The following is a 71,421-nucleotide window of genomic DNA, read 5'->3' on the forward strand; positions in this document are numbered from 1 at the left end:
TGTTTTTTCACATTTTAATCTATTTTCACCCCTTTTGCTCACAACTTCATACTACGGCCCGGAAAAACGACAGAGTCCCTCGGGTATAGTGTACTATTGCCGAAAAATGACAGAGTCTTTTCGGGAATAGTGTACTATTTCGGTTTTTACTCTAAGTCCCTCAGGGGCATATGGTGCTATACTCTGAAGGTCAGATCACCTCCAGGCCCCAGGGGAGTGCTTTTCTGGGGTCAAACAGTGCACTGATGATGGGCGATTATTTCATTTTGCTCATTTTGGTGTTTTTTCACATTTTAACCCATTTTCACCCCTTTTGCTCACAACTTCATACTACGGCCCGGGAAAACGACAGAGTCGATGGGCATAGTGTACTATTGCCGAAAAACGACAGAGTCCCTCGGGTATAGTGTACTATTGCCGAAAAACGACAGAGTCCCTCGGGTATAGTGTACTATTGCCGAAAAACGACAGAGTCCCTCGGGTATAGTGTACTATTGCCGAAAAACGACAGAGTCCCTCGGGTATAGTGTACTATTGGCTGGAAGCTCGGTTTTTTTTCTAAGTCCAGCAGGGGTATATGGTACTATATTCTGGTGGTCAGATCACCTCCAGGCCCCAGGGGAGTGCTTTTCTGGGGGCAAACTGTGCACTGATGATGGGGGATTATTTCATTTTGCTCATTTTGGTGTTTTTTCACATTTTAACCCATTTTCACCCCTTTTGCTCACATCTTCAAACTCGGGCCCTGATTACAAGTTCTGACCAAATGATGACAAACACGGTATTTATTATGTATTTTTTTTCATTTTTTTTATTTTTCCAACTTATACATCCATCATTGGTGCCAGGCAGGTTGTGGAGAAAGCAGTGAAGAAAGGAGAGAGCCATCACAGAAAAGATGTCCATCCAGGGTCAAGGTACCCTGCACTTTTACATATCCAAATGACAGCATTTAAAGTTTTTTAGCGTATGGTATCTCTCGTTGCATGGAACCGCACAGAGGCCAACGCCACACTGACGGCACCTGTACTTTGTTTGCCGCCTGCCTTTGGTACGAGAGCGGTCAGAGCACACGGCGCAGTCTGGACGTCCCTCTGCTTGACAAAGCCAATGACGCTCTGTGAGTCTCTGTGGCATTTCACCCTCCGGTCTTGAGCGCCTTTCTTGTTTTTTGGAGTGATCAGCCAGTAATGCATCAATAATGTTCTGAATGTAAACCTTTAAAGGTTTGTGTGGGCCTGGAGTGGATTTGGTGTATATGATGTGTGAGTTGACAATACTTATGCTTATAATGGCATTGAATATGCGATGATACCATTTCCGGGACCTGTGTGGAAAGAGGTATGTCTTCATCCTCTGGTCAGCAGTGTCCACTCCACCCATGTAGGCGTTGTACTGGTCGACACATACAGGTCTTTTGATGTCACGGAAGCCAGTGTCATCTGTCTTGGATCGGATCCTCCTCTGAACACAATCATTTCCATGGACTGTGGACAACATGGTGAGACGTTTAGTATCGTGCCAAGCACAAGCCAGGAGTTTTCCCTTTCTGCAAAAAACTGGGTCATCTCCTTTTTTCAGCTGTAAGACACTTTTACCAAGGCATTTTGGCATCCCCAACCTGGTAATCCTTACCGTCCCACACAGTCCAGTTTCCAAATCTGCTAATTCATTTGCAATTACAGGCGAGGTATAGTAACTGTCCATGTAAATCTCGTGTCCTTTGCCCGTAAAGGGAGAAACCAACTCACGGACAACTGCGTGTGTTGCACTGATGTTGCTTGCATTATTTTTGTACTGTCCAGTGTGCATTGACCAGCGCAAAACATACCCTGAACAGCTTTCACTCAGGGCATACACTCTATAGCCATATTTGTCAGGTTTATTCGGAGAGTAACATTTTAGTGAAGATCTCCCCTTGAAAGCTATTGTCATTTCATCTAAAGAAAGCTCCTTGATTGGACTGTAAACTGCTGCAAATTTGGGAATAATCAAATCTATTATTGGGCGGACTTTGAACAGTTTATCGTGCCCGGGCTCGCCTGTTCTCACATAATCATTATTGTTGACAAAATGAAAGAACGAAAGAATGATTTCAAATCTGTTTCTTGACATTACATTTCCAAATCCAGGCGTTTGTGTAAGCCAAAATGTTCCCCAGTAATCCTCGATTTCAGGTTTCTCAACAAGGCCCATGGAGAGATGCAAAGCGAAGAAAGCTTTCATTTCGGTGACTGATACATCATACCACTCAAGAAATCTTGAATGTGGCTTCAGAATCATAGGTGCCATACACTGATGTGCATATCTATTTGTCTCATCAGTAATGAAAGTCCAAAACTGATCGGTCAGAAAGAGTGACAGAATATCAAATGGATTAGCATCCGTCAGATCCATCTCTCCTGTGTAGCCAACTGGGTCTTCAAAAGGTTTGATCCATGCCTCAAATACCTCGACCTCTCTCAGCATGTCCCAGCTCTCATCCACCGGGCAAGTTTTACTACAGCCACTGGTTCCACTGGTTCCTTGCCTCCGTCTGTCCTTTGCACCTGTCCGTTGTTTCGAAGTCCCTTCATCTCCACTTGGAAATCCATCGTCACTCTCGGGGAGATAATACCCTTCAGAGTCAGAATCTGCTGTAAATTGCATGCCACGTGTACTTCCTCCAGCCACTTTTTTCCTTACCGGATCTGCCCTGGATCATACCTGGCTAATAAGAGGAAGTTGCACCGAACCGACCAATGACTGAAGTTATTCATTTTCTACTATTATTTCATAAATTTCCTTGTACGGTAAAGTCGCATTTCTGCGACTTTGGCGCTTAAAGGGTTAGTTTGTGTGAACTGTGAGTATACAGAATCAGATCCGTTATTACAGTAGCACAAATGACCGTACCTATACTTTGGTAAAAAAACACATCAAACTGCTGTCTCTTTTTAAAGGAGTTTGATGTGGTTGTTGTTACATCAAACTACTGCGTCCTTTAAAAGTCCACATCAAGCTAATGCTTTTTTTTAAAGTCTATTGCAATTGAGATGTCAGTCGAGAGCCGTAACAGCAGTAGTGCATCCAAGAAAGCTGTGTATTGAATGGATATAGAACCTTTAGTGAAGCAGGAGCCAACAGGCTATTCACATCCTTGTGTAGGGTCTCAAACTACAGGTATTCAGTTTACGATTAAGGAAGATTTCTTAGCAGAAACGAGACAAGACGGGGCACCAGGGTAAAACCCAAAAAGCTAAGATACGGTCCTTAATCACGCTCGTTAAAAGGTTTGAAGGGTGTTTCACGATTCAGGGACTTACGCATAGTCTAATCAAACAAACAATAGTCAATAACTCTTTCGTGTAGTTTATTTATCAAAAGGGCAATCAAAAAGGGCACCGGAGCAGAAATGCGCACAGGTAAATCACAGGTGATGTTATATCAGATTTAAAGGCAGAATTCATGCAGATAATGTTAAACCAGGGTTTTGCCTTTGATAATCAAACGTGTCTATGCTAATCTATATCAAAAAGAGGGAAAGTGAGAAGCTAAGGGAGGAGGAACAGCTGAGTTCTACCCAAATCCCGCCACAAAAGAACCGCACACTGAAGTCGGCTTACGATTTTGTAGAACTCGGTCCGGCTGGTCCTTGTCCGCGGACGAGATCCGTGGCGAGGCAGCGGCGTGGAGCGGTGTGGCGGGCGAAGGCAGTGGCGTGCCGCGATATCCGTGATGCGGGGCGGCAGCGGTGGCGCGAGGCGGCGCGAGGAGCGGTGTGGCGGGCGAAGGCAGTGGCGTGCCGCGATGTCCGTGACGCGGGGCGGCAGCGGTGGCGCGAGGTGGCGCGTGGCGATGTCCGGGAGTTCCTTAGCGGTAGAACGCTTTAGCTGCGTGTTAGCTCCTCACGCGGCCTTTACTCAGATGAGAACGTAGCGCTGATCCACGTAAACGGCGTAGATTACTTCAAAAATAGTAGAAGCGAAGTAGAAAAGAAAGTCTCTGTCCGGTTTAGCGCTTAAGCTTAGTTCCAGGTGTTTCCAGGTGTTTTCAGAGTTCAGGGGGGCGATGAGGCTGGCCTAGTCTTGTCGACCCACGTGGCGGACGCTTTGTTGAGACAAAGGAAAAATAAACAGGCTCGTCCGTGGAGACGGCTTCAAAGAGATAGACAAAGGCTTGAACAAAAAAAAAGGAAGAAGAGAGCAAGAAGAGAAGAGAGGAGAAGAGAGCGTTCCAAGCTCGGAGCGTCTTTTTGTCACCTAGCGCCGCAGGGCACGCTGGGAGCGAAAGGGGCGGGCGCTACTGCGACGACACGTTAAACACTTTTGGCAGTTTGTGCACATTATTCCTTGAGGTAGATACATTTTACATCTTCTTTCACCTGTGATGGGCACTCGAGTTAAAGCATTGGGAATATAAAACCTTAAACAGTGGAAAAATACGTAACACAAGGTGAAACATGAGGTGTACGGAGTTGATTCGGACAAACATTCATGGCATAATCACATAAAACATAGTTTTCATCAGGGCGTCCTCCTGTAAGACTGTGGGGGAGAAGGTCTGTTATCGCCAAAGTCACAGCGGCTCCCTGCGGTGAGGGAGAGAGGGAGAAAGAAAACCCCCCAATGTTCAAAGAGAGTTTTTCTGTTATCTGGCCGTGGAATGTCCATCTCCATTCCCCTACACTTGCAATGAGGTCAAATATAGGACAAACCCATTGTCAGGAGTGGGATTAGAACCCATTCCTCCACTTGTAGACCAAATTTGCTTACGCTTAGGTAGGAGTTTACCTTGACCCTGACACCTTGGACATTTCAGCGATGCTGACATTGAGCTCCCTTATCTCGAAGATAACGTTCCAAAAATCAGTACAAAGTAAATGCTTTGGCAACCTTACACTAGATGAAGTCTTTCCAATTATGTACAGTCCATATAAAGAGATGACTTTAACAGGTGATGAGAATTGAGTGAAATAGTTCAAATCTCATTGTTACAGAGGGTTTAATTCTTCTTCTTTCGGTTCCAACAGAAGAAAATTTATGACCAAGATTTCACGGGTTGTAATGGCAAGCAGTCCATAAAGCTTAAAATCAACTCCGCCCAACGTGGGGCTCGAACCCACGACCCTGAGATTAAGAGTCTCATGCTCTACCGACTGAGCTAGCCAGGCTGGCTGCCCAAAAGGCAAAAAAGGTCATAATGAAAACCCAGAATTTTTCAGTACTAAGTCTGGTAAATTAATCTGTCACTTTAATTTCTCAGTGAGTGGTCACAATTACAGTATAAGACATATGATACAGTTCACTCTGAATGTACTCAATGCTTTGACAGTACAGCATCTACGTAGTAGATTGGCCATCACATCACAATTCATCATTGGAAGTAACACTTCATTTGAAATCTTAAGCCAATACGACAATTTTTCATCCATTGTCACACATGTGCTTGTAAATTAGGGTGTAAAAATGGCTTCCTTTCCAAAGGAAATATTTTTTTTTTGTCAGGAGTGGGATTTGAACCCACACCTCCATTCAGAGACCAGAATCCCCTGTGGCGAGGAAGGAGTTTACCTTGAGTCTGGCGCCTTAGACCGCTCGGCCATCCTGACACTTTATTTATGTGAACTGTGAGTATACAGAATCAGATCCGTTATTACAGTAGCACAAATGACCGTACCTATACTTTGGTAAAAAAACACATCAAACTGCTGTCTCTTTTTAAAGGAGTTTGATGTGGTTGTTGTCACATCAAACTACTGCGTCCTTTAAAAGTCCACATCAAGCTAATGCTTCGTTTTAAAGTCTATTGCAATTGAGATGTCAGTCGAGAGCCGTAACAGCAGTAGTGCATCCAAGAAAGCTGTGTATTGAATGGATATAGAACCTTTAGTGAAGCAGGAGCCAACAGGCTATTCACATCCTTGTGTAGGGTCTCAAACTACAGGTATTCAGTTTACGATTAAGGAAGATTTCTTAGCAGAAACGAGACAAGACGGGGCACCAGGGTAAAACCCAAAAAGCTAAGATACGGTCCTTAATCGCGCTCGTTAAAAGGTCTGAAGGGTGTTTCACGATTCAGGGACTTACGCATAGTCTAATCAAACAAACAATAGTCAATAACTCTTTCGTGTAGTTTATTTATCAAAAGGGCAATCAAAAAGGGCACCGGAGCAGAAATGCGCACAGGTAAATCACAGGTGATGTTATATCAGATTTAACAGCAGATTTCATGCAGATAATGTTAAACCAGGGTTTTGCCTTTGATAATCAAACGTGTCTATGCTAATCTATATCAAAAAGAGGGAAAGTGAGAAGCTAAGGGAGGAGGAACAGCTGAGTTCTACCCAAATCACGCCACAAAAGAACCGCACACTGAAGTCGGCTTACGATTTTGTAGAACTCGGTCCGGCTGGTCCTTGTCCGCGGACGAGATCCGTGGCGAGGCAGCGGCGTGGAGCGGTGTGGCGGGCGAAGGCAGTGGCGTGCCGCGATATCCGTGACGCGGGGCGGCAGCGGTGGCGCGAGGCGGCGCGTGGAGCGGTGTGGCGGGCGAAGGCAGTGGCGTGCCGCGATGTCCGTGACGCGGGGCGGCAGCGGTGGCGCGAGGTGGCGCGTGGCGATGTCCGGGAGTTCCTTAGCGGTAGAACGCTTTAGCTGCGTGTTAGCTCCTCACGCGGCCTTTACTCAGATGAGAACGTAGCGCTGATCCACGTAAACGGCGTAGATTACTTCAAAAATAGTAGAAGCGAAGTAGAAAAGAAAGTCTCTGTCCGGTTTAGCGCTTAAGCTTAGTTCCAGGTGTTTCCAGGTGTTTTCAGAGTTCAGGGGGGCGATGAGGCTGGCCTAGTCTTGTCGACCCACGTGGCGGACGCTTTGTTGAGACAAAGGAAAAGTAAACAGGCTCGTCCGTGGAGACGGCTTCAAAGAGATAGACAAAGGCTTGAACAAAAAAAAAGGAAGAAGAGAGCAAGAAGAGAAGAGAGGAGAAGAGAGCGTTCCAAGCTCGGAGCGTCTTTTTGTCACCTAGCGCCGCAGGGCACGCTGGGAGCGAAAGGGGCGGGCGCTACTGCGACGACACGTTAAACACTTTTGGCAGTTTGTGCACATTATTCCTTGAGGTAGATACATTTTACATCTTCTTTCACCTGTGATGGGCACTCGAGTTAAAGCATTGGGAATATAAAACCTTAAACAGTGGAAAAATACGTAACACAAGGTGAAACATGAGGTGTACGGAGTTGATTCGGACAAACATTCATGGCATAATCACATAAAACATAGTTTTCATCGGGGCGTCCTCCTGTAAGACTGTGGGGGAGAAGGTCTGTTATCGCCAAAGTCACAGCGGCTCCCTGCGGTGAGGGAGAGAGGGAGAAAGAAAACCCCCCAATGTTCAAAGAGAGATTTTCTGTTATCTGGCCGTGGAATGTCCATCTCCATTCCCCTACACTTGCAATGAGGTCAAATATAGGACAAACCCATTGTCAGGAGTGGGATTAGAACCCATTCCTCCACTTGTAGACCAAATTTGCTTACGCTTAGGTAGGAGTTTACCTTGACCCTGACACCTTGGACATTTCAGCGATGCTGACATTGAGCTCCCTTATCTCGAAGATAACGTTCCAAAAATCAGTACAAAGTAAATGCTTTGGCAACCTTACACTAGATGAAGTCTTTCCATTTATGTAGAGTACATATAAAGAGATGACTTTAACAGGTGATGAGAATTGAGTGAAATAGTTGCAATCTCATTGTTACAGAGGGTTTAATTCTTCTTCTTTCGGTTCAAACAGAAGAAAATTTATGACCAAGATTTCAAGGGTTGTAATGGCAAGCAGTCCACTTTTTGATTCTCAGTTTGTTGGCAAGGAATGACTGATGTGGACCCATTTTGGATGAAAACCGTGTTTTGCGTTTGTGGAAATGAGCATCATGGAAGGATGTATGGGCTCTGTGGCGCAATGAGTCGCTAATGGTGAGAGAACATATTTGTTTTTTACAATGGAAAGTCTGCTCGCTTTACTATCTGATGAAAGGCACTGCTGAACGAGGTTCAATTGCCAAGTGTGCTTGAAAAAGTAAGCAAATACATCGGCATTATGTCAAATAACATTATCTTGCAATTTTTCCTCAATATCCAGATTAACTGCAGTATATTGAGTGCGCAATAAATTGGCGAGAGTCGATTGATTGAAAAACTTCCAGTTTTTTTATAGCTACATTGGTACAGGGGATTTAGCTTAAAGGTAGAAAGATTGATGCCCTCGCTCTCCATTAAACACAGTTGATTGGACAGGGGCTGAACTTTCGAATGTTGCTGGCTCGCTTTAAAAAAAAAAAAAGATATTGCGGCTTGTAGAGTCGCAATTCGCGCTCTGCTGTTAACCGGGAGGTTGGTGGTTCGAGCCCACCCAGGGACGATTGGAAGAGCAATTGCAGGCAAAGTCTACGAGGTAAAATTGGTCAATGAATATCGACTAACAGGTTCGAGTAGCATTTTTGAAACGCAGGGTAAACTCCCAATGGATATGGAGTCCGTCGCCTTAACCGCTCGGCCACAACGATACGCTGATACACCGCCCCCTGTAAGTATTATCATTAGTAAGCCATGCCACCTCCCCGGCTTGACCTGCAGGTGTCGCAATTGCGCACGCGCCCGTTTTACTCTCTCTCTCTTTCTCTCTCTCTTTCTCTCTCTCTCTTTCTCTCTCTCTCTCTCTCTCTCTCTCTCTTTCTCTTTCTCTCTCTTTCACTCTACTTCTTCATCGTAAGGACATAATTTTTTTTTTTTTTTTTCATCCTTATTATTTAAAATAAAATAAAAATTGACACAATAGCATTTAAAAAAATATCTATATATTATTTTTCTCTTTTCGGCGTTGTCGCATTCTTTATTCAAAATAGTAGCGTGGCGGCGGCGGCGACCGACCGACCGACCGACACCCCTTTTACAAGCGAGCAACGCCATTATAGGCTTTCACCAGGATGGCCGAGCGGTTAAGGCTTCGGACTCAAGATCCGACGGGCGGTGGCCCTCGTGGGTTCGGATCCCATTCCTGGTATAAGCTTCTTGGACAAATATAAAAAATAAAAAAAACACAACACAGGAAATTTTTGGCGGCGGCAAGGCAACGGCGGCAACGGCAGCGATCGTAAGGTCGACAGATACTTAGGTCCGAGCGCAGCGCGGGCAGTAGCTGGGGGCGCACTCGCCACACACGTGTACGAGGCACCCTCGGTACACGTTCGTCGTTTTAGTGTCCTTGCTCCTGGGGCATATTCGGCACCACTTCCTCTTCGCGGGTACAGCAGCGGGTTCTCTTCCTCCTCCTCCTCCCCCCCTCTCTCCCCTCTCCTCTCCCCTCTCTTCTCCCCTCTCCCGAGATGTCCCCGATGACGCCAGGTCATCCCCCCCCTCCCCCTCCCCCTCCCTTCCTCCTCCCTCCCGCGTATACGAGGCGCGACGAGCGCGCTCCCCAGCTGCTCCATGAACAGCCTGCGTCTGTGGCGTTTGCCGACCATCCACATCAGGTTCAGCTCCCGCCACAGGACGAAAGCATTGTACGCGGACACGTCGATCATGTTGTGGAACAGGACGAGGGCCCACCGGCAGGTTTTCCTCCTGCAGCTGTAGGTACCTGTCACCTTGTCCAGGTTGTCCACGCCTCCCTTGGTGCGATTGTAATGCAGCACGGCCGCCGGTTTGCTCGGAGGAGGAGGCTCGCCGCCGCCGCGATTGCCGTCTCCGTAGGTGGCGCCGCACCGTGGTGAGGATCTGCAAGTTCTTGCTCTTCTTCGCCAGGTAGGAGACCAAGGCGACCGAGGGGACTCCGTTCGTTGCCGTAGCCGTTGGAAGAGGTCCCCGGCGCGGTCTCGCCCAACGTGAACACGAGACGGAAGACGCGATCGCCCTGCGCTTCGTGTCGACCAGTTCCCGCGGGAACTCGCTCCTGTTGGCGCGCAGCGTCCCCAGCAGGGTGAGGCCGTCCCTCTCGAAGAATAGCCTGCGGGCGAGCTCGTACGAGGTGAAGAAGTTGTCGCACGTGACGTTGCGCCCCCCCCGGCCCCCCTTCCCAGTCCCTCGGTGAGATCGAGCACGACCCGCGTGGCCAGGTTCTTCTCCGGAGGCGCGCGCTTATCGGATTTCCCGGTGTAGACCTGCATCTTCCAGGCGTAACTGCACGCGACCCACAGCTTGATTCCGTACTTCGCCGGCTTTGAGGGAAGGGGCAGCGACCTGTCAAAGAAGAAAGAAGAACGAAGAAAGAAGAAGAAAGAAGAAGAAGAAGAAGAAGAAGAAGAAGAAGAAGAAGAAGAAGAAGAAGAAGAAGAAGAAGAAGAAGAAGAAGAAGAAGAAGAAGAAGAAGAAGAAGAAGGGGAAAAAAAATAAAAAAAAATAATGAAGGAAAAACAAGAACACAAGAACAACAAATATTATTTAATTTGAATTTACTTTTCATGATTTATTGATTTATTAATTTATTAATTTATTAATTTATTGATTTATTGATTTATTGATTTATTGATTTATTGATTATTATTATTTTCTCTTTTTTTTTCTCCATTTGTTTAAATAAAAAAAATCACCTCTAAACGAAACCAGCCTCTCGTCTACGGTGACCTTGGATCCCGGATTGTACATGAGCGGCAGTCGCTTGCACCACAAGTCCCACAGCTCCCTGATGGGCGCCAACTTGTCTACTCCTACTTCTCCTCCTCCTCGCCTTGCCTCTCAAGCGACGGCTTGGAGGTCCACGAGATTTCCCCGCGTTTAGAGAGCATAAGGTGTTCGTCGTCGCCGCCGCCGCCGCCGCCTTCTTCTTCTTCTTCTTCTTCTTCTTCTTCTTCTTCTTCTTCTTCTTCTTCTTCTTCCCCTCGCAAGTTCTGATTGATTGGCTTCAACAAAGATTACTGTCAGAGGATTATAGTGGTCATTTCTTTGTTTCATTTCTTGCTTATAATAAGTCCTATAAAAGTCCTGTCTCTCCAAGTCAAAGGATTCCTTCAACACATCAATGCTTTTCATTTGAGTTTCTTTTGCAATGCGGTGAAACGTTTACGCCTTTTGTAATCCAGGCGTTGAATCATAAGCTTGGTCATAAGAAAACCAGCTCCAGATTTTAACAGCTTTGTTTAGTTTGTATGCTTTGGTTGGCTCCTTTCAGGGGGTAAGCACAGATTTTACCCAAAGATTCTTCATGTTTCTGCACTTTTTCAAAAGAGTAACGCTACTCTCGGGGCACTCAAGGTTCCACTGAGATTTGAACTCGGATCGCTGGATTCAAAGTGTGCTAACCATTACACCATGGAACCGCAAAATGCTCCCTGGACGGATAACGGTGATCCAAAGCTACAAGTCTTTACATCAATCATCCCTTGCCAAAAAAATGAGAAACAAGGAGTGCAAACAGTGCAAACAATCTTGATGTGCAGCAATACTTTTCCCTCTCTTAATGCAAAGTGTAGCAGCAGTAAACTTGAGGGAGAAAGGTATGGGTTTGAGGGCTCTTCTTGTGGGCTTTTCTGTCCTTGTAAATATTTTTCATAGACAAAAGAGTAGGCATTTCCTGTTTACTAAACAGGCCCTTTGACCAAGGAAGCCGCAGCGCCGTAATGATTTCCTGGTTTCCTTACATAATTACATACAGTGGTTACTTCTGGGATTGTATTTCTTGCTTGCTCTGGCAAGGTGAGCAGTCGTCCCTGGGTGGGCTCGAACCACCAACTTTTCGCCTACTGGCAGAACGCGCTAGCCGATTGCGCCACAGAGGCGAGAATCTTGACATACCCATAAAAGGTTTAACCCTCTAATTGCAATTAAAAATGAAGAAAAACTCTGGATTCAGAGCGCTAGCCGCTATACCGTTGAACCACACCTTTCTACAGGATGTCCTGTTTTGAAAATAAGTATGACATTTGATCATTGGGCTATATCAAAGAGAGCAGCATTGAAGTAGGCAAACTTCTGCTTCATGGTTTCATTGTGTGGTGGTCATCACATCTGCCCTACACGCAGAAGGTCTTGGGTACAACATTCAGCGAAACCAAACATGTTACCAAACATGTTCATGCTAACAATGTTCCAATGAAAGCTTGCTGTTTATGTTTTATAGATCCTTTCCATGCCATTTATGTCCTGATCTCGCAAAATATCCAATAGACCCAGCATTCCTATTCATTGTATTTTTGAGCAAAGACTAACATTCAGGTACACATGCCCAAACCCGGGATTGAACCAGGGACCTTTAGATCTTCAGTCTCACGCTCTCCCAACTATTTCGGCTACTTTTTCAAAAATTTAGGCAAGGGAGCGAAACGTGTGGCATAACGTAGCGAGAAAATGAACTAGTTCTGTGTGTCCTTTTTTCTTTTCTTTTGATTAAAAATAAAAACAATACAGGACACGACCAGGGAGCAAAAATCGAAATAAAAAGAACATAAATAGCACTAAACATAAAATAAAAACAAAATCACATTTAAATGAAAATAGGGGTCCTACTTGGTCCAAAGTCGATCAAATTAGTGCTTATCCAAATTAAGCCTGAATGTCACTGTTTTCCATTCATCCAATGTCTAATGTCTGTTACTATGTCAGTCAAGTCTTTGATCGTTGGCGTGGTTGGTGTCGAGCATTTCTTTGTGATGGCCTTTTTCTCTACAGCCAAAAGTATGTTCCAAGGGTATCCATTTATTGTGTCCATGGCAGGAGTGTTGAGGCCCAAGTACATAGTTTTTAATTTGAGTGGGATGGAAAAGTCAAAAACAGTCTGCAGTGCCCTTTGAATTTCAGTCCATTATTTTTGAGCAACAGCACAGCCCCAAAACACCTGATAGTGGTTTGCCTGCTGGGTTCTCCAGCAGTTAGCATTTCCTTGTGAATAATGGACACTTTGACATGGTGTGGTGAAAAAAACATATTTTTCCCCTTCAGGCATGTGATTTTGTGGTCTTCCTCAGGGCTGTTCCTACATTTCCACACTCTTGGTCAGACAAAACCAGGTTAACTTCTCGTTCCCATTGGTTTAGAATATACTCAGCAGAACGTTGTCCAGATTACCAATGCATTAAGATCATTTAGAAATGATTCCCCTCGCAAGTTCTGATTGATTGGTTTCAACAAAGATTACTGTCAGAGGATTATAGTGGTCATTTCTTTGTTTCATTTCTTGCTTATAATAAGTCCTATAAAAGTCCTGTCTCTCCAAGTCAAAGGATTCCTTCAACACATCAATGCTTTTCATTTGATTTTCTTTTGCAATGCGGTGAAACGTTTACGCCTTTTGTAATCCAGGCGTTGAATCATAAGCTTGGTCATAAGAAAACCAGCTCCAGATTTTAACAGCTTTGTTTAGTTTGTATGCTTTGGTTGGCTCCTTTCAGGGGGTAAGCACAGATTTTACCCAAAGATTCTTCATGTTTCTGCACTTTTTCAAAAGAGTAACGCTACTCTCGGGGCACTCAAGGTTCCACTGAGATTTGAACTCGGATTGCTGGATTCAAAGTGCGCAAACCATTACACCATTGAACCGCAGAATGCTCCCTAGACGGATAACGGTGATCCAAAGCTACAAGTCTTAACATCAATCATCCCTTGCCACAAAAATGGGAAACAAGGATTGCAAACAGTGCAAACAATCTTGAAAAAAGCGAGCCAGCAACTTTCGAAAGTTCAGCCCCTGTCCAATCAACTGTGTTCAATGGCGAGCGAGGGCATCAATCGTTCTACCTTTGAGCTAAATCCCCTGTACCAATGTAGCTATAAAAAAACTGGAAGTCTCTCAATCAATCGACTCTCGCCAATTTATTGCGCACTCAATATACTGCAGTTGATCTGGATGTTGAGGAAAAATTGCAAGATAATGTTATTTGACATAATGCCGATGTATTTGCTTACTTTTTCAAGCACACTTGGCAATTGAACCTCGTTCAGCAGTGCCTTTCATCAGATAGTAAAGCGAGCAGACTTTCCATTGTAAAAAACAACCATGTACTCTCACCATTAGCGACCTTTGAATCCCCTTGCAAATTATGCCTAGAAGTCCAATGCGCTATCCATTGCGCCACAGAGCCCATACATCCTTCCATGATGCTCATTTCCACAAACGCAAAACACGGTATTCATCCAAAATGGGTCTACATCAGTCATTCCTTGCCAACAAACTGAGAATCAAAAAGTGAAAAGAGTGCAGTTAATCTGTGTGTGCAGGGATACTTTTCCATCTCTTATTCCAATTTGTAACAGCAGCGCATTTTCTGTCGTTGTAAATAATTTGCATGCTTGAATGGACAACTGAGTAGTAGTAGGTTTGAGATGGGCCGGTATTTATTTAGCACTGTGGCATCAAGACTGCTCTTCTTTAAGAGAGGCTTAATGACTGCAGTTTTAAGGCTCTTGGGAAAATTCCAGATCCAAGCAACATGTTGACTTTTTCATTGATTGGAGCCAACAGACCGCTCACCATAGACTTTAAAAATCTAGTAGGCAATGCATAAAGGCAGCATGTAGTGGAACTCAGACTTGTGGTGATCTCTTGGAAAGTTTTGTCAGCCACAAATGCAAAATGGGTTAACTCCAGTTGTCTAGTTGGCTGCGTGCTTGTTATCTGCAAATAATGGTATTATTAATGTTCTGAAATGAGTCTTGCAAAGAACACTGCAAACTCATTGCACCTGGAGAAATACAGAAACCATCAGACAAAGTAACATTTACCACACTGTAATTTGAAATATTAACCCGCTTTGTCATTAGCAGGTCCAGAGTGTGCCATTTGCCCTCTGTGGGGCCACTCAGGTGCTGAGTAAGACCAAAGCTTCTGATGACAGCGCCAAGCTCTTTAGAAGAAGACGAGGTTGAGCGGGGCGTGAAGGAAGGAAGGAACAGTCACTCACGTACGGGAAACTCCTACCAAGCAGTGGCCAGCCTATAGCACACTGGGATTCTGTGGTAATTGAACCAAGTTTAGCAGTTCCTTTCATCAGTTAATAACACAAGCAGGCTTTCCTATTTACCAATGTAGATAACAGGGGTTACAACAGTGACTCTGGTGGGTCTCGAACTCACAGCCTTTGAATGCCTTTGCAACTTTTGTCTGATTCCCCTTTTTCACAAAAGCAAAACAGTCATCCGAAAACAGTCTACATCAATCAATCCTTACCATCAAACTGAGAAACAAGGAGTGAAAAGAGTGCATTTACTCTGTTTATTCAGGGATACTTTTCAATCTCTAATTGCAAAATGTAAAAGAGCTCTTTCGGGTGATAAGTTTTTCTGTACATGTAAACAACTGATTTGCTTGAAAGGCTATCATGAAGGCACTGCTGGGATTTGAACCCAGGATGTCCTGTTTACTAGACAGCCACAGCGCCTCTTAAATGCTACTCCACCTGTTTCAGCTAGATATTCAGTGACCAATGTTACCTCGTAGATTTCGCCTTTTTGAGGTGCGTGCAATTTGTGGTGTGCTGCATGGTCTGGAGCTGGAGGTTTGGGAGTTTTTTGGAGTTTTTAATCGTTATTTTGATCATTTTCATTTACTTTTTTCAGTTTTTTTGTTTGTTCCCCTCCCAGTAAACTTACTGGGAGGTGGATTTTTTGTTTTTTTGTGAGCATGGCTCAAAGGACGGACAACACGGCATCGGACACTGGAATGGACACGACAAAGGCAAGACAAAGTTTGAAAGAATCTGTAAATAATAGAAAGAACAAAGAAAGAAGGATGAAATTTATGAAAGAACTCACTGTGGTATTGGAACTAACGGAGGGAGCACAAATCACGCCACTAGCTTTTTTGAAATCAACTCAGGAGGTGTGCGGCTCCATAGTAGCGTGCAGACTCATCTCAAAGGACAAATATGAAGTAACCGTCAGTACCACCAAAGCGAAGGAGCGGCTCCTGGATGGGTACTGCATTGGAGGAGTCAGGGTTCACGCCCGTGACATCTCGGTTGATGAGCTGGTCATGTCCTTCATGGGGCTGCCGGCTTATATCGAGGACGAGGAGATCCTGGCCAAGCTCTACGCCTGGGGGGTCTCTGCGGTCTCCGAGGTGAGGAGGAGAATGTGGCCGGGGACGAACATGGCGGACGGCACCAGGTTTGTACGGGTAAGGTTCACGGACACGGTGCAGTCCTTACCGTATTCTGTCAGGTTTGACACCGCGGGGGGCCCCGAGTACTTCAGGGTAATACACGACAGGCAGGTGCGGGTGTGTAGGGGGTGTCTCCAGCCTGGCCATATTCTGAGGGAGTGCCCTGACTTTCTGTGCCGCAACTGCGGGAGCCAGGGGCATTACGCGCGCGAGTGTGTCGCGCAGTGGGCCCCGAAGTGCAGAGAGTGCCGCATGTTCCGCCACTTATGTCCGTGTGGTGCGGGTGACAGAGAGGAGGACAGAGGGGAGGACAGAGGGGAGGACAGGGAGGACGCCATTGGAGGAGAGAGCAGTGACGTGGCCCAGAACGTGCCCGCAACTGCTCTCTCCGAAGTAGAGGAGGTTTTGGAGGAGGAGGCTGTGGAGGAGTCAGGGGAGCCAGAGGTGTTCGGCTCCTCTTGCTCCTCTGACTCCTCAGACGAGGAGGCGCCCGTCGCACTGGAGATGGTGCTCGGCTCAGCGCTGGCGTCTGGGAAGGTGGGAGCAGGACAAACTGCTCCTCCTGACCAGAGGGAAGGGACTCGTGAGGGTCCAACTCCTAAGCCCGTGGAGGCAGAGGCTGAACCCGGGAGGAGGATGGGTGCGGGACAGGCCCCGCATCTTACCTCCAAAGGGGGGGACATCACCACAGGGCTGGGTGATGATCCCAAGCTCCAGTCGGACGGTGGTAAGAGGGGACAGGTGGAGAAGAAGGAAAAGAAAGGGACAAGACGCAGGAAGCAGGTGGCAGGAGATGGAGAGGGCGCTGCTGCTCAGAGCGGCTCCACCTCCTCCGCCTCCTCCATTCCAGCCACATCAAAAGCGCCAGCAGAAAGCTCCATCAACCCACCATCCTCCACACGCAGCTCTGCCCCACGAGGTGAGCTTGAGACTGTTTTTAATGATGACTTCATGGATTTCTCCACCCGTGAAGTCAGAAAAAGAGTGTGGGAGTCAGATGCGACGGGCGCCAAAAAGAAGTCGAAATAAAAGATGGGTTGTATCCTCCAAAGTCTCCTCTTAATGGCGTTCTCCTTGTCCTCTTGGAACGCAGGCGGCCTGCGGAGCCCAGTGCGGATGCAGAGCGCGTTACACTTTTCCAAGTGGGACGTGCTCTGCATCCAAGAAACGCATTGGGATGTCAGCCACGCGCAACGAGTGCGGAACGTGGGAGTAGGCTCTGTATTTTGGGCCCTGGGCACGGCGTGCTCGCGCGATGTGGCCACGGTGGTGAGGCCTGGTGTCTTAGGCCAACCCACCCTGGTACACGCCGACCCAGAGGGCTCCTTCCTGGTCCTGGACTTCACGGACACAGTGAAGTTCAGACTAATTAATATCTACGCCCCGAACGATGATGGTCTGAGGAGGCAATTCTTCAAAAAAATATTTCGCTTTGCAAACGACAATACAATCATAATCGGTGACTTTAATACAACACTTTGCAAGACAGACATCGGCATTAACAACTCTTTTAAAAACAGCACTGCCAGGACAGCCCTGTTGGAAGAAGCCGCCAGCAGGAACCTGACGGAGGTGTGGCGGTTCGTCCACCCCTTCCTGAAGGATTTCTCCAGGTGGCAGGGCGTCCTGAAGCAGTCCCGCATTGACCTCTGTTTTGCCTCCTCAGACCTGGCACAGAGAGTCAGTGGTGCTTCCTACAAGTGGTCAGGCTTGAGTGATCACTCCACTTTAGATATTTATTTTGGGTTAGTTTCATCACCGAGGAATGGAGGACTGTGGGTCCTAAACAGCTCCATCCTCGGTGATGAAACTTTTTGTAGGAAAATGGACTTTTTGTTTGATGTATTTGACATGGAGCTGGAGCTGATCGACAGCGTGGTCGATTGGTGGCCGACGGCAAAAACACGCATTAAAAAGCTCTGTGTCAATTACAGCAAACACAAGGCGTGGCTGTCGACCAGGAGGGAGACCGCTCTCCGCCAGCGCCTGCAGGTCCTGGACCAGGGCGCAGCTTCCACCACTGGCCCTGTGGATCCAGAGTACCTGGTGGTGCGCGCTGAGCTGGAGCAGCTGGAGGTAAGTAGGTGTCAGGGTGCAATTTTGAGGGCAAAAGCCAGACACACAGTCGAAGGAGAACGCTCGACAGCGTTCTTCTTCGGCTGTGAGAAGGCTACACAGGGAAAGATGCACATAGATAAGTTGATAGAGAAGACAGGTAAGATTGTTTCCGAGGTAAGTGAGGTTTTAGAGACAGCGCAGGATTTCTATAGTAGGCTTTTTAGTTCAGACGGAGTGGCAGAGCAGGCTTTAGACCAGGCTGTAGGTGCTCTGGAGCGCAAACTGAGCAGGGAGGATAGGGAGCTGTGCGACGCGCCTCTGTCTCTCATGGAGATAGAGGCTGCAGTCAAGAGTTTAAATACAGGAAAAAGCCCCGGAGAGGACGGACTAACCTGTGAGTTTTTCAAGCGTTTCGCTTCCAGGTTAGCTCCGATCCTACTCCTATTATATCAGGATTTTGAGAGTGAGTGTAGAGTTGGCGATGGTTTTGCGATGAGTGTCGTCACTCTGCTTTTTAAGAAGGGCGACAGGAGCAGCCTCGCCAACTACAGGCCCATTAGCCTTTTGAACGTAGTCTATAAAATTTTAGCAAAGGTATTAGCAGGTAGGTTAAAGCGTGTGATTGGATCCATCATACACCCCTCGCAGGCCTACAGCGTCCCCGGGAGGGACATCTCAGACATAGTTTTGTCTCTGAGATATCTCCTTCGGCAGATGCACGCGACCGGTGGTATTCACGTTAGTGTAGACTTTAACAAGGCGTTCGACAGAGTTGAGCATTCGTTCCTCTGGACTGTATTAGGTAAGTTAGGTTTCGGCGAACGGTTTGTTAATTGGCTACAGCTCATCTATTCCTTTGCGGTCAGTAAGGTCAAAGTCAACGGGTTTCTAATTGACTCTTTCCCCTTAAAAAGATCAGTCAGGCAGGGCTGTCCCCTCTCGTCGCTCCTCTACAGCATCGCCGCTGAGCCTTTGGCGGCCATGTTGCGGGCGGACGCGGCGGTGAGGGGACTGACCACGCCTGCGGGTAGGGAAGTCAAAATTTTTCAGTACGCAGATGACACGAATCTGATCCTCCGAGACGAGGACACGTGGAGAGAGGCGTTCAGGCTCTCCACGTGCTCAATGTTTATGGCCTCGCTTCAGGGGCCAAAATAAATTTCGATAAAACCACGGTTAAATTTTGCGGCAGCGTCACGCCTGTTCCTCTCCCTGTCCAGCTCCGGGAGGCCGGGGACTCCTACAAGGTCCTCGGCGTCCCCCTGGGCAGAGACGAGGAGGCGTGTCGTACTGCACTTTGGTCGCCTTTGTGCGAGAAAATTACAGCGCGCTTGAATTTTTGGAGACGTCGTAATCTGACATTAAAAGGTAAAGTCTTAGTTGTAAATTCTTTGTGCATGTCCATGTTGAACCATGCACTCTCCGTGTACGGCCTGCCGGGGGTCTATGCTAACAAATTAAGGTTAGTGATAAACCACTTTTTGTGGAATCGTGAGAGGGGCTTTATTGCACATAAGGTTATGATAGGTGAGTACGATCAGGGAGGTTTAAAGTTAGCAGATTTAGAGTTAAGGAAGAAGGCCTTCCGGCTGAAAACAATTCGGAAATTTCTAGACGTTGAGGTAGATGCTCCATGGAAGGATTATATAGGTGAGTTTGTTAATAGTCTAGGTAAGTTTGGTGTTTATAATTTGTGTTTGTTGCCCCCTGTTTCGGTCCTGGAAGGCCTCCCCCCCTTCGAGAGGGAACTCTTGGAGGCGTGGAGGACTTTCAGGCCCCTGACTGTGGCGGTTCCAGACAGCGGTGAGGGTCTTGCGCACATGCCCCTCCGTCTGGCTCCTCCTCTTTGGTCCCGGACAGAGTCGCTCTGTAGCCAACACCCATCTCGCCCGACTAACCCTCTCCATAGCCGGTACACATTATATCTCAACAGGAACATCCATCTCCGTGACAATAAAACAGCAGAACCCTGGCCCATCTTCAAAGGACTCTTGGCCGCACACCTCCGACACCTCCACATGGCAGCAGAGCACCGGTTCATCACCCACCTCGTCCCCCACAACACCCTGATCCACCTCACACCCTCTGGAAACCTGGACATCATCTTCTGACCCCGGCATAACCCCCCCAACCACGGCATCAACCCCAACCACGGCATCACCCCCCATCACTGAAGAATGTTTGGAGAATGATTGTGTGTTTGATTTTCTGTAATTTTTTGTCTCGTCTCCCCCTGCCCTTGTGTATCCCATTCCCCTGCCCTTGTGTGTCATGTCTGTCTGTACATTCATGTAAATATATGTAAATACTTGTTTTGATGTTTTTGATAATAAAAGATAAAAAAAAAACAAAAAAAAAAAAAACAGTAAACATCCAGGGACGGGACATTGAGAGAATGGACTCATACAAGTACCTGGGTGTTGATCTGAACCACAAACTGGACTCATAACACAGACGCACTGTACAGGAAGAGACAGAGTCGGCTCTACCTCCTGAGGAGACTCAGGTCTTTTGGAGTGACAGGGCCACTCCTGAAGACCTTCTACGACTCTGTGGTGGCATCAGCCCTCCTGTACGGTGTGGCCTGCTGGAGCAGCAGCATCACAGAGAGGGAGAGGAAGAGGCTGGACAAAGTCATCAAGAAGTCCAGCTCCGTCCTGGGCTGTGCTCTGGACTCGGTGCAGGAGGTGGGGGACATGAGGGTCCTGGCTAGATTCACATCTATGCTGGACCATGAGTGTCATCCCCTGCAGGACACTATGTCCGCTCTGGAGAGCAGCTTCAGTGAGAGACTAATCCACCCTCGCTGTGTGAGGGAAAGGTTTCGTAGGTCTTTCCTTCCTGCTTCTGTCAGACTTTATAACAAACACTGTTAGTCCTGAACACTCGCAATACTGACCTAACCTAATACTGATGTGCAATTCCGTCATATGTGCAATTGCTGTTGGAATCCATGTGCAATTCATGTGCAATTACTGTGAAATTCATGTGCAATCTATGTGCCGTCATGACACATATTCATGTGCAATTACTGTTGTGATCACATGCAATGGTATTTATGTATTTATCTTATTATCTTATCTTATCTTATCTTATCTTATCTTATTTACCATTAAATTAGCTCTTACCTTCTCAAATCCTTCCCATATGGTCTAGCGGTTAGGATTCCTGGCTCTCATCCAGGTGGCCCGGGTTCAACTCCCGGCTTACATTATGTACAAGACTCACTGTGGTTACAATTATATTCAAGCTGGACGGAGGTGAAGAGAGGCATAGAAACATGGCATCAATTAGGGCGCAGCATGCGGAAGTTTGTAATTAACCTTTAGCTTTTCTATGCATCTATAGACTAGCAGGTTTGTTGGTGTTTCTTTTTGGAGCATTTCTAGACAAAGTGGGTCAGCGGTAGAGCGCATACTTTGCTTCATTTGGGATCAGTCATGTTTTCCAGCAATTCTTGACTGGACAAGCATATCTTGATTTTTTTATTGGTCTCAAGCTTTCACTGTAATTTTCCAAAGATGCAGTATTGTGGTGGCCAGGTGGTCAAGCTGATGGGCAAAAAATCCATTGGCATTGCTTCATATTTCTTAGAACCCTGCTGGAAACATACCTTTCTCTTCCCCCTGACCAGCAAAGGATGCCACCTGCTTAACAGTGCTTGATTTGTAAATATATAGGTACAGGAACACTTGTGGACTGGGTGATCAGGCCAAAAAAGTTACTGTAACACACAAAAAGTGACGCACATGTAAGTAAAGTAACAATGGGACAAACCTTTGTGTCACAACCAGTCAAATTGGAATAAACAAAAAAAAAATGAAGAATTGAATTGCCTATCTGGTCACTGTTTCTGTTGATTCTATTCTATCTGTTCTGTTTTTGTCCATCTATCCGTCTATCATTTTAAGGCATTGATAAGGAAGGGGATGTAGCTCAGTGGTAGAGCGCATGCTTAGCATGTATGAGGTCTTGGGTTCAATCCCCAGCAGGTGACACTGTAGTCTTTGCTAATGGCCAGATTACACTGCAGTGAATTTTAGAGACCTTCACTTAAATATTTCAAATCAGCACATGTGGTGATTCAGTGCAAGCTCCCAGTCCCGCATTACCTTTGAACCTTGTAGCACTTATAAAATTCAAACAATATTATTTCATCCATCCACACTACCTGCAGGAAGGTGAGACAAAGTGGCCCATTCAGGTGGCCTGGGTTCAACTCCTGGCATGGGAACATTGTGGTCAGCCTTTTGGAAGACTTGAATCCACAGTATGAATAAGACACGCTGTGGGTTGTTAAGAGAGACATTGAAAAATCCCATCCATTTAGGATGCAGCGTGCAATATGCAGTAATCAACCTTTAGCTGTTCCATGCAACGTAGCAGCGGTTGTACTTGAAAGCATCCCTTCACAGGGACTGGAACTTAAATCTAGCTCCTTAGAGCACTCAGCCAGATTTTCTGGGGCGGGACAACACAAACTCAGAGCTGCTTGATAGTGCTTCCTACCCCATTAAAAAAAAACTGTATTAAAAATCAAGACCTGGCTCTATTTGGCTGAACCAAAAGAAAGATACAAATCCCGAGCTATGTGCTTCTCTCCATGACATGCAGAACCAAGCACATTTAGATATTAAAAATGCTTGCTTAAAAGCTGGTGACCCAACTATGCACTGTTCTTTAACCTCTCAAACATCAATGAGGCTTATGTTACAATTCAATCTGTTACACTTGATCTTTATATTTCTCATATGGTCTAGGGGTTAGAATTTCTAGTTCTCGCCGAGGCAGCCTGGGCAACATTCCCAACTTCCAGTATGGGTATGTCTCGCCAAACCTGAGCTTAGAATGTTTAGTAAAACATGCTGTCTCCATGAATTCATGGAGAGTTAAATCTGGTAATGTAATTGCGCTAGTTTCAGAAAATAATGTGGATAATTTCCACTTTCTTAAACACAGTTTTGATGTATATTGTTGTTGTGGCCGAGAGGTTAAGGCGATGGACTTGAAATCCATTGGGGTTTCCCCGCGCAGGTTCGAGTCCTGTCAGCAACGTGTGTTTAGCAGCACAGATTTTGAGGTTCTATTCTATAAACCAGCATGTTTGCTGATGTTTAATTTCGGAGCCTTTCTATCAGAACGAGGGCATTTATGAAATCCTTGTTTCAATCCCCTGCATATCCATTCAATATGTTGATGGCACAAAGTGAAAAGTGTTGACTCCAGGTCTCGCTTGGACAATAATCATGACAGACAAGAGATGGTTATGTAGCTCAGTGTTAGAGCACAGTCTTTCGTAGCAAGATCCCAGTTCCACATTCCTTTAAAATTAGATTTCATATTTTGAAGCGATTTGAGTCTATTAGACGTATACAGCCCCATGGGCATTACGCACTGGCCTCTTGAACCAGGGATTGTGGGTTTGAGTCCCATGATCATAACCATTCAGCAGAGTGGCGCAGCGGAAGCGTGCTGGGCCCATAACCCAGAGGTCGATGGATCGAAACCATCCTCTGCTAGAATGTTTTTTCTTGCATTATTGCCATTGTCAATCCAAATTAACCAAGCTAGTCAGTAATGTGTTGGATGATGGAAGCCGATCTTCAGCGCAAGCTCCCAGTTCCACATTTGCTTTGAATCTAGCAGCACATTTCTTTTATCCATCCTACATTGTTATTTCTTTTTTGGGGAAAAGGATAGCTGAGTAGTGAAAGAAGATGTAGGTCAAAAAAGACCCATGATTAGACATTTTGAAGCAATTTGAGTCTATTATGGGTACATAACCCCATAAGCAATATGCACAGGATACTAGCCTCCAAAATCCGGGATTGTGGATTTCAGGTCCATGGTCTAATAGGCTGAGCCACAAGGAAAATACTAATCACTAGACTTGTTGCACGTGGAATGGGCTTATATCTATTACATACAGAACTGTTCCTTAACTCTCAAGCATCAATGAGGCCTTCTTTATACGCCATAAGGCGCTGGTACAGCTAGCAGCCCGGTGTAAACGCTCTCTCTTTTTTCTCACACTTATTGTGCTTCATCTCCTATATTTTGTAAATATAGTTAGTACATTTTTTTCTATTTTACTGTACGATAGGGACACGCGCTGGAATCGTTTTTAATTCAACTGTTTTTGACTTTTTTCAGCTGGATTTGAGCGTTTTTCGTCGTGTTGTTGTGATGTGAGCTAGCTCCGAGCTAGCCCCCCCGCGCCCTCCGGCCGCCGCCAAAGTACGGCGTGTTGTCGGTACACGCTTATATACACGTTTATATGAAAGAGGAACTTCATGAACGATCGGGACACGCACTGGAATCGCTTTAAAATAACTTGTTTTGACTTTATTCGGCTGGATTGAGTGTTTTCATCGTGTCTTGGCTCTGAGTCCCCCGGCTCCGGCCCCGCCCCCCGGCCGGCGCCGTACCGCGTTTACACAAAGGAGGAACTAATGAAACTGCGGAGAACAGTCGTCTTACCCGGAGATCGTCACGTTATCCCGGCGGACATCCTAAGGAAAACGCAACGAAGCAGACAGGCTGGACGTAAACTCAGAGAGAAGAGAGGGACAAACAGGAAGTCGGTTCCCGCCGTAGTCATGGGTAACGTGAGGTCCCTTCAAAATAAAATGACGGAAATAGCGAGCCTCATGCGGTCCCAGAGGATTTACAGTTTGTGAGAGCACGGGATTGTGTGTCTGACACTCGGACCTGCAGTGTGGGGGCGCCCCAGGGCACTGTCCTCGCGCCCTTTCTCTTCACCCTTTACACTGCAGACTTCAGACATGACACGGACAGCTGTGTCCTGCAGAAGTTCTCTGATGACTCTGCCATCATCGGACTCATCACGGACGAAGATGACGCAGAGTACAGAGGACTGGCGCAGGACTTTGAGGACTGGTGTCAGCGGAACCACCTCATCAAAGCGGGGAAGACCAAGGAAATGGTGGTGGATTTCCGCAGACGCCACCCCACTGCCCCCTTACCAGTGAACATCCAGGGACGGGACATTGAGAGAATGGACTCATACAAGTACCTGGGTGTTGATCTGAACCACAAACTGGACTGGACTCATAACACAGACGCACTGTACAGGAAGAGACAGAGTCGGCTCTACCTCCTGAGGAGACTCAGGTCTTTTGGAGTGACAGGGCCACTCCTGAAGACCTTCTACGACTCTGTGGTGGCATCAGCCCTCCTGTACGGTGTGGCCTGCTGGAGCAGCAGCATCACAGAGAGGGAGAGGAAGAGGCTGGACAAAGTCATCGAGAAGTCCAGCTCCGTCCTGGGCTGTGCTCTGGACTCGGTGCAGGAGGTGGGGGACATGAGGGTCCTGGCTAGATTCACATCTATGCTGGACCATGAGTGTCATCCCCTGCAGGACACTATGTCCGCTCTGGAGAGCAGCTTCAGTGAGAGACTAATCCACCCTCGCTGTGTGAGGGAAAGGTTTCGTAGGTCTTTCCTTCCTGCTGCTGTCAGACTTTATAACAAACACTGTTAGTCCTGAACACTCGCAATACTGACCTAACCTAATACTGATGTGCAATTCCGTCATATGTGCAATTGCTGTTGGAATCCATGTGCAATTCATGTGCAATTACTGTGAAATTCATGTGCAATCTATGTGCCTTCATGACACATATTCATGTGCAATTACTGTTGTGATCACATGCAATGGTATTTATGTATTTATCTTATTATCTTATCTCATCTCATCTCATCTCATCTCATCTCATCTTATCTTATCTTATCTTATCTTTTTTACCATTAAATTAGCTCTTACCTTCTCAAATCCTTCCCATATGGTCTAGCGGTTAGGATTCCTGGCTCTCATTCAGGTGGCCCGGGTTCAACTCCAGGTATGGGAATATCTGGTCTGTCCTTCTGGAATACTTGTAGCCACATTATGTACAAGACTCACCGTGGTTACGAGTACATTCAAGCTAGACGGAGGTGAAGAGAGGCATAGAAACTTGGCATCAATTTGGGCGCAGCATGCGGAAGTTTGTAATCAACCTTCAGCTTTTCTATGCATCTATAGACTAGCAGGTTGGTTGGTGTCCCTCTAATTGCAATAAGAAATGAAGAAAAACTCTGGATTCAGAGCGCTAACCGCTATACCGTTGAACCACACCTTTCTACAGGATGTCCTGTTTTGAAAATAAGTATGACATTTGATCATTGGGCTATATCAAAGAGAGCAGCATTGAAGTAGGCAAACTTCTGCTTCATGGTTTCATTGTGTGGTGGTCATCACATCTGCCCTACACGCAGAAGGTCTTGGGTACAACATTCAGCGAAACCAAACATGTTACCAAACATGTTCATGCGAACAATGTTCCAACGAAAGCTTGCTGTTTATGTTTTATAGATCCTTTCCAGGCCATTTATGTCCTGATCTCGCAAAATATCCAATCGACCCAGCATTCCTATTCATTGTATTTTTGAGCAAAGACTAACATTCAGGTACACATGCCGAAACCCGGGATTGAACCAGGAATAACGTAGCGAGAAAATGAACTAGTTCTGTGTGTCCTTTTTTCTTTTCTTTTGATTAAACATAAAACAATACAGGACACGACCAGGGAGCAAAAATCGTAATTAAAAGAACTTAATAGTTACATAAAACATATCATAACATGACATAACATAAAAACAAAATCACATTTAAATGAAAATAGGGGGCCTACTTGGTCCAAGTCAATCAAATTAGTGCTTATCCAAATTAAGCCTGAATGTCACTGTTTTCCATTCATCCAATGTCTAATGTCTGTTACTATGTCAGTCAAGTCTTTGATCGTTGGCGTGGTTGGTGTCGAGCATTTCTTTGTGATGGCCTTTTTCTCTACAGCCAAAAGTATGTTCCAAGGGTATCCATTTATTGTGTCCATGGCAGGAGTGTTGAGGCCCAAGTACATAGTTTTAAATTTGAGTGGGATGGCAAAGTGTGATAAAATGTGAATATATGATTGTATTTCTGTGATGTATTTTATCTGCATAATAGTGATATATTATCTGCATCATTAGTCTAAGAGAAGAACGGGTGTGTGAGAAACTGGATTTGTGAAGGGGTCGTAAAGATGGCCAAAGGATGTTTACCCGAGGGGGGGTGATAACCCAGAGGAGTCTGGGTAATGTTTACCCAAGGCTTGATCTCTACGGAAAAATACCAAGTGCCTTGATGTGAGGCTGACCAATGAGAAATGTGACCCGCCTATTCCAGAATATCTAATAAAACCAACCAGCATGGGAAATAACAGGGTGAGACGCGGGGGTGAGACACAGGAGGATCACGTAAGCTGCTTACAACAGCTTGCGTGATCAGTCCCCGCGTTTTCTCCCATGCATGCCATACAAATGTCTGATCTTTCTGTGTCGTTTCATATTCTAAGTTGAATTGTGTTCTCTATGTGTTAAGGAATAGCATCGGGTGTATGTCTCATTTCTTGACATTTTCTGGTCCTATCGAGCCGGATGACAAGCAGCCCCTTCGCGGAGATTGACGGGTGAATCGGTGAAGTCTGTGCACAGCTGAAAGAAGTCCACTTTTCCCGTGGCCGCCCATCGCACCTCATTCTCCGCCAGGAGAGCGCGTCGTTTCGAAGCAGCAGGAGAACACAGGCGACAAAGAAGGTCAGACAAAATTTTGTGTGTGAAAAAGAGTTAGCCATAAAACGTTTTTATGCATTAGTTTGATATTTACTGGAAAAATATTGTAGGCTTATGGACGAGATAAGTTTCTCACATAAAGCAAGGCAGTTAGGTATTACTGAGGAAATACCCAGTTTCAAATTACTGAGGAAATACGCAGTTTAGGTATTACTGAGGAAATACCCAGTTTAATATTACTGAGGAAATATGTGTGAATGTAAGCGCTGTGCACGAGCGAAGTAAGTAAGAGAGAAGTGTGAATGTGTGAATGAGGATTAATAAGTGATTAACTAACGAGTGTGAGAATCACAATTAATCAAGGGTCACAAGGCGTTATTCTGAGAGATCTAAAATTTGCAGTCACGGGTGAATCTTAAACACCACGTTTATGTCCGGAGGAATCTAATAAGGAATTTTCTCTAGAAGCTTGACATTAACCGTGACTGTAAAGCAAGTAGCATTTCTCTCAGACGACCGAGACCACACAATGCCAGAATTATCACCCCAAACTGTAAAAAGACAAAGGAAAAGTTATAGAGGATTTTGGAGGGAGACTTCCAGCGTGCTCAGATGACGTGGCAGAGAGGGGGAGATAAGGGGGGTCAACAAGACAGGAGAATGGGGAGAAAGCACTCAGAGGACGCTCTGAATGAATGAATTAGGAACTAAACTCAGCTGTTTTAAATTTTAGTCTGTAGAACAAATTTAAGGGTTTTGTTTGATTGACAACAATCAATTATAAAGATTTCATTAAACTTGATAAGAGATGAAGATGAATTCAGATTTTTATAGATGGCCAATATTTTGGGGAATGTGATCACAGACAGGACACTTCCTGTCCCCGACATAGATGACAAAAGTTGTGTTTTTACGGTATCGTGTTTTTTTGAGTGCACAGAACAAACCTACGTTTTGTTTTGTTTTATTTTTGGATTTGACAAAAAATATTTTTTGGACTTAATGCATGACTAGATCAAAGTACAGGACGAAAAGACAGAAGTGTTTTTAAATTTAGAATCAAATGCAGGCACAGGCCTGGTGTGATAATGTGGGTAAATTAATGACTACTGATGTTTTTGGACAGTAGAATGGGCAGTAAGTAAAGTGAAAAGTTATATCAGTAACTTATTTATTTGTATTATCATGAGGAAACCTCGTATTGCGATGTAGACGTAAGTGAGGGAATAAGTTAAATAGTGACGTGCCAATGTCCTCCTTGGAAAGACATGAATGGGTCATTAACTAAAGACAACAGGACACCAAGTCATAAAGATAGTCAGAGATAAGGGGCTATTGACTGGCAAAGAATCTGGAGAGGACTCAGGATGGAGCAGATGTCGTTATCTTTACGTATCACAGTGACAATTAACAGCAACTCCACCTCAGGGGGGGTTGACGTGATGGGTAATAGGAAAAGTTAAAATTAACAGGGAAAGAATTTGACATTCTAAAGTAAATACCTGAAGGATTGTTGAGATTCAATCAAGAATTGAATAGATTTAAATAAGACAATATCATCTAAATTTAGACGCTATAGAAGTTATGAAAACCAGTGATAATAGGACTTAAACATTATAGGACTCAGGACGGAGGCAAGAGATGGTTAGACTGATAAAATGACGTGCCTTATGGATAAGGGGAAGGTTTAGAATCATTTTGATTGTTAATACACATATAGACTTGCTAGAACAAACTAATACACAATGTTTGTAAAGCACCACATGAGCAGGTGTGAGAGATTGAGTTTGAATCTCACCTGAAGCACATATAAAAGATTAGCACATATTACATTAGATGTGTGACTTTATGCAGGCCACACAAACAGAGGAGATGTGAAATTATTAATTATGTGAAGAATTCTAAGTTGTGAACTGACCCTTATGGCCAGCTCAACGGGGGAATTATTGAGATAATTATTATTGTTTGATGTATTTGTAGTTGTATTGCACATACACACACACATACATACATACGCGCGCACACGTGGACAACCAAACATTTAGAGTTTGAAACTTTTAGAGTTTGAAACAAATGGTGGTAAAACAGATTTACAAGTTACAGATCGCAGAGGCAGTGTCGGATTACAGACACACAGGGTGGGGGCCCAGCGCCGTGGAAGGGGGGCTCAGCCAGGGATGTGACCACTGAACTGTGAAAAGTCAAGAGGTGACATTGCGGAGTGGAGTGACAGACGCAATTCCATCTCTTCCTTGATTACATCCTGGATTAGTGAACGTTGTAAACTATCTGGATTATTGAATTTTGGTTAAATGTAGAAGTTTGAGAAATGGGCAAAGCCATATCTCAAAAAGGAGGGCTATTGTACGTGTAAACAAATATTCCGAATCAAAAATTACTAAAAAAAAAATTGTAAACAAGAAAACTGAAATACACTGAATTGTCGAAAAGACTTTATCACCGCAGAGAACGTGTTGGAGATGTGGTGTTTACAGAAACGAGCCAAGTGGACGAGCAAGGTGGACGGAGCCACATCGTGTCGTCCTCACACCGACCATTGGAGGGACGAGAACATGGGTGCTCTCATGGGAAAGTGAGAGAAATGTCTGGACAACACAGCGGCAGATCCTTAACATCGCAGACGCAGGACTTTGTTTGTATTCTTCGTTTCTGTATGCAGAGACGACAGACAGATTCGTGTAGGCAAAGTACTATACTCTGCTACGATGAACGAGAGCCAGAGGCTACGGTGCGCAGAGTACCATACTCTGTGAAAAAGAATCAACGAGTTATCATCATCAAGTGATGACGGTAATATGGGTGCTGAACACCTGTATTATGCACCGGACAATCGGGACAATCGGGACAATCGATCAACATACACAACTGTGTATACCGGGAAATGAAACATACACAGACCTGGAATAGAGGGAAGCAAATAAGTGATCAACTTGAAAGGTTATGAAATGCATGATGTGTAATAATGTACAATGTATAATTGACATGACAGAGGCTGAAGAAACACAATGGCATATTATACAGCCACTGTTGTTTGCACGAACAGAGTGTATTTTTTATCTGCTACAACATAACTACATGTAATGTTAATGAGATTATGAATTGAGATGGGAAATGTACCAGTTCATATGTGTCATAGGTGTGACCGAAGCGAGCAGCGGGAGGAGGTCTCTTAAGAAACCAAGCAAGGACGTATGGTGATGTGGGGACACTTGTGGGACGTTGTGCCTATGTATCGCTTTTGTGATCAGCATCACCCAGAACCATACCGCAGGGTCAAGGGCGAGAGGTTAGTGGACAATCTGGTCCCAGTAGCACCTGATACTACGTATTTGATTCTATTGGGGTGTCCAGAGAGGTCCCTGACGAGTCAAAGTGACTGACCAGAGAGCAGCGGGTTTAAGGGCTTTCCGCTTGTACTTCTATATTTCCCATCACACCGCACAAAATATAGACAAGATAAATTGTCTGTTTGTCAAATTACAGAGATTGACCAATCTGACTCAAAATTTAGGACAGTAATGCTGTAGAAATGTTGTGGGCCGAGAGAAAAGAAGTGTGTTCAATGTTGAGAAATGTGCATAGACTTTTTGAGTGTAAAAGTGTCATTTTAACACCTATATGAAAGACATGTTGAAAACTGAAAAGAGTAATGTGTTTGGCATATGAGACAGTAGACTAATGCTTTGATAAACAGGAGGGAAATGTGATAAAATGTGAATATATGATTATATTTCTGTGATGTATTTTATCTGCATAATAGTGATATATTATCTGCATCATTAGTCTAAGAGAAGAACGGGTGTGTGACAAACTGGATTTGTGAAGGGGTCGTAAAGATGGCCAAAGGATGTTTACCAGAGGGGGGGTGATAACCCAGAGGAGTCTGGGTAATGTTTACCCAAGGCTTGATCTCTACGGAAAAATACCAAGTGCCTTGATGTGAAGCTGACCAATGAGAAATGTGACCCGCCTATTCCAGAATATCTAATAAAACCAACCAGCATGGGAAATAACAGGGTGAGACGCGGGGGTGAGACGCAGGAGGATCACGTAAGCTGCTTACAACAGCTTGCGTGATCAGTCCCCGCGTTTTCTCCCATGCATGCCATACAAATGTCTGATCTTTCTGTGTCGTTTCATATTCTAAGTTGAATTGTGTTCTCTATGTGTTAAGGAATAGCATCGGGTGTATGTCTCATTTCTTGACACAAAGTCAAAAACAGTCTGCAGTGCCCTGTGAATTTCAGTCCATTATTTTTGAGCAACAGCACAGCCCCAAAACACCTGATAGTGGTTTGCCTGCTGGGTTCTCCAGCAGTTAGCATTTCCTTGTGAATAATGGGCACTTTGACATGGTGTGGTGAAAAAACATATTTTTCCCCTTCAGGCATGTGATTTTGTGGTCTTCCTTAGGGCTGTTCCTACATTTCCACACTCTTGGTCAGACAAAACCAGGTTAACTTCTCGTTCCCATTGGTTTAGAATATACTTAGCAGAACGTTGTCCAGATTACCAATGCATTGAGATCATTTAGAAATGATTCCCCTCGCAAGTTCTGATTGATTGGTTTCAACAAAGATTACTGTCAGAGGATTATAGTGGTCATTTCTTTGTTTCATTTCTTGCTTATAATAAGTCCTATAAAAGTCCTGTCTCTCCAAGTCAAAGGATTCCTTCAACACATCAATGCTTTTCATTTGAGTTTCTTTTGCAATGCGGTGAAACGTTTACGCCTTTTGTAATCCAGGCGTTGAATCATAAGCTTGGTCATAAGAAAACCAACACCAGATTTTAACAGCTTTGTTTAGTTTGTATGCTTTGGTTGGCTCCTTTCAGGGGGTAAGCACAGATTTTACCCAAAGATTCTTCTTGTTTCTGCACTTTTTCAAAAGAGTAACGCTGCTCTCGGGGCACTCAAGGTTCCACCGAGATTTGAACTCGGATCGCTGGATTCAGAGTCCAGAGTGCTAACCATTACACCATGGAACCGCAGACTGGTCATTGGAAGGATAACTTTCATCCAAATCTATAAGTCTTTACATCAATCATCCCTTGCCAAAAAAATGAGAAACAAGGAGTGCAAACAGTGCAAATAATCTTGATGTACAGCAATACTTTTCCCTCTCTTAATGCAAAGTGTAGCAGCAGTAAACTTGAGGGGGAAAGGTATGGGTTTGAGGGCTCTTCTTGTGGGCTTTTCTGTCCTTGTAAATATTTTTCAGAGTAGGCATTTCCTGTTTACTAAACAGGCCCTTTGACCAAGGAAGCCGCAGCGCCATAATGATTTCCTGGTTTCCTTACATAATTAGATAAAGTGGTTACTTCTGGGATTGTATTTCTTGCTTGCTCTGGCAAGGTGCGCAGTCGTCCCTGGGTGGGCTCCAACCACCAACCTTTCGGTTAACAGCCGAACGCGCTAGCCGATTGCGCCACAGAGACGAGAATCTAGGCATATCCATAAAAGACTTGTCCCTCTAATTGCAATAAGAAATGAAGAAAAACTCTGGATTCAGAGCGCTAACCGCTATACCGTTGAACCACACCTTTCTACAGGATGTCCTGTTTTGAAAATAAGTATGACATTTGATCATTGGGCTATATCAAAGAGAGCAGCATTGAAGTAGGCAAACTTCTGCTTCATGGTTTCATTGTGTGGTGGTCATCACATCTGCCCTACACGCAGAAGGTCTTGGGTACAACATTCAGCAAAACCAAACATGTTACCAAACATGTTCATGCTAACAATGTTCCAACGAAAGCATGCTGTTTATGTTTTATAGATCCTTTCCAGGCCATTTATGTCCTGATCTCGCAAAATATCCAATAGACCCAGCATTCCTATTCATTGTATTTTTGAGCAAAGACTAACATTCAGGTACACATGCCGAAACCCGGGATTGAACCAGGAATAACGTAGCGAGAAAATGAACTAGTTCTGTGTGTCCTTTTTTCTTTTCTTTTGATTAAACATAAAACAATACAGGACACGACCAGGGAGCAAAAATCGTAATTAAAAGAACTTAATAGTTACATAAAACATAACATAACATAAAATAAAATAAAAACAAAATCACATTTAAATGAAAATAAGGGTCCTACTTGGTCCAAGTCAATCAAATTAGTGCTTATCCAAATTAAGCCTGGATGTCACTGTTTTCCATTCATCCAATGTCTAATGTCTGTTACTATGTCAGTCAAGTCTTTGATCGTTGGCGTGGTTGGTGTCGAGCATTTCTTTGTGATGGCCTTTTTCTCTACAGCCAAAAGTATGTTCCAAGGGTATCCATTTATTGTGTCCATGGCAGGAGTGTTGAGGCCCAAGTACATAGTTTTAAATTTGAGTGGGATGGCAAAGTCAAAAACAGTCTGCAGTGCCCTGTGAATTTCAGTCCATTATTTTTGAGCAACAGCACAGCCCCAAAACACCTGATAGTGGTTTGCCTGCTGGGTTCTCCAGCAGTTAGCATTTCCTTGTGAATAATGGGCACTTTGACATGGTGTGGTGAAAAAAACATATTTTTCCCCTTCAGGCATGTGATTTTGTGGTCTTCCTTAGGGCTGTTCCTACATTTCCACACTCTTGGTCAGACAAAACCAGGTTAACTTCTCGTTCCCATTGGTTTAGAATATACTTAGCAGAACGTTGTCCAGATTACCAATGCATTGAGATCATTTAGAAATGATTCCCCTCGCAAGTTCTGATTGATTGGTTTCAACAAAGATTACTGTCAGAGGATTATAGTGGTCATTTCTTTGTTTCATTTCTTGCTTATAATAAGTCCTATAAAAGTCCTGTCTCTCCAAGTCAAAGGATTCCTTCAACACATCAATGCTTTTCATTTGAGTTTCTTTTGCAATGCGGCGAAACGTTTACGCCTTTTGTAATCCAGGCGTTGAATCATAAGCTTGGTCATAAGAAAACCAGCTCCAGATTTTAACAGCTTTGTTTAGTTTGTATGCTTTGGTTGGCTCCTTTCAGGGGGTAAGCACAGATTTTACCCAAAGATTCTTCTTGTTTCTACACTTTTTCAAAAGAGTAACGCTGCTCTCGGGGCACTCAAGGTTCCACCGAGATTTGAACTCGGATGGCTGGATTCAGAGTCCAGAGTGCTAACCATTACACCATGGAACCGCAGACTGGTCATTGGAAGGATAACTTTCATCCAAATCTATAAGTCTTTACATCAATCATCCCTTGCCAAAAAAATGAGAAACAAGGAGTGCAAACAGTGCAAATAATCTTGATGTGCAGCAATACTTTTCCCTCTCTTAATGCAAAGTGTAGCAGCAGTAAACTTGAGGGGGAAAGGTATGGGTTTGAGGGCTCTTCTTGTGGGCTTTTCTGTCCTTGTAAATATTTTTCATAGACAAAAGAGTAGGCATTTCCTGTTTACTAAACAGGCCCTTTGACCAAGGAAGCCGCAGCGCCATAATGATTTCCTGGTTTCCTTACATAATTAGATACAGTGGTTACTTCTGTGATTGTATTTCTTGCTTGCTCTGGCAAGGTGCGCAGTCGTCCCTGGGTGGGCTCCAACCACCAACCTTTCGGTTAACAGCCGAACGCGCTAGCCGATTGCGCCACAGAGATGCATATCCATAAAAGACTTGTCCCTCTAATTGCAATAAGAAATGAAGAAAAACTCTGGATTCAGAGCGCTAACCGCTATACCGTTGAACCACACCTTTCTACAGGATATCCTGTTTTGAAAATAAGTATGACATTTGATCATTGGGCTATATCAAAGAGAGCAGCATTGAAGTAGGCAAACTTCTGCTTCATGGTTTCATTGTGTGGTGGTCATCACATCTGCCCTACACGCAGAAGGTCTTGGGTACAACATTCAGCGAAACCAAACATGTTACCAAACATGTTCATGCTAACAATGTTCCAACGAAAGCTTGCTGTTTATGTTTTATAGATCCTTTCCAGGCCATTTATGTCCTGATCTCGCAAAATATCCAATAGACCCAGCATTCCTATTCATTGTATTTTTGAGCAAAGACTAACATTCAGGTACACCTGCCGAAACCCCGGATTGAACCAGGGACCTTTAGATATTCAGTCTAACGCTCTCCCAACTGAGCTATTTCAGCTACTTTATCGAATAAATTAGGCAAGGGAGGGAAACGTGTGGCATAACGTAGCGAGAAAATGAACTATTTCTGTGTGTCCTTTTTTCTTTTCTTTTGATTAAACATAAAACAATACAGGACACGACCAGGGAGCAAAAATTGTAATTAAAAGAACTTAATAGTTACATAAAACATAACATAACATAACATAACATAACATAAAATAAAAACAAAATCACCTTTAAATGAAAATAGGGGCCTACTTGGTCCAAGTCAATAAAATTAGTGCTTATCCAAATTAAGCCTGAATGTCACTGTTTTCCATTCATCCAATGTCTAATGTCTGTTACTATGTCAGTCAAGTCTTTGATCGTTGGCGTGGTTGGTGTCGAGCATTTCTTTGTGATGGCCTTTTTCTCTACAGCCAAAAGTATGTTCCAAGGGTATCCATTTATTGTGTCCATGGCAGGAGTGTTGAGGCCCAAGTACATAGTTTTAAATTTGAGTGGGATGGCAAAGTCAAAAACAGTCTGCAGTGCCCTGTGAATTTCAGTCCATTATTTTTGAGCAACAGCACAGCCCCAAAACACCTGATAGTGGTTTGCCTGCTGGGTTCTCCAGCAGTTAGCATTTCCTTGTGAATAATGGGCACTTTGACATGGTGTGGTGAAAAAAACATATTTTTCCCCTTCAGGCATGTGATTTTGTGGTCTTCCTCAGGGCTGTTCCTACATTTCCACACTCTTGGTCAGACAAAACCAGGTTAACCCTTTAGGCGCCAGAGATTATGGATGAAATAAATGTATAAATAAAAAACTTCCTGAGATACAGAGAACTGAAGCCGGGGCACAGCTCTGGGTCGGCAGTGCCCCTGGAGGCCCGTAGAAGCTCCACACTCCAGTTGATTCTTGGATAAAAGTGCACCCAGCCGGTCTCGAACTCGCGTGAGGCGGAGCAGGGTTCACACACCCCGCACACGGCCAGACTTTGCCCGGCCAGGGAGCACCTTCTGCGGGTCGGAGGCTCCGGGTCGGAGCCCCTGGAGCCTGGAGCCCTCACTGGGCCCCGAACTCGGCTGCCGGAGGCAGTGCAGTGCCTCATGGATAAAGGTGCACCCAGCCGGTCTCGAACTCGCGTGAGGCGGAGCAGGGTTCACCCACCCCGCACACGGCCAGACTTTGCCCGGGGAAGGGCCACTCTGGCTGGGCATGGCCTCCGCTGAGCACCCCCTGGAGCCCCCGGAGCACCTCCAGAGCCACCCCCCACTCTCCCCAGATTCTGCCCGGGGAAGGGCCACTCTGGCTGGGCATGGCCTCCACTGAGCACCCCCTGGAGCCCCCGGAGCACCTCCAGAGCCACCCCCCACTCTCCCCAGACTCTGCCCGGGGAAGGGCCACTCTGGCTGGGCATGGCCTCCGCCGAGCACCCCCTGGAACCCCTGGAGCCCCTCCAGAGCCACCCCCCACTCCTCCAGACTCACCCCGGGGAAGGGCCACTCTGGCTGGGCATGGCCCCCACTGAGCACCCCCTGGAACCCCTGGAGCCCCCGGAGCACCTCCAGAGCCACCCCCCACTCTCCCCAGATTCTGCCCGGGGAAGGGCCACTCTGGCTGGGCATGGCCTCCACTGAGCACCCCCTGGAGCCCCCGGAGCACCTCCAGAGCCACCCCCCACTCTCCCCAGACTCTGCCCGGGGAAGGGCCACTCTGGCTGGGCATGGCCTCCGCCGAGCACCCCCTGGAAACCCTGGAGCCCCTCCAGAGCCACCCCCCACTCCTTCAGACTCACCCCGGGGAAGGGCCACTCTGGCTGGGCATGGCCCCCACTGAGCACCCCCTGGAACCCCTGGAGCCCCCGGAGCACCTCCAGAGCCACCCCCCACTCTCCCCAGATTCTGCCCGGGGAAGGGCCACTCTGGCTGGGCATGGCCTCCGCCGAGCACCCCCTGGAACCCCTGGAGCCCCTCCAGAGCCACCCCCCACTCCTCCAGACCCACCCAGGGGAAGGGCCACTCTGGCTGGGCATGGCCTCCGCCGAGCACCCCCTGGAACCCCTGGAGCCCCTCCAGAGCCACCCCGCATTCCCCCAAACTCAGTCTGGGGACGGGCCACTCGGGCTGGGCATGGCCTCCGCCGAGCACCCCCCTGGAACCCCTGGAGCCCCTCCAGAGCCACCCCGCATTCCCCCAAACTCAGTCTGGGGACGGGCCACTCGGGCTGGGCATGGCCTCCGCCGAGCACCCCCTGGAACCCCTGGAGCCCCTCCAGAGCCACCCCCCACTCCTCCAGACTCACCCCGGGGAAGGGCCACTCTGGCTGGGCATGGCCCCCACTGAGCACCCCCTGGAACCCTTGGAGCCCCCGGAGCACCTCCAGAGCCACCCCCCACTCTCCCCAGATTCTGCCCGGGGAAGGGCCACTCTGGCTGGGCATGGCCTCCGCCGAGCACCCCCTGGAACCCCTGGAGCCCCTCCAGAGCCACCCCGCATTCCCCCAAACTCAGTCTGGGGACGGGCCACTCTTCCCCGGGTTGCAGGCTCTGGGACTCCGGGGATGACCACCGGGGACCAGGCCCTCCCTTCGAACCCGGGGACCCACACTTAAGCACCCCCACACGGGCTACACACCCTTGGTTCAGCCCCCTGGAGGTCCGTGCCCTTGGTACTATACCATGGAAGTCCGTGCCCTTGGTACTCTGACTGGAGTACCAAGGGAACGGCCCAGCACTCACCACAGAGGCTCGCGCCGGCCCCGGCCCACCTTTCGTCCCCGGGTACCCACACTTAAGCACCCCCACACGAGCTACACACCCTTGGTGCAGCCCCCTGGAAGTCCGTGCCCTTGGTACTCTGAGCCACTTTAAAAGATAAAAAGCACCAGGACCCCAAGGCCCTGGCTCCCCTGTCCCCTACACCACACTTGGAGGCAGGGCCCTTGCCCTCCACTGGCTGCCCCCGCGCCCAATGTACTCCATAACCGAAGAAGAGAGGGGGGACCCGGAGGCCGGCCTACTAGGGTAACAGGTTTAATTTAGAGCCGGGGCTCTGGACCACAAATGCCTACAACCCCGCAGTGCGCAGGAGCCTTCGAAGCTGGATGAAACCAGAACGGGGCCCTACGATGGCGGTGACCAGCCACAGTTGATAGCAAAGTGAGCCCTGGACAGGCGCTGCATTTGACAAACTCAGAGACGAGGAAGGGACCGGAGTCGGACCAAATATATCATCTGGCGCTGTGTCCAGCGTGAGGGTGAGCCAGCGCAAATCAGGACCACAAATGCCTACAACCCCGCAGTGCGCAGGAGCCTTCGAAGCTGGATGAAACCAGAACGGGGCCCTACGATGGCGGTGACCAGCCACAGTTGATAGCAAAGTGAGCCCTGGACAGGCGCTGCATTTGACAAACTCAGAGACGAGGAAGGGACCGGAGTCGGACCAAATATATCATCTGGCGCTGTGTCCAGCGTGAGGGTGAGCCAGCGCAAATCAGGACCACAAATGCCTACAACCCCGCAGTGCGCAGGAGCCTTCGAAGCTGGATGAAACCAGAACGGGGCCCTACGATGGCGGTGACCAGCCACAGTTGATAGCAAAGTGAGCCCTGGACAGGCGCTGCATTTGACAAACTCAGAGACGAGGAAGGGACCGGAGTCGGACCAAAAGTATGCGCCGGCCCTGCCCCCCGCCCCGCGCAGAGCCATCGGACACGTTGAGGCTGAAGGGGACTGGCGCAGAGCCCTTGGGCCCAGGGGCAAAGCGCAGCCATCATCCTTCAAGCCGCGCCTCCTGCTGCGCGGGGGTGAGTGACAATGGGCCCGGACTGTGTTCCCACCGGACGCGTTGAGGCTGAAGGGGACTGGCTCAGAGCACCTGGCACAGGGGCTAAGCACAGCCATCATCCTTCAAGCCGCGCGTCCTTCAGTGCGGGGGTGAGTGACGGTCCCATCTCCGGAGACAAGGGGCCAGGCGCGGGGGAAGCCAGTCAGACTGACGCCCCGCGCCTGGTGGGACCTCTGTCTCGGCCTCGCTTCCAACGTGTCCGGCGTGAGGTTAGCCGGAGCAAACCACAGCCGCAAAATGTAAACAAAACCGCAGTGCGCAGGAGCCTTCGAAGCTGGATAAAACCAGAATGGGGCCCTACGATGGCGGGTCATGTGTGCCCGTCGACCAAGCTCCTTGTCTGGTATACATAGAACCATGATTTGTACCATTTTCATGGTTGATTCATGCTCACGCGAGTTCGAGACCGGCTGGGTGCACTTTTATCCATGAGGCACTGCACTGCCTCCGGCAGCCGAGTTCGGGGCCCGGTGAGGGCTCCAGGCTCCAGGGGCTCCGACCCGGAGCCTCCGACCCGCAGAAGGTGCTCCCTGGCCGGGCAAAGTCTGGCCGTGTGCGGGGTGGATGGCCCTGGGTCTGGGCGAAGCTAAGATCACGGAGCGGGTCACCTCCGCGTACAGCCCGTGGTCAGCGTGACACTGTGCTCTGCCCCGAGCAATCAGAGCAAACAGCAAGCTTCTGGAAGTGCCCGCGAGTCTGGTAAAATCAAGCCGAAAATAGACCCTCTCATGCCCGGTCTGAGCGGCGCTTAGAGCGCGGAGGAGCGCGGAGCGCGGGGCTCCATTCAGAGGCTCCGTGATCCGCCTTACAACCAGCTCTCACCTCCACGTACAGCCCGTGGTCAGCGTGACACTGTGCTCTGCCCCGAGCAATCAGAGCAAACAGCAAGCTTCTGGAAGTGCCCGCGAGTCTGGTAAAATCAAGCCGAAAATAGACCCTCTCATGCCCGGTCTGAGCGGCGCTTAGAGCGCGGAGGAGCGCGGAGCGCGGGGCTCCATTCAGAGGCTCCGTGATCCGACGCTCACCTCCGCACCTCCGAACCATGACTTGAGATTACGGCTGTGAAGGAGCCTTGGAAGCTGGATAAAACCAGAACGGGGCCCATCGATCGCGGTTCTCGTGTGTCCGTCAAACGAGCTCCTCCCCCGGTAGCCGCACAACCAGGAAATGTACCTGTTTCGATTGCGAAAAACGTCATTCTCAAAAACCGCCCGCCCGTCCCTCCCAGCATTACCATTTTGCACATCCCGCGTGAGAGCAGCGTAGGAATTTCTCGGGAGCAGCGTGATTTAGCCCGGGACTCTTGAGCTGAACGCTTATTTCCACGAGCCCAAAAAATGACTAAGTCCAACGGTATATAGTGTACTATTGCCGAAAAACGACAGAGTCGCTCGGGTATAGTGTACTATTGCCGAAAAATGACAGAGTCTTTTCAGGTATAGTGTACTATTTCGGTTTTTACTCTAAGTCCCTCAGGGGCATATGGTGCTATACTATGATGGTCAGATCACCTCCAGGCCCCAGGGGAGTGCTTTTCTGGGGGCAAACAGTGCACTGATGATGGGGGATTATTTCATTTTGCTCATTTTGGTGTTTTTTCACATTTTAACCCATTTTCACCCCTTTTGCTCACAACTTCATACTACGGCCCGGAAAAACGACAGAGTCCCTCGGGTATAGTGTACTATTGCCGAAAAACGACAGAGTCTTTTCAGGCATAGTGTACTATTTCGGTTTTTACTCTAAGTCCCTCAGGGGCATATGGTGCTATACTCTGATGGTCAGATCACCTCCAGGCCCCAGGGGAGTGCTTTTCTGGGGGCAAACAGTGCACTGATGATGGGGGATTATTTCATTTTGCTCATTTTGGTGTTTTTTCACATTTTAACCCATTTTCACCCCTTTTGCTCACAACTTCATACTACGGCCCGGAAAAACGACAGAGTCCCTCGGGTATAGTGTACTATTGCCGAAAAACGACAGAGTCCCTCGGGTATAGTGTACTATTGCCGAAAAACGACAGAGTCCCTCGGGTATAGTGTACTATTGCCGAAAAACGACAGAGTCCCTCGGGTATAGTGTACTATTGCCGAAAAACGACAGAGTCCCTCGGGTATAGTGTACTATTGCCGAAAAACGACAGAGTCCCTCGGGTATAGTGTACTATTGCCGAAAAACGACAGAGTCCCTCGGGTATAGTGTACTATTGCCGAAAAACGACAGAGTCCCTCGGGTATAGTGTACTATTGCCGAAAAACGACAGAGTCCCTCGGGTATAGTGTACTATTGCCGAAAAACGACAGAGTCCCTCGGGTATAGTGTACTATTGGCTGGAAGCTCGTTTTTTTTTTCTAAGTCCAGCAGGGGTATATGGTACTATATTCTGGTGGTCAGATCACCTCCAGGCACCAGGGGAGTGCTTTTCTGGGGGCAAACTGTGCACTGATGATGGGGGATTATTTCATTTTGCTCATTTTGGTGTTTTTTCACATTTTAACCCATTTTCACCCCTTTTGCTCACATCTTCAAACTCGGGCCCTGATTACAAGTTCTGACCAAATGATGACAAACACGGTATTTATTATGTATTTTTTTCATTTTTTTCATTTTTCCAACTTATACATCCATCATTGGTGCCAGGCAGGTTGTGGAGAAAGCAGTGAAGAAAGGAGAGAGCCATCACAGAAAAGATGTCCATCCAGGGTCAAGGTACCCTGCACTTTTACATATCCAAATGACAGCATTTAAAGTTTTTTAGCGTATGGTATCTCTCGTTGCATGGAACCGCACAGAGGCCAACGCCACACAGACGGCACCTGTACTTTGTTTGCCGCCTGCCTTTGGTACGAGAGCGGTCAGAGCACACGGCGCAGTCTGGACGTCCCTCTGCTTGACAAAGCCAATGACGCTCTGTGAGTCTCTGTGGCATTTCACCCTCCGGTCTTGAGCGCCTTTCTTGTTTTTTGGAGTGATCAGCCAGTAATGCATCAATAATGTTCTGAATGTAAACCTTTAAAGGTTTGTGTGGGCCTGGAGTGGATTTGGTGTATATGATGTGTGAGTTGACAATACTTATGCTTATAATGGCATTGAATATGCGATGATACCATTTCCGGGACCTGTGTGGAAAGAGGTATGTCTTCATCCTCTGGTCAGCAGTGTCCACTCCACCCATGTAGGCGTTGTACTGGTCGACACATACAGGTCTTTTGATGTCACGGAAGCCAGTGTCATCTGTCTTGGATCGGATCCTCCTCTGAACACAATCATTTCCATGGACTGTGGACAACATGGTGAGACGTTTAGTATCGTGCCAAGCACAAGCCAGGAGTTTTCCCTTTCTGCAAAAAACTGGGTCATCTCCTTTTTTCAGCTGTAAGACACTTTTACCAAGGCATTTTGGCATCCCCAACCTGGTAATCCTTACCGTCCCACACAGTCCAGTTTCCAAATCTGCTAATTCATTTGCAATTACAGGCGAGGTATAGTAACTGTCCATGTAAATCTCGTGTCCTTTGCCCGTAAAGGGAGAAACCAACTCACGGACAACTGCGTGTGTTGCACTGATGTTGCTTGCATTATTTTTGTACTGTCCAGTGTGCATTGACCAGCGCAAAACATACCCTGAACAGCTTTCACTCAGGGCATACACTCTATAGCCATATTTGTCAGGTTTATTCGGAGAGTAACATTTTAGTGAAGATATCCCCTTGAAAGCTATTGTCATTTCATCTAAAGAAAGCTCCTTGATTGGACTGTAAACTGCTGCAAATTTGGGAATAATCAAATCTATTATTGGGCGGACTTTGAACAGTTTATCGTGCCCGGGCTCGCCTGTTCTCACATAATCATTATTGTTGACAAAATGAAAGAACGAAAGAATGATTTCAAATCTGTTTCTTGACATTACATTTCCAAATCCAGGCGTTTGTGTAAGCCAAAATGTTCCCCAGTAATCCTCGATTTCAGGTTTCTCAACAAGGCCCATGGAGAGATGCAAAGCGAAGAAAGCTTTCATTTCGGTGACTGATACATCATACCACTCAAGAAATCTTGAATGTGGCTTCAGAATCATAGGTGCCATACACTGATGTGCATATCTATTTGTCTCATCAGTAATGAAAGTCCAAAACTGATCGGTCAGAAAGAGTGACAGAATATCAAATGGATTAGCATCCGTCAGATCCATCTCTCCTGTGTAGCCAACTGGGTCTTCAAAAGGTTTGATCCATGCCTCAAATACCTCGACCTCTCTCAGCATGTCCCAGCTCTCATCCACCGGGCAAGTTTTACTGCAGCCACTGGTTCCACTGGTTCCTCACCTCCGTCTGTCCTTTGCACCTGTCCGTTGTTTCGAAGTCCCTTCATCTCCACTTGGAAATCCATCGTCACTCTCGGGGAGATAATACCCTTCAGAGTCAGAATCTGCTGTAAATTGCATGCCACGTGAACTTCCTCCAGCCATTTTTTTCCTTACCGGATCTGCCCTGGATCATACCTGGCTAATAAAGGGAAGTTGCACCGAACCGACCAATGACTGAAGTGATTCATTTTCTACTATTATTTCATTAATTTCCTTGTACGGTAAAGTTGCATTTCTGCGACTTTGGCGCTTAAAGGGTTAACTAAACAGGCCCTTTGACCAAGGAAGCCCCAGCGCCGTAATGATTTCCTGGTTTCCATACATAATTACATACAGTGGTTACTTCTGGGATTGTATCTCTTGCTTGCTCTGGCAAGGTGAGCAGTCGTCCCTGGGTGGGCTCAAACCACCAACCTTTCGCCTATCAGCAGAACGCGCTAGCCGATTGCGCCACAGAGGCGAGAATCTTAACATACCCATGAAAGGGTTACCCCTCTAATTGCAATTAGAAATGAAGAAAAACTCTGGATTCAGAGCGCTAACGGCTATACCGTTGAACCACACCTTTCTACAGGATGTCCTGTTTTGAAAATAAGTATGACATTTGATCATTGGGCTATATCAAAGAGAGCAGCATTGAAGTAGGCAAACTTCTGCTTCATGGTTTCATTGTGTGGTGGTCATCACATCTGCCCTACACGCAGAAGGTCTTGGGTACAACATTCAGCGAAACCAAACATGTTCCCAAACATGTTCATGCTAACAATGTTCCAACGAAAGCTTGCTGTTTATGTTTTATAGATCCTTTCCAGGCCATTTATGTCCTGATCTCGCAAAATATCCAATAGACCCAGCATTCCTATTCATTGTATTTTTGAGCAAAGACTAACATTCAGGTACACATGCCGAAACCCGGGATTGAACCAGGAATAACGTAGCGAGAAAATGAACTAGTTCTGTGTGTCCTTTTTTCTTTTCTTTTGATTAAACATAAAACAATACAGGACACGACCAGGGAGCAAAAATCGTAATTAAAAGAACTTAATAGTTACATAAAACATAACATAACATAAAATAAAATAAAAACAAAATCACATTTAAATGAAAATAAGGGTCCTACTTGGTCCAAGTCAATCAAATTAGTGCTTATCGAAGTTAAGCCTGAATGTCACTGTTTTCCATTCATCCAATGTCTAATGTCTGTTACTATGTCAGTCAAGTCTTTGATCGTTGGCGTGGTTGGTGTCGAGCATTTCTTTGTGATGGCCTTTTTCTCTACAGCCAAAAGTATGTTCCAAGGGTATCCATTTATTGTGTCCATGGCAGGAGTGTTGAGGCCCAAGTACATAGTTTTAAATTTGAGTGGGATGGAAAAGTCAAAAACAGTCTGCAGTGCCCTGTAAATTTCAGTCCATTATTTTTGAGCAACAGCACAGCCCCAAAACACCTGATAGTGGTTTGCCTGCTGGGTTCTCCAGCAGTTAGCATTTCCTTGTGAATAATGGGCACTTTGACATGGTGTGGTGAAAAAAACATATTTTTCCCCTTCAGGCATGTGATTTTGTGGTCTTCCTCAGGGCTGTTCCTACATTTCCACACTCTTGGTCAGACAAAACCAGGTTAACTTCTCGTTCCCATTGGTTTAGAATATACTTAGCAGAACGTTGTCCAGATTACCAATGCATTGAGATCATTTAGAAATGATTCCCCTCGCAAGTTCTGATTGATTGGTTTCAACAAAGATTACTGTCAGAGGATTATAGTGGTCATTTCTTTGTTTCATTTCTTGCTTATAATAAGTCCTATAAAAGTCCTGTCTCTCCAAGTCAAAGGATTCCTTCAACACATCAATGCTTTTCATTTGATTTCCTTTTGCAATGCGGTGAAACGTTTACGCCTTTTGTAATCCAGGCGTTGAATCATAAGCTTGGTCATAAGAAAACCAGCTCCAGATTTTAACAGCTTTGTTTAGTTTGTATGCTTTGGTTGGCTCCTTTCAGGGGGTAAGCACAGATTTTACCCAAAGATTCTTCTTGTTTCTGCACTTTTTCAAAAGAGTAGCGCTGCTCTCGGGGAACTCAAGGTTCCACCGAGATTTAAACTCGGATCGCTGGATTCAGAGTCCAGAGTGCTAACCATTACACCATGGAACCGCAGACTCCTCCTTGGAAGGATAACGGTCATCCAAAGCGACAAGTCTTTACGTTAATCATCCCTTGCCAAAAAAATGAGAAACAAGGAGTGAAAACAGTGCAATTAATCTTGATGTGCAGCAATACTTTTCCCTCTCTTAATGCAAAGTGTAGCAGCAGTAAACTTGAGGGAGAAAGGTATGGGTTTGAGGGCTCTTCTTGTGGGCTTTTCTGTCCTTGTAAATATTTTTCATAGACAAAAGAGTAGGCATTTCCTGTTTACTAAAAAGGCCCTTTGACCAAGGAAGCCGCAGCGCCATAACGATTTCCTGGTTTCCTTACATAATTACATACAGTGGTTACTTCTGGGATTGTATTTCTTGCTTGCTCTGGCAAGGTGAGCAATCGTCCCTGGGTGGGCTCGAACCACCAACCTTTCGGTTTACAGCCGAACGCGCTAGCCGATTGCGCCACAGAGACGAGAATCCAGGTTTATCCATAAAAGACTTGTGGCTCTAATTGCAATAAGAAATGAAGAAAAACTCTGGATTCAGAGCGCTAACGGCTATACCGTTGAACCACACCTTTCTACCGGATGTCCTGTTTTGAAAATAAGTATGACATTTGATCATTGGGCTATATCAAAGAGAGCAGCATTGAAGTAGGCAAACTTCTGCTTCATGGTTTCATTGTGTGGTGGTCATCACATCTGCCCTACACGCAGAAGGTCTTGGGTACAACATTCAGCAAAACCAAACATGTTACCAAACATGTTCATGCTAACAATGTTCCAACGAAAGCTTGCTGTTTATGTTTTATAGATCCTTTCCAGGCCATTTATGTCCTGATCTCGCAAAATATCCAATAGACCCAGCATTCCTATTCATTGTATTTTTGAGCAAAGACTAACATTCAGGTACACATGCCGAACCCAGGATTGAACCAGGAATAACGTAGCGAGAAAATGAACTAGTTCTGTGTGTCCTTTTTTCTTTTCTTTTGATTAAACATAAAACAATACAGGACACGACCAGGGAGCAAAAATTGTAATTAAAGAACTTAATAGTTACATAAAACATAACATAACATAAAATAAAAACAAAATCACATTTAAATGAAAATAAGGGTCCTACTTGGTCCAAGTCAATCAAATTAGTGCTTATCCAAGTTAAGCCTGAATGTCACTGTTTTCCATTCATCCAATGTCTAATGTCTGTTACTATGTCAGTCAAGTCTTTGATCGTTGGCGTGGTTGGTGTCGAGCATTTCTTTGTGATGGCCTTTTTCTCTACAGCCAAAAGTATGTTCCAAGGGTATCCATTTATTGTGTCCATGGCAGGAGTGTTGAGGCCCAAGTACATAGTTTTAAATTTGAGTGGGATGGAAAAGTCAAAAACAGTCTGCAGTGCCCTGTGAATTTCAGTCCATTAGTTTTTAGCAACAGCACAGCCCCAACACACCTGATAGTGGTTTGCCTGCTGGGTTCTCCAGCAGTTAGCATTTCCTTGTGAATAATGGGCACTTTGACATGGTGTGGTGAAAAAAACATATTTTTCCCCTTCAGGCATGTGATTTTGTGGTCTTCCTCAGGGCTGTTCCTACATTTCCACACTCTTGGTCAGACAAAACCAGGTTAACTTCTCGTTCCCATTGGTTTAGAATATACTTAGCAGAACGTTGTCCAGATTACCAATGCATTGAGATCATTTAGAAATGATTCCCCTCGCAAGTTCTGATTGATTGCTTTCAACAAAGATTACTGTCAGAGGATTATAGTGGTCGTTTCTTTGTTTCATTTCTTGCTTATAATAAGTCCTATAAAAGTCCTGTCTCTCCAAGTCAAAGGATTCCTTCAACACATCAATGCTTTTCATTTGATTTTCTTTTGCAATGCGGTGAAACGTTTACGCCTTTTGTAATCCAGGCGTTGAATCATAAGCTTGGTCATAAGAAAACCAGCTCCAGATTTTAACAGCTTTGTTTAGTTTGTATGCTTTGGTTGGCTCCTTTCAGGGGGTAATCACAGATTTTACCCAAAGATTCTTCTTGTTTCTGCACTTTTTCAAAAGAGTAGCGCTGCTCTCTGGGCACTCAAGGTTCCACTGAGATTTGAACTCGGATCGCTGGATTCAAAGTCCAGAGTGCTAACCATTACACCATGGAACCGCAGACTCCTCCTTGGAAGGATAACGGTCATCCAAAGCTACAAGTCTTACATCAATCATCCCTTGCCAAAAAAATGAGAAACAAGGAGTGAAAACAGTGCAAATAATCTTGATGTGCAGCAATACTTTTCCCTCTCTTAATGCAAAGTGTAGCAGCAGTAAACTTGAGGGAGAAAGGTATGGGTTTGAGGGCTCTTCTTGTGTGCTTCTCTGTCCTTGTAAATATTTTTCATAGACAAAAAGTAGGCATTTCCTGTTTAATAAACAGGCCCTTTGACCAAGGAAGCCGCAGCGCCATAACGATTTCCTGGTTTCCTTACATAATTACATACAGTGGTTACTTCTGGGATTGTATTTCTTGCTTGCTCTGGCAAGGTGAGCAGTCGTCCCTGGATGGGCTCGAACTACCAACCTTTCGGTTAACAGCCGAACGCGCTAGCCGATTGCGCCACAGAGACGAGAATCTAGGCATGTCCATAAAAGACTTGTGCATCTAATTGCAATAAGAAATGAAGAAAAACTCTGGATTCAGAGCGCTAACGGCTATACCGTTGAACCACACCTTTCTACCGGATGTCCTGTTTTGAAAATAAGTATGACATTTGATCATTGGGCTATATCAAAGAGAGCAGCATTGAAGTAGGCAAACTTCTGCTTCATGGTTTCATTGTGTGGTGGTCATCACATCTGCCCTACACGCAGAAGGTCTTGGGTACAACATTCAGCGAAACCAAACATGTTACCAAACATGTTCATGCTAACAATGTTCCAATGAAAGCATGCTGTTTATGTTTTATAGATCCTTTCCAGGCCATTTATGTCCTGATCTCGCAAAATATCCAATAGGCCCAGCATTCCTATTCATTGTATTTTTGAGCAAAGACTAACATTCAGGTACACCTGCCGAAACCCGGGATTGAACCAGGGACCTTTAGATATTCAGTCTAACGCTCTCCCAACTGAGCTATTTCGGCTACTTTATCGAATAAATTAGGCAAGGGAGGGAAACGTGTGGCATAACGTAGCGAGAAAATGAACTATTTCTGTGTGTCCTTTTTTCTTTTCTTTCGATTAAACACTCTACACTCTTGGTCAGACAAAACCAGGTTCACTTCTCGTACCCATTGGTTTATCTTCTTTACCATGAAATCAACTCTTACCTTCTCAAAGCCTTCCCATATGGTCTAGCGGTTAGGATTCCTGACTCTCATCCAGGGGCCAGCCGTGGATAGTGGGCATAGAGCGCCAGCCAATCAGAATGAGCCTGTGTGCCATGTGCCACTGTGATGAAGGCCAACCAATCAGAATGCAGAGATTCGTGTTCGTTCACAAATTCATCTCAAGAAACCAGAGTTCAATTCCTGCTGTGCCCAGAAGAAGAGGAACGTTTCAAAGGATCAAAACTTTAAATGTACAAAGTTTATGAGTTCAAACATTAAATGTATAAAGTTTATGAGTTGGTGTGTCAGTTTGCACTTGTTAAAAGGTCAGATCATGAGAAGGACTCACATGCAGCTGCTGGTACTGATTTGCAATTTTAATAAAATCACAAATTGATCACAAATAGTGATTTCTGCTTCACCTTAAGAGATTTACCCACGTCACACCTTCTGCATAAATAAACTTGGAGTGGGTCAGAAAACTCCAGGTGTTTAGTCCGCAGGGGTCAGAGGTCACACTATCACATCTCTAACACTGCAGCACTGAACTGTACTATTGTGTTCAGTTTATGTTCTGCAGAGAAATAAAACATTGACTCATATTGTTAATGATATGATATCTCAATCATTTAAATAATATTGTTGTATTGTTATATTGGAAAGAAAACACAAAAAAACATGTACTTTTAAGAATATTTATTGACAGGGAAAATACCAGAAATATTAAGTTTAATTTATTTACACTTCAGACAGCATTCATTACTTGACAGTAGTATTTACATTAAATATACAGATATATAGAGTCCAGGGAAGTATGTGTGGATGTGAGGACTGTGCAGGGCCTGCTTCAGCACCAGTTTGCAGAACCTGCACGTTCTCCCTGGGGCAGAACCTGCACGTTCTCCCTGGGGCAGGTGACTCCTCTCTCTTCCTCTTCTGTTGCTTCCTTTCCTCCTCTCTCTGTCTTGTGGCCTCCAGCTCCCTCTGGAAGAACTCTGTGTCCACAATGTCCTTAAAGGTGGTGTTTCTTCAGGGCTGCTGCTCAGGGCGTCCTAAGAAAGAGACGGTGATGGTCAGAGCTGTAGGAGACGAGGTGATGGTCGTGGTGACGACAGTTGTCGTGGTGACGACAGGCAGAGTTGTGGTGTTGCCAGAGTGTCTGTGTTTGCTCCAGCTTTTTCGGGCTGATGTTGAGTGAAGATGATGCATTTAATAATTTGATGTGATGATGATGTAATGACAAATATGTAGTTTTGTGGTCGGGTGTAGCGCGCTGTTGGCTGATTGGCTCAGGGGCAGTGGAGGGGGAGGCGGCCTGTTGTGACGACTGCGGCTGAAGCTTCACTGGAGGAGGAACTACAGAACAAAACAGATGAATGTTTTAGTGATAAGCAACACGTGTGCACATGAAATACAACACATGACACACATTTAGAACCACTGCACTGGCTGTGAAACTACAGTCAGCATGAAGTATTCATCTGTTCACTCTGTGATGGTTTGACTGAGACAGACACAGACACACATGGAGCATGAAGCATTCATCTGTTCACTCTGTGATGGTTTGACTGAGACAGACACAGACACACATGGAGCATGAAGTATTCATCTGTTCACTCTGTGATGGTTTGACTGAGACAGACACAGACACACATGGAGCATGAAGCATTCATCTGTTCACTCTGTGATGGTTTGACTGAGACAGACACAGACACACATGGAGCTCACTCACTTTGGGTTGTCTCTTCTCCAGGAGCATCAGATGCAGAATGTGTGGGACGAGCTGCATCTGAAACAACCAAAACACCACAATATAGGTTTATGTTTGTTTAGATTATTCTATTAAAATGTCAGACCTGGAGCTGAAGTACTTCCAGACTCGGGCAGAACAAACCTCAGCTCCTGTGGAAGTGGCACTGGAGGCTTAAGGGGCAGCACATCTGCAGCAGCTGAAGAGAGGAAAGAAATATATGATACGTTTGATCAACTTTGATCTTACAGTGAATAAGCAACAAGTAAAAGCTCTTACATCCTGTGGTTCCTCCAGAACAGTTGCTGTAAGAGAAGAAGAAGAATAATGAGTCATATTTAGCTGTTAGTAACAACACACACTTACATTTGACCTGTTGTTTATATCATAAGTAAGTTTATATTGCTGTTTTATTTAGCAATGTTAGTGTGAATGAGCAGAAGAAGCTCTCACTCATTCATATTGAACACCAGATAATATGACTTACTCTCATCACAGATGCATGAATTCAGAGCAGGACCTGAACAGGGTCAGGAACAACTGAACTCATGCACAGGACAGAACGTGTCCCAAAGTGTCTTTCATGGCAGGACATCTGTGTGTGAACTTCTGTAAACCTGAGGATGATGGAGCTCAGCAGCGACTGGACACGGCTGGAATAAAAGACAAACCTTTTTAACACATGATAAATCCAAAATGGAGCTTAAGCGTTACAGACACATTACACACATCCACGTGTTGTTTGGACGGAGATGCTGAGCATTGTCCTCTCCAGCGCGTCCTCTTCAGCCACTACTAAAGGAAAAGACATGAAATGAAACAGAAGTGACTGCTCCTCTACACGGTGTGACTCTGTGTGACTCCACACAAACCAAGAACACACGATTTATGTAGTTATACTCACCCAAGGGCTCACGAGGAGAGCTGGTGGGGACACGAGTGGGTGGAAAAGAGGACAGGGCAGAGGAGGACAGGAGAGAGGAGGACAGGACAGAGGAGGACAGGGCAGAGGAGGACAGGACAGAGGAGGACAGGGCAGAGGAGGACAGGACAGAGGAGTACGGGGCAGAGGAGGACGGGGCAGAGGACAGGACAGAGGAGGATGGGGCAGAGGAGGACAGGAGGAATTGTTGAGTCATTCATATGGATTTTGGCTCTTGTTTATAGTCTGTTGCTAGGTAACAGTTGTGGAATGTCCTCCACATTAACATGAAGTGAAGGCATTTCCCCATTGTGGGACAAAGTCTCTCTTACTTGTGATGAATTGTTGAAGCTACAACTACTTTTATGCACAATAAGAGACAACACAACACACAGATCACGTAATATTGCACCTTATATAAAACTGCACAACTGCAAACCTTTAAATGTAATAAAGTTTAACTTCACAGGGCTGAATATCACACAAAACTGACAGAAAAGTCGCGTTTAGTTGTTCAACAGAGACATGGAAGTAGCAGTGACTTTATGTGACTAAAAACACAGTTTCAAAAGTGCAAAACACAAGACGAACTTTACCTGAAAACGTCTTCAAATGCCCGTTATAAATGCCACAAAATACGAGTGTTCTGGGGCAGTAAAATGTCCATAAGAAGGTGAAAACAGGAGCAGATCTAGTGCTAAACTTGTCCAGGTCGCACTGAATGAATGACGTCACTCTGCATTCAAACATGGCGCGCTCTCGCCACAGCGCCGCCGCTGGCCAAAAGTATATTACATCCGTAGTGGTTTAACACTACCATAGGAAATGAATGGGATTCTGTTTAGGGCTGTTTAGCTAAAGAATCCAGGTGGCCCGGGTTCAACTCCCGGTATGGGAATATCTAGTCTGTCCTGCTGGAACACTTGTAGCTGCATTATGTACAAGACTCGCTGTGGTTACGAGTACATTCAAGCTGGACGGAGGTGAAGAGAGGCATAGAAACATGGTATCGATTTGGGCGCAGCATGTGAAAATTTGTAATCAACCTTTAGCTTTTCTATGCATCTATAGACTAGCAGGTTGGTTGGTGTTTCTTTTTGGAGCATTTCTCTTAGACAATTGCCAGATTACACTGCAGTGAATTTTAGAGACCTTCACTGAAATATTTCAAATCAGCACATGTGGTGATTCAGTGCAAGCTCCCAGTCCCGCATTACCTTTGAACCTTGCAGCACTTATAAAATTCAAACAATATTATTTCATCCATCCACACTACCTGCAGGAAGGTGAGACAAAGTGGCCCATTCAGGCAGCCTGGGCGACATTCCCAACTTCCAGTATAGGTATGTCTCGCCAAACCTGAGCTTAGAATGCTTAGTAAAACATGCTGTCTCCATGAATTCATGGAGAGTTAAATCTGGTAATGTAATTGCGCTAGTTTCAGAAAATAATGTGGGTAATTTCCACTTTCTTAAACACAGTTTAAAGGTGTATTGTTGTTGTGGCCGAGAGGTTAAGGCGATGGACTTGAAATCCATTGGGTTCGAGTCCTGTCAGCAACGTGTGTTTAGCAGCACAGATTTTGAGATTGCGTTCTATTCTATAAACCAGCATGTTTGGTGATGTTTAATTTCGGAGCCATTCTTTCAGAACGAGGGCATGTATGAAATCCTTGTTTCAATCCCCTGCATCTCCATTCAATATTCTGTTGATGGCACAAAGTGAAAAGTGTTGACTCCAGGTCTTGCTTGGAAAATAATCATGACAGGCAAGAGATGGTTATGTAGCTCAGTGTTAGAGCACAGTCTTTCGTAGCAAGATCCCAGTTCCACATTCCTTTAAAATTAGATTTCATATTTTGAAGCAATTTGAGTCTATTAGACGTATACAGCCCCATGGGCATTACGCACTGGCCTCTTGAACCGGGATTGTGGGTTTGAGTCCCATGATCATAGCCATTCAGCAGAGTGGCGCAGCGGTAGCGTGCTGGGCCCATAACCCAGAGGTCGATGGATCGAAACCATCCTCTGCTAGATTTTTTTTTACTTGCATTATTGCGATTGTCAATCCAAATGAACCAAGCTAGTCAGTAATGTGTTGGATGATGGAAGCCGATCTTCAGCGCAAGCTCCCAGTTCCACATTTGCTTTGAATCTAGCAGCACATTTCTTTTTTCCATCCTATATTGTTATTTCTTTTTTGGGGAAAAGGATAGCTGAGTAGTGAAAGAAGATGTAGGTCAAAAAAGACCCATGAATAGACATTTTGAAGCAATTTGAGTCTATTATGGGTACATAACCCCATAAGCAATATGCACAGGATACTAGCCTCCAAAATCCGGGATTGTGGATTTCAGGTCCATGGTCTAATAGGCTGAGCCACAAGGAAAATACTAATCCCTAGACTTGTTGCACGTGGAATGGGCTTATATCTATTACATACAGAACTGTTCCTTAACTCTCAAGCATCAATGAGGCCTTCTTTATACGTCATAAGGCGCTGGTACAGCTAGCAGCCCGGTGTAAACGCTCTCTCTTTTTTCTCACACTTATTGTGCTTTATCTCCTATATTTTGTAAATATAGTTAGTATATTTTTTCTATTTTACTGTAGGATAGGGACACGCGCTGGAATCATTTTTAATTCAACTGTTTTTGACTTTATTCGGCTGGATTGAGTGTTTTCGTCGTGTCGTGGCGATGTGTCTTGGCTCTGAGTCGGCGCCGTACCGCGCTTACACAAAGGAGGAACTAATGAAACTGCGGAGAACAGTCGTCTTACCCGGAGATCTTCACGTTATCCCGGCGGACATCATAAGGAAAACGCAACGAAGCAGACGGGCTGGACGTAAACTCCGAGAGAAGAGAGGGACAAACAGGAAGTCGGTTCCCGCCGTAGTCATGGGTAACGTGAGGTCCCTTCAAAATAAAATGACGGAAATAGCGAGCCTCATGCGGTCCCAGAGGATTTATAGGGACAGCAGTGTCTTGATTTTCACAGAGACCTGGTTAACAGCAGAAATGCCAGACTCTATTGTAGGTTTGGACAATTTTCATCTGCTGCGGGCGGACAGAACGAGAGAATGCGGGAAGAAAAGATATATTATCTGCCCCGGGAGTTCTCACATGTGATTTTGATCGCAGTCTATGTGGCCCCGTCTGCCAATGCTGAATATGCTTGTGAAGCACTGCTCTCCTGCACTTGTAGGCTGCAAACACAGCACCCACAGGCTCTCTCCCTCGTCTCTGGTGACTTTAACCACGCTTCTCCCTCTTCTGTTCTACCAACATACACCCAGTATGTTACCTGCCCCACCAGAAACAATAGAACATTGGACTTGTTTTTTGCCAACACCAAGGAGGCTTATTCCTCTTTCCCCCTCCCTCCCCTGGGCAGCTCGGACCACAACCTTGTACATCTGGGGCCTGTGTATGAACCCATCGTGCCCATGTGGGACAATAAAGGAATATCTTATCTTATCTGATCTGATCTGATCTGATCTGATCTGATCTTATCTTATCTTATTGATTGTTTTTGTCCATTCTATCATTTTAGAGCTCATGCTTAGCATGTATGAGGTCCTGGGTTCAATTCCCAGCATCTCCAACCAGCACTCACCTCCGCGTACAGCCCGTTGTCAGCCTGGAAGTGCCCCGGAGTCTGGTAAAATCAAGCCGAAAATAGACCCTCTCATGCCGGGTCTGGGCGGCGCTAAGAGCGGGAGGAGTGCGGGGCTCATTCAGAGGCTCCATGATCCGCCTTACAACCAGCTCTCACCTCCACGTACAGCCCGTGGTCAGCGTGACACTGTGCTCTGCCCCGAGCAATCAGAGCAAACAGCAAGCTTCTGGAAGTGCCCGCGAGTCTGGTAAAATCAAGCCGAAAATAGACCCTCTCATGCCCGGTCTGAGCGGCGCTTAGAGCGCGGAGGAGCGCGGAGCGCGGGGCTCCATTCAGAGGCTCCGTGATCCGACGCTCACCTCCGCACCTCCGAACCATGACTTGAGATTACGGCTGTGAAGGAGCCTTGGAAGCTGGATAAAACCAGAACGGGGCCCATCGATCGCGGTTCTCGTGTGTCCGTCAAACGAGCTCCTCCCCCGGTAGCCGCACAACCAGGAAATGTACCTGTTTCGATTGCGAAAAACGTCATTCTCAAAAACCGCCCGCCCGTCCCTCCCAGCATTACCATTTTGCACATCCCGCGTGAGAGCAGCGTAGGAATTTCTCGGGAGCAGCGTGATTTAGCCCGGGACTCTTGAGCTGAACGCTTATTTCCACGAGCCCAAAAAACGACTAAGTCCAATGGTATATAGTGTACTATTGCCGAAAAACGACAGAGTCTTTAGGTATAGTGTACTATTTCGGTTTTTACTCTAAGTCCCTCAGGGGCATATGGTGCTATACTATGATGGTCAGATCACCTCCAGGCCCCAGGGGAGTGCTTTTCTGGGGGCAAACAGTGCACTGATGATGGGGGATTATTTCATTTGGCTCATTTTGGTGTTTTTTCACATTTTAACCCATTTTCACCCCTTTTGCTCACAACTTCATACTACGGCCCGGAAAAACGACAGAGTCGCTCGGGTATAGTGTACTATTGCCGAAAAATGACAGAGTCTTTTCAGGTATAGTGTACTATTTCGGTTTTTACTCTAAGTCCCTCAGGGGCATATGGTGCTATACTATGATGGTCAGATCACCTCCAGGCCCCAGGGGAGTGCTTTTCTGGGGGCAAACAGTGCACTGATAATGGGGGATTATTTCATTTTGCTCATTTTGGTGTTTTTTCACATTTTAACCCATTTTCACCCCTTTTGCTCACAACTTCATACTACGGCCCGGAAAAACGACAGAGTCGCTCGGGTATAGTGTACTATTGCCGAAAAATGACAGAGTCTTTTCAGGTATAGTGTACTATTTCGGTTTTTACTCTAAGTCCCTCAGGGGCATATGGTGCTATACTATGATGGTCAGATCACCTCCAGGCCCCAGGGGAGTGCTTTTCTGGGGGCAAACAGTGCACTGATGATGGGGGATTATTTCATTTGGCTCATTTTGGTGTTTTTTCACATTTTAACCCATTTTCACCCCTTTTGCTCACAACTTCATACTACGGCCCGGAAAAACGACAGAGTCGCTCGGGTATAGTGTACTATTGCCGAAAAATGACAGAGTCTTTTCAGGTATAGTGTACTATTTCGGTTTTTACTCTAAGTCCCTCAGGGGCATATGGTGCTATACTATGATGGTCAGATCACCTCCAGGCCCCAGGGGAGTGCTTTTCTGGGGGCAAACAGTGCACTGATGATGGGGGATTATTTCATTTGGCTCATTTTGGTGTTTTTTCACATTTTAACCCATTTTCACCCCTTTTGCTCACAACTTCATACTACGGCCCGGAAAAACGACAGAGTCGCTCGGGTATAGTGTACTATTGCCGAAAAATGACAGAGTCTTTTCAGGTATAGTGTACTATTTCGGTTTTTACTCTAAGTCCCTCAGGGGCATATGGTGCTATACTATGATGGTCAGATCACCTCCAGGCCCCAGGGGAGTGCTTTTCTGGGGGCAAACAGTGCACTGATGATGGGGGATTATTTCATTTTGCTCATTTTGGTGTTTTTTCACATTTTAACCCATTTTCACCCCTTTTGCTCACAACTTCATACTACGGCCCGGAAAAACGACAGAGTCGCTCGGGTATAGTGTACTATTGCCGAAAAATGACAGAGTCTTTTCAGGTATAGTGTACTATTTCGGTTTTTACTCTAAGTCCCTCAGGGGCATATGGTGCTATACTATGATGGTCAGATCACCTCCAGGCCCCAGGGGAGTGCTTTTCTGGGGGCAAACAGTGCACTGATGATGGGGGATTATTTCATTTTGCTCATTTTGGTGTTTTTTCACATTTTAACCCATTTTCACCCCTTTTGCTCACAACTTCATACTACGGCCCGGAAAAACGACAGAGTCGCTTGGGTATAGTGTACTATTGCCGAAAAATGACAGAGTCTTTTCAGGTATAGTGTACTATTTCGGTTTTTACTCTAAGTCCCTCAGGGGCATATGGTGCTATACTCTGATGGTCAGATCACCTCCAGGCCCCAGGGGAGTGCTTTTCTGGGGGCAAACAGTGCACTGATGATGGGGGATTATTTCATTTTGCTCATTTTGGTGTTTTTTCACATTTTAACCCATTTTCACCCCTTTTGCTCACAACTTCATACTACGGCCCGGAAAAACGACAGAGTCGCTCGGGTATAGTGTACTATTGCCGAAAAATGACAGAGTCTTTTCAGGTATAGTGTACTATTTCGGTTTTTACTCTAAGTCCCTCAGGGGCATATGGTGCTATACTATGATGGTCAGATCACCTCCAGGCCCCAGGGGAGTGCTTTTCTGGGGGCAAACAGTGCACTGATGATGGGGGATTATTTCATTTTGCTCATTTTGGTGTTTTTTCACATTTTAACCCATTTTCACCCCTTTTGCTCACAACTTCATACTACGGCCCGGAAAAACGACAGTCGCTCGGGTATAGTGTACTATTGCCGAAAAATGACAGAGTCTTTTCAGGTATAGTGTACTATTTCGGTTTTTACTCTAAGTCCCTCAGGGGCATATGGTGCTATACTATGATGGTCAGATCACCTCCAGGCCCCAGGGGAGTGCTTTTCTGGGGGCAAACAGTGCACTGATGATGGGGGATTATTTCATTTGGCTCATTTTGGTGTTTTTTCACATTTTAACCCATTTTCACCCCTTTTGCTCACAACTTCATACTACGGCCCGGAAAAACGACAGAGTCGCTTGGGTATAGTGTACTATTGCCGAAAAATGACAGAGTCTTTTCAGGTATAGTGTACTATTTCGGTTTTTACTCTAAGTCCCTCAGGGGCATATGGTGCTATACTATGATGGTCAGATCACCTCCAGGCCCCAGGGGAGTGCTTTTCTGGGGTCAAACAGTGCACTGATGATGGGGGATTATTTCATTTTGCTCATTTTGGTGTTTTTTCACATTTTAACCCATTTTCACCCCTTTTGCTCACAACTTCATACTACGGCCCGGAAAAACGACAGAGTCGCTCGGGTATAGTGTACTATTGCCGAAAAATGACAGAGTCTTTTCAGGTATAGTGTACTATTTCGGTTTTTACTCTAAGTCCCTCAGGGGCATATGGTGCTATACTATGATGGTCAGATCACCTCCAGGCCCCAGGGGAGTGCTTTTCTGGGGGCAAACAGTGCACTGATGATGGGGGATTATTTCATTTGGCTCATTTTGGTGTTTTTTCACATTTTAACCCATTTTCACCCCTTTTGCTCACAACTTCATACTACGGCCCGGAAAAACGACAGAGTCGCTCGGGTATAGTGTACTATTGCCGAAAAATGACAGAGTCTTTTCAGGTATAGTGTACTATTTTGGTTTTTACTCTAAGTCCCTCAGGGGCATATGGTGCTATACTATGATGGTCAGATCACCTCCAGGCCCCAGGGGAGTGCTTTTCTAGGGGCAAACAGTGCACTGATGATGGGGGATTATTTCATTTGGCTCATTTTGGTGTTTTTTCACATTTTAACCCATTTTCACCCCTTTTGCTCACAACTTCATACTACGGCCCGGAAAAACGACAGAGTCGCTCGGGTATAGTGTACTATTGCCGAAAAATGACAGAGTCTTTTCAGGTATAGTGTACTATTTCGGTTTTTACTCTAAGTCCCTCAGGGGCATATGGTGCTATACTATGATGGTCAGATCACCTCCAGGCCCCAGGGGAGTGCTTTTCTGGGGGCAAACAGTGCACTGATGATGGGGGATTATTTCATTTTGCTCATTTTGGTGTTTTTTCACATTTTAACCCATTTTCACCCCTTTTGCTCACAACTTCATACTACGGCCCGGAAAAACGACAGAGTCGCTCGGGTATAGTGTACTATTGCCGAAAAATGACAGAGTCTTTTCAGGTATAGTGTACTATTTCGGTTTTTACTCTAAGTCCCTCAGGGGCATATGGTGCTATACTATGATGGTCAGATCACCTCCAGGCCCCAGGGGAGTGCTTTTCTGGGGGCAAACAGTGCACTGATGATGGGGGATTATTTCATTTTGCTCATTTTGGTGTTTTTTCACATTTTAACCCATTTTCACCCCTTTTGCTCACAACTTCATACTACGGCCCGGAAAAACGACAGAGTCGCTCGGGTATAGTGTACTATTGCCGAAAAATGACAGAGTCTTTTCAGGTATAGTGTACTATTTCGGTTTTTACTCTAAGTCCCTCAGGGGCATATGGTGCTATACTATGATGGTCAGATCACCTCCAGGCCCCAGGGGAGTGCTTTTCTGGGGGCAAACAGTGCACTGATGATGGGGGATTATTTCATTTTGCTCATTTTGGTGTTTTTTCACATTTTAACCCATTTTCACCCCTTTTGCTCACAACTTCATACTACGGCCCGGAAAAACGACAGAGTCGCTTGGGTATAGTGTACTATTGCCGAAAAATGACAGAGTCTTTTCAGGTATAGTGTACTATTTCGGTTTTTACTCTAAGTCCCTCAGGGGCATATGGTGCTATACTCTGATGGTCAGATCACCTCCAGGCCCCAGGGGAGTGCTTTTCTGGGGGCAAACAGTGCACTGATGATGGGGGATTATTTCATTTTGCTCATTTTGGTGTTTTTTCACATTTTAACCCATTTTCACCCCTTTTGCTCACAACTTCATACTACGGCCCGGAAAAACGACAGAGTCGCTTGGGTATAGTGTACTATTGCCGAAAAATGACAGAGTCTTTTCAGGTATAGTGTACTATTTCGGTTTTTACTCTAAGTCCCTCAGGGGCATATGGTGCTATACTATGATGGTCAGATCACCTCCAGGCCCCAGGGGAGTGCTTTTCTGGGGGCAAACAGTGCACTGATGATGGGGGATTATTTCATTTTGCTCATTTTGGTGTTTTTTCACATTTTAACCCATTTTCACCCCTTTTGCTCACAACTTCATACTACGGCCCGGAAAAACGACAGTCGCTCGGGTATAGTGTACTATTGCCGAAAAATGACAGAGTCTTTTCAGGTATAGTGTACTATTTCGGTTTTTACTCTAAGTCCCTCAGGGGCATATGGTGCTATACTATGATGGTCAGATCACCTCCAGGCCCCAGGGGAGTGCTTTTCTGGGGGCAAACAGTGCACTGATGATGGGGGATTATTTCATTTGGCTCATTTTGGTGTTTTTTCACATTTTAACCCATTTTCACCCCTTTTGCTCACAACTTCATACTACGGCCCGGAAAAACGACAGAGTCGCTTGGGTATAGTGTACTATTGCCGAAAAATGACAGAGTCTTTTCAGGTATAGTGTACTATTTCGGTTTTTACTCTAAGTCCCTCAGGGGCATATGGTGCTATACTATGATGGTCAGATCACCTCCAGGCCCCAGGGGAGTGCTTTTCTGGGGTCAAACAGTGCACTGATGATGGGGGATTATTTCATTTTGCTCATTTTGGTGTTTTTTCACATTTTAACCCATTTTCACCCCTTTTGCTCACAACTTCATACTACGGCCCGGAAAAACGACAGAGTCGCTCGGGTATAGTGTACTATTGCCGAAAAATGACAGAGTCTTTTCAGGTATAGTGTACTATTTCGGTTTTTACTCTAAGTCCCTCAGGGGCATATGGTGCTATACTATGATGGTCAGATCACCTCCAGGCCCCAGGGGAGTGCTTTTCTGGGGGCAAACAGTGCACTGATGATGGGGGATTATTTCATTTTGCTCATTTTGGTGTTTTTTCACATTTTAACCCATTTTCACCCCTTTTGCTCACAACTTCATACTACGGCCCGGAAAAACGACAGAGTCGCTTGGGTATAGTGTACTATTGCCGAAAAATGACAGAGTCTTTTCAGGTATAGTGTACTATTTCGGTTTTTACTCTAAGTCCCTCAGGGGCATATGGTGCTATACTCTGATGGTCAGATCACCTCCAGGCCCCAGGGGAGTGCTTTTCTGGGGGCAAACAGTGCACTGATGATGGGGGATTATTTCATTTTGCTCATTTTGGTGTTTTTTCACATTTTAACCCATTTTCACCCCTTTTGCTCACAACTTCATACTACGGCCCGGAAAAACGACAGAGTCGCTTGGGTATAGTGTACTATTGCCGAAAAATGACAGAGTCTTTTCAGGTATAGTGTACTATTTCGGTTTTTACTCTAAGTCCCTCAGGGGCATATGGTGCTATACTATGATGGTCAGATCACCTCCAGGCCCCAGGGGAGTGCTTTTCTGGGGGCAAACAGTGCACTGATGATGGGGGATTATTTCATTTTGCTCATTTTGGTGTTTTTTCACATTTTAACCCATTTTCACCCCTTTTGCTCACAACTTCATACTACGGCCCGGAAAAACGACAGTCGCTCGGGTATAGTGTACTATTGCCGAAAAATGACAGAGTCTTTTCAGGTATAGTGTACTATTTCGGTTTTTACTCTAAGTCCCTCAGGGGCATATGGTGCTATACTATGATGGTCAGATCACCTCCAGGCCCCAGGGGAGTGCTTTTCTGGGGGCAAACAGTGCACTGATGATGGGGGATTATTTCATTTGGCTCATTTTGGTGTTTTTTCACATTTTAACCCATTTTCACCCCTTTTGCTCACAACTTCATACTACGGCCCGGAAAAACGACAGAGTCGCTTGGGTATAGTGTACTATTGCCGAAAAATGACAGAGTCTTTTCAGGTATAGTGTACTATTTCGGTTTTTACTCTAAGTCCCTCAGGGGCATATGGTGCTATACTATGATGGTCAGATCACCTCCAGGCCCCAGGGGAGTGCTTTTCTGGGGTCAAACAGTGCACTGATGATGGGGGATTATTTCATTTTGCTCATTTTGGTGTTTTTTCACATTTTAACCCATTTTCACCCCTTTTGCTCACAACTTCATACTACGGCCCGGAAAAACGACAGAGTCGCTCGGGTATAGTGTACTATTGCCGAAAAATGACAGAGTCTTTTCAGGTATAGTGTACTATTTCGGTTTTTACTCTAAGTCCCTCAGGGGCATATGGTGCTATACTATGATGGTCAGATCACCTCCAGGCCCCAGGGGAGTGCTTTTCTGGGGGCAAACAGTGCACTGATGATGGGGGATTATTTCATTTGGCTCATTTTGGTGTTTTTTCACATTTTAACCCATTTTCACCCCTTTTGCTCACAACTTCATACTACGGCCCGGAAAAACGACAGAGTCGCTCGGGTATAGTGTACTATTGCCGAAAAATGACAGAGTCTTTTCAGGTATAGTGTACTATTTTGGTTTTTACTCTAAGTCCCTCAGGGGCATATGGTGCTATACTATGATGGTCAGATCACCTCCAGGCCCCAGGGGAGTGCTTTTCTAGGGGCAAACAGTGCACTGATGATGGGGGATTATTTCATTTGGCTCATTTTGGTGTTTTTTCACATTTTAACCCATTTTCACCCCTTTTGCTCACAACTTCATACTACGGCCCGGAAAAACGACAGAGTCGCTCGGGTATAGTGTACTATTGCCGAAAAATGACAGTCTTTTCAGGTATAGTGTACTATTTCGGTTTTTACTCTAAGTCCCTCAGGGGCATATGGTGCTATACTATGATGGTCAGATCACCTCCAGGCCCCAGGGGAGTGCTTTTCTGGGGGCAAACAGTGCACTGATGATGGGGGATTATTTCATTTTGCTCATTTTGGTGTTTTTTCACATTTTAACCCATTTTCACCCCTTTTGCTCACAACTTCATACTACGGCCCGGAAAAACGACAGAGTCGCTCGGGTATAGTGTACTATTGCCGAAAAATGACAGAGTCTTTTCAGGTATAGTGTACTATTTCGGTTTTTACTCTAAGTCCCTCAGGGGCATATGGTGCTATACTCTGATGGTCAGATCACCTCCAGGCCCCAGGGGAGTGCTTTTCTGGGGGCAAACAGTGCACTGATGATGGGGGATTATTTCATTTTGCTCATTTTGGTGTTTTTTCACATTTTAACCCATTTTCACCCCTTTTGCTCACAACTTCATACTACGGCCCGGAAAAACGACAGAGTCGCTCGGGTATAGTGTACTATTGCCGAAAAATGACAGAGTCTTTTCAGGTATAGTGTACTATTTCGGTTTTTACTCTAAGTCCCTCAGGGGCATATGGTGCTATACTATGATGGTCAGATCACCTCCAGGCCCCAGGGGAGTGCTTTTCTGGGGGCAAACAGTGCACTGATGATGGGGGATTATTTCATTTTGCTCATTTTGGTGTTTTTTCACATTTTAACCCATTTTCACCCCTTTTGCTCACAACTTCATACTACGGCCCGGAAAAACGACAGTCGCTCGGGTATAGTGTACTATTGCCGAAAAATGACAGAGTCTTTTCAGGTATAGTGTACTATTTCGGTTTTTACTCTAAGTCCCTCAGGGGCATATGGTGCTATACTATGATGGTCAGATCACCTCCAGGCCCCAGGGGAGTGCTTTTCTGGGGGCAAACAGTGCACTGATGATGGGGGATTATTTCATTTGGCTCATTTTGGTGTTTTTTCACATTTTAACCCATTTTCACCCCTTTTGCTCACAACTTCATACTACGGCCCGGAAAAACGACAGAGTCGCTTGGGTATAGTGTACTATTGCCGAAAAATGACAGAGTCTTTTCAGGTATAGTGTACTATTTCGGTTTTTACTCTAAGTCCCTCAGGGGCATATGGTGCTATACTATGATGGTCAGATCACCTCCAGGCCCCAGGGGAGTGCTTTTCTGGGGTCAAACAGTGCACTGATGATGGGGGATTATTTCATTTTGCTCATTTTGGTGTTTTTTCACATTTTAACCCATTTTCACCCCTTTTGCTCACAACTTCATACTACGGCCCGGAAAAACGACAGAGTCGCTCGGGTATAGTGTACTATTGCCGAAAAATGACAGAGTCTTTTCAGGTATAGTGTACTATTTCGGTTTTTACTCTAAGTCCCTCAGGGGCATATGGTGCTATACTATGATGGTCAGATCACCTCCAGGCCCCAGGGGAGTGCTTTTCTGGGGGCAAACAGTGCACTGATGATGGGGGATTATTTCATTTGGCTCATTTTGGTGTTTTTTCACATTTTAACCCATTTTCACCCCTTTTGCTCACAACTTCATACTACGGCCCGGAAAAACGACAGAGTCGCTCGGGTATAGTGTACTATTGCCGAAAAATGACAGAGTCTTTTCAGGTATAGTGTACTATTTTGGTTTTTACTCTAAGTCCCTCAGGGGCATATGGTGCTATACTATGATGGTCAGATCACCTCCAGGCCCCAGGGGAGTGCTTTTCTAGGGGCAAACAGTGCACTGATGATGGGGGATTATTTCATTTGGCTCATTTTGGTGTTTTTTCACATTTTAACCCATTTTCACCCCTTTTGCTCACAACTTCATACTACGGCCCGGAAAAACGACAGAGTCGCTCGGGTATAGTGTACTATTGCCGAAAAATGACAGAGTCTTTTCAGGTATAGTGTACTATTTCGGTTTTTACTCTAAGTCCCTCAGGGGCATATGGTGCTATACTATGATGGTCAGATCACCTCCAGGCCCCAGGGGAGTGCTTTTCTGGGGGCAAACAGTGCACTGATGATGGGGGATTATTTCATTTTGCTCATTTTGGTGTTTTTTCACATTTTAACCCATTTTCACCCCTTTTGCTCACAACTTCATACTACGGCCCGGAAAAACGACAGAGTCGCTCGGGTATAGTGTACTATTGCCGAAAAATGACAGAGTCTTTTCAGGTATAGTGTACTATTTCGGTTTTTACTCTAAGTCCCTCAGGGGCATATGGTGCTATACTATGATGGTCAGATCACCTCCAGGCCCCAGGGGAGTGCTTTTCTGGGGGCAAACAGTGCACTGATGATGGGGGATTATTTCATTTTGCTCATTTTGGTGTTTTTTCACATTTTAACCCATTTTCACCCCTTTTGCTCACAACTTCATACTACGGCCCGGAAAAACGACAGAGTCGCTCGGGTATAGTGTACTATTGCCGAAAAATGACAGAGTCTTTTCAGGTATAGTGTACTATTTCGGTTTTTACTCTAAGTCCCTCAGGGGCATATGGTGCTATACTATGATGGTCAGATCACCTCCAGGCCCCAGGGGAGTGCTTTTCTGGGGGCAAACAGTGCACTGATGATGGGGGATTATTTCATTTTGCTCATTTTGGTGTTTTTTCACATTTTAACCCATTTTCACCCCTTTTGCTCACAACTTCATACTACGGCCCGGAAAAACGACAGAGTCGCTTGGGTATAGTGTACTATTGCCGAAAAATGACAGAGTCTTTTCAGGTATAGTGTACTATTTCGGTTTTTACTCTAAGTCCCTCAGGGGCATATGGTGCTATACTCTGATGGTCAGATCACCTCCAGGCCCCAGGGGAGTGCTTTTCTGGGGGCAAACAGTGCACTGATGATGGGGGATTATTTCATTTTGCTCATTTTGGTGTTTTTTCACATTTTAACCCATTTTCACCCCTTTTGCTCACAACTTCATACTACGGCCCGGAAAAACGACAGAGTCGCTTGGGTATAGTGTACTATTGCCGAAAAATGACAGAGTCTTTTCAGGTATAGTGTACTATTTTGGTTTTTACTCTAAGTCCCTCAGGGGCATATGGTGCTATACTATGATGGTCAGATCACCTCCAGGCCCCAGGGGAGTGCTTTTCTGGGGGCAAACAGTGCACTGATGATGGGGGATTATTTCATTTTGCTCATTTTGGTGTTTTTTCACATTTTAACCCATTTTCACCCCTTTTGCTCACAACTTCATACTACGGCCCGGAAAAACGACAGTCGCTCGGGTATAGTGTACTATTGCCGAAAAATGACAGAGTCTTTTCAGGTATAGTGTACTATTTCGGTTTTTACTCTAAGTCCCTCAGGGGCATATGGTGCTATACTATGATGGTCAGATCACCTCCAGGCCCCAGGGGAGTGCTTTTCTGGGGGCAAACAGTGCACTGATGATGGGGGATTATTTCATTTGGCTCATTTTGGTGTTTTTTCACATTTTAACCCATTTTCACCCCTTTTGCTCACAACTTCATACTACGGCCCGGAAAAACGACAGAGTCGCTTGGGTATAGTGTACTATTGCCGAAAAATGACAGAGTCTTTTCAGGTATAGTGTACTATTTCGGTTTTTACTCTAAGTCCCTCAGGGGCATATGGTGCTATACTATGATGGTCAGATCACCTCCAGGCCCCAGGGGAGTGCTTTTCTGGGGTCAAACAGTGCACTGATGATGGGGGATTATTTCATTTTGCTCATTTTGGTGTTTTTTCACATTTTAACCCATTTTCACCCCTTTTGCTCACAACTTCATACTACGGCCCGGAAAAACGACAGAGTCGCTCGGGTATAGTGTACTATTGCCGAAAAATGACAGAGTCTTTTCAGGTATAGTGTACTATTTCGGTTTTTACTCTAAGTCCCTCAGGGGCATATGGTGCTATACTATGATGGTCAGATCACCTCCAGGCCCCAGGGGAGTGCTTTTCTGGGGGCAAACAGTGCACTGATGATGGGGGATTATTTCATTTGGCTCATTTTGGTGTTTTTTCACATTTTAACCCATTTTCACCCCTTTTGCTCACAACTTCATACTACGGCCCGGAAAAACGACAGAGTCGCTCGGGTATAGTGTACTATTGCCGAAAAATGACAGAGTCTTTTCAGGTATAGTGTACTATTTTGGTTTTTACTCTAAGTCCCTCAGGGGCATATGGTGCTATACTATGATGGTCAGATCACCTCCAGGCCCCAGGGGAGTGCTTTTCTAGGGGCAAACAGTGCACTGATGATGGGGGATTATTTCATTTGGCTCATTTTGGTGTTTTTTCACATTTTAACCCATTTTCACCCCTTTTGCTCACAACTTCATACTACGGCCCGGAAAAACGACAGAGTCGCTCGGGTATAGTGTACTATTGCCGAAAAATGACAGTCTTTTCAGGTATAGTGTACTATTTCGGTTTTTACTCTAAGTCCCTCAGGGGCATATGGTGCTATACTATGATGGTCAGATCACCTCCAGGCCCCAGGGGAGTGCTTTTCTGGGGGCAAACAGTGCACTGATGATGGGGGATTATTTCATTTTGCTCATTTTGGTGTTTTTTCACATTTTAACCCATTTTCACCCCTTTTGCTCACAACTTCATACTACGGCCCGGAAAAACGACAGAGTCGCTCGGGTATAGTGTACTATTGCCGAAAAATGACAGAGTCTTTTCAGGTATAGTGTACTATTTCGGTTTTTACTCTAAGTCCCTCAGGGGCATATGGTGCTATACTATGATGGTCAGATCACCTCCAGGCCCCAGGGGAGTGCTTTTCTGGGGGCAAACAGTGCACTGATGATGGGGGATTATTTCATTTTGCTCATTTTGGTGTTTTTTCACATTTTAACCCATTTTCACCCCTTTTGCTCACAACTTCATACTACGGCCCGGAAAAACGACAGAGTCGCTTGGGTATAGTGTACTATTGCCGAAAAATGACAGAGTCTTTTCAGGTATAGTGTACTATTTCGGTTTTTACTCTAAGTCCCTCAGGGGCATATGGTGCTATACTATGATGGTCAGATCACCTCCAGGCCCCAGGGGAGTGCTTTTCTGGGGGCAAACAGTGCACTGATGATGGGGGATTATTTCATTTTGCTCATTTTGGTGTTTTTTCACATTTTAACCCATTTTCACCCCTTTTGCTCACAACTTCATACTACGGCCCGGAAAAACGACAGAGTCGCTCGGGTATAGTGTACTATTGCCGAAAAATGACAGAGTCTTTTCAGGTATAGTGTACTATTTCGGTTTTTACTCTAAGTCCCTCAGGGGCATATGGTGCTATACTATGATGGTCAGATCACCTCCAGGCCCCAGGGGAGTGCTTTTCTGGGGGCAAACAGTGCACTGATGATGGGGGATTATTTCATTTGGCTCATTTTGGTGTTTTTTCACATTTTAACCCATTTTCACCCCTTTTGCTCACAACTTCATACTACGGCCCGGAAAAACGACAGAGTCGCTCGGGTATAGTGTACTATTGCCGAAAAATGACAGAGTCTTTTCAGGTATAGTGTACTATTTTGGTTTTTACTCTAAGTCCCTCAGGGGCATATGGTGCTATACTATGATGGTCAGATCACCTCCAGGCCCCAGGGGAGTGCTTTTCTAGGGGCAAACAGTGCACTGATGATGGGGGATTATTTCATTTGGCTCATTTTGGTGTTTTTTCACATTTTAACCCATTTTCACCCCTTTTGCTCACAACTTCATACTACGGCCCGGAAAAACGACAGAGTCGCTCGGGTATAGTGTACTATTGCCGAAAAATGACAGAGTCTTTTCAGGTATAGTGTACTATTTCGGTTTTTACTCTAAGTCCCTCAGGGGCATATGGTGCTATACTATGATGGTCAGATCACCTCCAGGCCCCAGGGGAGTGCTTTTCTGGGGGCAAACAGTGCACTGATGATGGGGGATTATTTCATTTTGCTCATTTTGGTGTTTTTTCACATTTTAACCCATTTTCACCCCTTTTGCTCACAACTTCATACTACGGCCCGGAAAAACGACAGAGTCGCTTGGGTATAGTGTACTATTGCCGAAAAATGACAGAGTCTTTTCAGGTATAGTGTACTATTTCGGTTTTTACTCTAAGTCCCTCAGGGGCATATGGTGCTATACTATGATGGTCAGATCACCTCCAGGCCCCAGGGGAGTGCTTTTCTGGGGGCAAACAGTGCACTGATGATGGGGGATTATTTCATTTTGCTCATTTTGGTGTTTTTTCACATTTTAACCCATTTTCACCCCTTTTGCTCACAACTTCATACTACGGCCCGGAAAAACGACAGTCGCTCGGGTATAGTGTACTATTGCCGAAAAATGACAGAGTCTTTTCAGGTATAGTGTACTATTTCGGTTTTTACTCTAAGTCCCTCAGGGGCATATGGTGCTATACTATGATGGTCAGATCACCTCCAGGCCCCAGGGGAGTGCTTTTCTGGGGGCAAACAGTGCACTGATGATGGGGGATTATTTCATTTGGCTCATTTTGGTGTTTTTTCACATTTTAACCCATTTTCACCCCTTTTGCTCACAACTTCATACTACGGCCCGGAAAAACGACAGAGTCGCTCGGGTATAGTGTACTATTGCCGAAAAATGACAGAGTCTTTTCAGGTATAGTGTACTATTTCGGTTTTTACTCTAAGTCCCTCAGGGGCATATGGTGCTATACTATGATGGTCAGATCACCTCCAGGCCCCAGGGGAGTGCTTTTCTGGGGGCAAACAGTGCACTGATGATGGGGGATTATTTCATTTGGCTCATTTTGGTGTTTTTTCACATTTTAACCCATTTTCACCCCTTTTGCTCACAACTTCATACTACGGCCCGGAAAAACGACAGAGTCGCTCGGGTATAGTGTACTATTGCCGAAAAATGACAGAGTCTTTTCAGGTATAGTGTACTATTTTGGTTTTTACTCTAAGTCCCTCAGGGGCATATGGTGCTATACTATGATGGTCAGATCACCTCCAGGCCCCAGGGGAGTGCTTTTCTAGGGGCAAACAGTGCACTGATGATGGGGGATTATTTCATTTGGCTCATTTTGGTGTTTTTTCACATTTTAACCCATTTTCACCCCTTTTGCTCACAACTTCATACTACGGCCCGGAAAAACGACAGAGTCGCTCGGGTATAGTGTACTATTGCCGAAAAATGACAGAGTCTTTTCAGGTATAGTGTACTATTTCGGTTTTTACTCTAAGTCCCTCAGGGGCATATGGTGCTATACTATGATGGTCAGATCACCTCCAGGCCCCAGGGGAGTGCTTTTCTGGGGGCAAACAGTGCACTGATGATGGGGGATTATTTCATTTTGCTCATTTTGGTGTTTTTTCACATTTTAACCCATTTTCACCCCTTTTGCTCACAACTTCATACTACGGCCCGGAAAAACGACAGAGTCGCTTGGGTATAGTGTACTATTGCCGAAAAATGACAGAGTCTTTTCAGGTATAGTGTACTATTTCGGTTTTTACTCTAAGTCCCTCAGGGGCATATGGTGCTATACTCTGATGGTCAGATCACCTCCAGGCCCCAGGGGAGTGCTTTTCTGGGGGCAAACAGTGCACTGATGATGGGGGATTAT

The 71,421-nt window shown here is 45.6% G+C and overlaps 13 non-coding genes and 1 pseudogene across 13 annotated transcripts; 4 read left to right on the forward strand and 10 right to left on the reverse strand.

Annotated features, from left to right (window-relative positions):
• Positions 1-5,079: 5,079 nt before the first annotated feature.
• On the reverse strand, positions 5,080-5,152 carry trnak-cuu (transfer RNA lysine (anticodon CUU)). Its single transcript has one exon. It is a non-coding gene; the product is annotated as a tRNA-Lys (tRNA).
• A 328-nt stretch (positions 5,153-5,480) lies between these two features.
• trnal-caa (transfer RNA leucine (anticodon CAA)) lies at positions 5,481-5,590 on the reverse strand. The gene is made up of 2 exons: positions 5,553-5,590; positions 5,481-5,526 (listed from the first exon to the last, which is right to left on the reverse strand). It is a non-coding gene; the product is annotated as a tRNA-Leu (tRNA).
• A 3,368-nt stretch (positions 5,591-8,958) lies between these two features.
• Positions 8,959-13,981, reverse strand: LOC140352313 (piggyBac transposable element-derived protein 4-like; annotated as a pseudogene).
• trnal-caa (transfer RNA leucine (anticodon CAA)) lies at positions 8,961-9,043 on the forward strand. The gene has a single exon. It is a non-coding gene; the product is annotated as a tRNA-Leu (tRNA).
• A 9,119-nt stretch (positions 13,982-23,100) lies between the features above and the next one.
• On the forward strand, positions 23,101-23,182 carry trnas-uga (transfer RNA serine (anticodon UGA)). Its single transcript has one exon. It is a non-coding gene; the product is annotated as a tRNA-Ser (tRNA).
• Positions 23,183-25,926: 2,744 nt separating this feature from the next.
• On the forward strand, positions 25,927-25,998 carry trnae-cuc (transfer RNA glutamic acid (anticodon CUC)). Its single transcript has one exon. It is a non-coding gene; the product is annotated as a tRNA-Glu (tRNA).
• Positions 25,999-32,677: 6,679 nt separating this feature from the next.
• On the reverse strand, positions 32,678-32,749 carry trnaq-cug (transfer RNA glutamine (anticodon CUG)). The gene has a single exon. It is a non-coding gene; the product is annotated as a tRNA-Gln (tRNA).
• Positions 32,750-34,820: 2,071 nt separating this feature from the next.
• trnaq-cug (transfer RNA glutamine (anticodon CUG)) lies at positions 34,821-34,892 on the reverse strand. Its single transcript has one exon. It is a non-coding gene; the product is annotated as a tRNA-Gln (tRNA).
• Positions 34,893-35,784: 892 nt separating this feature from the next.
• On the reverse strand, positions 35,785-35,857 carry trnaf-gaa (transfer RNA phenylalanine (anticodon GAA)). Its single transcript has one exon. It is a non-coding gene; the product is annotated as a tRNA-Phe (tRNA).
• A 10,261-nt stretch (positions 35,858-46,118) lies between these two features.
• On the reverse strand, positions 46,119-46,190 carry trnaq-cug (transfer RNA glutamine (anticodon CUG)). The gene has a single exon. It is a non-coding gene; the product is annotated as a tRNA-Gln (tRNA).
• Positions 46,191-46,575: 385 nt separating this feature from the next.
• Positions 46,576-46,649, reverse strand: trnay-gua (transfer RNA tyrosine (anticodon GUA)). Its single transcript has one exon. It is a non-coding gene; the product is annotated as a tRNA-Tyr (tRNA).
• A 1,614-nt stretch (positions 46,650-48,263) lies between these two features.
• trnaq-uug (transfer RNA glutamine (anticodon UUG)) lies at positions 48,264-48,335 on the reverse strand. Its single transcript has one exon. It is a non-coding gene; the product is annotated as a tRNA-Gln (tRNA).
• A 900-nt stretch (positions 48,336-49,235) lies between these two features.
• Positions 49,236-49,308, reverse strand: trnaf-gaa (transfer RNA phenylalanine (anticodon GAA)). The gene has a single exon. It is a non-coding gene; the product is annotated as a tRNA-Phe (tRNA).
• Positions 49,309-54,127: 4,819 nt separating this feature from the next.
• trnam-cau (transfer RNA methionine (anticodon CAU)) lies at positions 54,128-54,199 on the forward strand. The gene has a single exon. It is a non-coding gene; the product is annotated as a tRNA-Met (tRNA).
• Positions 54,200-71,421: the final 17,222 nt, after the last annotated feature.

This window comes from Eucyclogobius newberryi, unplaced genomic scaffold (genome assembly GCF_026437365.1).
Source record: "Eucyclogobius newberryi isolate DKJ021-1_F unplaced genomic scaffold, fEucNew1.0.hap1 SCAF_83, whole genome shotgun sequence".
In the NCBI taxonomy this organism is placed as follows: domain Eukaryota; kingdom Metazoa; phylum Chordata; class Actinopteri; order Gobiiformes; family Gobiidae; genus Eucyclogobius; species Eucyclogobius newberryi.